The sequence below is a fragment of the Carassius auratus genome, unplaced genomic scaffold (assembly GCF_003368295.1).
Source record: "Carassius auratus strain Wakin unplaced genomic scaffold, ASM336829v1 scaf_tig00019644, whole genome shotgun sequence".
Taxonomy (NCBI): Eukaryota; Metazoa; Chordata; class Actinopteri; order Cypriniformes; family Cyprinidae; genus Carassius; species Carassius auratus.
The window spans coordinates 6,077-78,165 of NW_020524976.1; the positions used below are offsets into that span (position 1 = coordinate 6,077).

Here is a 72,089-nt window from a genome sequence, read left to right on the forward strand (position 1 = left end):
GAGCAGTGAGTGATTTACTTTCATTTTCATACATTAAAGACTCTGACAGCAGAGCTAGTAAATTAGGCGCGGTCCCTTTAAGAGACAAACGCATCCATTATGATGATACACATCCGATTTTTTTTTTTTGCAAATCTTTACTTTCACTTAAGACATAACCACATACTTATTCGAACACACTTTCCAACACGGGTATTTCGACATATTTTGTATGTATTTGTTGTCGGTACAAAAGCAAGAAGACTTTGAGACGCGTCTCTGCTTGCTCCCTGAACACCAGAACACCGCGCTGCTGAATTGAGCTCTTTTGCTTTTCGCTCTTTTTTCTGTTTATTTAAACTGCGATTTGAATTTGTTCGTTCAGGTCCAGGAGGAAGTGAACGTCCTGAACGACAGCTCTGTTCAGTGTTGCTGTCCCTGTCCGCGATACGCGCGGCTCTCTCTCGTGCACACGCGCCATCAGCTGCTCAGTTGTTTCCCGCAGCGCGGGGCTGAAGCGCGAGCTCACTGTGACGTTCCGCCTGATGATTCAGTTAGAAACCAGCTAAGACCAGCGTGACAGTGGCCAAAACTACTTTAAAACCATTTAATATATTATTCAAATTGTTTTGTGCCGTTTCGCTGCAGTGTTTTAATGTGAAAGGCTGTAAATGTGTACTTCAAGTGTTCAGAGAAATACATCGCCAGCTCGCGAGCAGTTGGCTGCCGCGAATATATAATGTTATTACTTTAAACAGTTCAGAAACATCTGAATTTAGCTCTTGGTGTGTTCTAAGGTGTGGATTGCGTGCAATCGCGTTTTTAAAAGGTCATAAATAAGAATGAATTCGCTCGTTGTGAGCTCCTTGTAGACAGCCTTCAGCCTGATGATTCAGTTAGAAACCAGCTAAGACCAGCGTGACAGTGGCCAAAACTACTTTAAAACCATTTAATATATTATTCTAATTGTTTTGTGCCGTTTCGCTGCAGTGTTTTAATGTGAAAGGCTGTAAATTCTCTGTGGACTTCAAGTGTTCAGAGAAATACATTGCCAGCTCGCGAGCAGTTGGCTGCCGCGAATATATAATGTTATTACTTTAAACAGTTCAGAAACATCTGAATTTAGCTCTTGGTGTGTTCTAAGGTGTGGATTGCGTGCAATCGCGTTTTTAAAAGGTCATAAATAAGAATGAATTCGCTCGTTGTGAGCTCCTTGTAGACAGCCTGGGCTGAGCAGCAGTATTTTTAACCAGTTTAAAAGTGAAACGAAACCCGACTCCGCCCCTAAATGTCATTGCAACTGTAGGGGCGCAATTTTTTTATTTATTTTTTACATTTAAAAATTAATAAAAAAAAAACTTTAAGTCTCATCACTCTGAAAAGATATAGCACACACCACCGCTCTATCCCGCAGGTGTCTGCCAAGTTTGGGGCTTGTGGCTTTAAAGCCCTAGGAGGAGTAGCGTTCAGAATTTTTTCTCAGAAGAATAATAATAATAAAAATAATAAAAATAAAAATAAGTTTAAATAGCATAACAGTATGTTGGCTTGTTGCCAAGCCAACATAACTAGATAAAAAAGTTTGTTAAGACAAACTTTAAGTTGGCTTGAGAAAGCCTAGCGTGAAAGTTTTAAGCAGTTGTTGCCTGACTAGAGAGTTTGAAAAGTTAAAAAAGTTACAAGCATGTCACTAGCATGTTTCTAGCATGATTAGTGTGTTACTAGCATTTTCCTATAATGATTAACAAGTGACTAGCATGTCGCTAGCATGTTTTTAGCATGATTAGCAGGTTATTAGCATTTACCTAGCATGATTAGCAAATGATTAGCATGTCGCTAGCATGATTAGCAAGTGACTAGCATGTTCCTAGAATGTTTAGCAAGTGACTAGCATGTTGCTATCATGATACTAGCATGTCATTAGTATAATTAGCAAGTGTCTAACATGTTATTAGCATGATTAGCAAGTGGCTAGCATGTCGGTAACATGATTACCAAGTTACTAGCATGTAGCTAGCATGTTTCTAGCATGATTAGCAGGTTACTGGCATGTTGCTAGCATGTTTGTAGCATGATTAGCAGGTGACTAGCATGTCGCTAGCATGATTATTAAGTTGCTAGCATGTCGCTAACATGTTTCTACCATTATAAGCATGTTACTAGCATGATTAGCATTTTAGTAGCATGATTAGCAAGTGACTAGCATGTCGCTAGCATGATTAGCCAGTTACTTGCATGTCAATAGCATGTTTATAGCATGATTAGCATGTTGCTAGGATAGATAGATAGATATATAGATAGATAGATAGATAGATAGATAGATAGATAGATAGATAGATAGAAACAGTCAGATGATAGATAGATACATAGATAGATAGATAGATAGATAGAAAGAAACAGTCAGATGATAGATAGATACATAGATAGATAGATAGATAGATAGATAGATAGATAGATAGATAGATAGATAGAAAGAAACAGTCAGATGATAGATAGATAGATAGATAGATAGATAGATAGATAGATAGATAGATAGATAGAAACAGTCAGATGATAGATAGATAGATAGGAAAATATAGATTATATATTATTATTCAAATTGTTTTGTGCCGTTTCGCTGCAGTGTTTTACTCGTGCACACGCGCCATCAGCTGCTCAGTTGTTTCCCGCAGCGCGGGGCTGAAGCGCGAGCTCACTGTGACGTTCCGCCTGATGATTCAGTTAGAAACCAGCTAAGACCAGCGTGACAGTTGCCAAAACTACATTAAAACCATTTAATATATTATTCAAATTGTTTTGTGCCGTTTCGCTGCAGTGTTTTAATGTGAAAGGCTGTAAATGTGGACTTCAAGTGTTCAGAGAAATACATCGCCAGCTCGCGAGCAGTTGGCTGCCGCGAATATATCATGTTATTACTTTAAACAGTTCAGAAACATCTCAATTTAGCTCTTGGTGTGTTCTAACGTGTGGATTGCGTGCAATAGCGTTTTTAAAATGTCTTAAATAGGAATGAATTCGCTTGTTGTCGGCTCCGTGTAGACAGCCTGAGCTGAGCAGCAGCGATTCTTCTCTCGTCTGACTGCTCCCCTCCCCTAAATCTCATTGCAACTGTAGGGGCGCAATTTTTCTCAGACAATTTTTACATTTAAAAATTAATAAAAAAAAAACTTTAAGTCTGATCACTCTGAAAAGATATAGCACACACCACCCCTCTATCCCGCAGGTGTCTGCCGAGTTTGGGGCTTGTGGCTTTAAAGCCCTAGGAGGAGTAGCGTTCAGAATTTTTTTTCTCAGAAGAATAATAATAAAAATAAAAATAAGTTTAAATAGCATAACAGTATGTTGGCTTGTTGCCAAGCCAACATAATAAAAATAAAAATAAGTTTAAATAGCATAACAGTATGTTGGCTTGTTGCCAAGCCAACATAATAAAAATAAGTTTAAATAGCATAACAGTATGTTGGCTTGTTGCCAAGCCAACATAACTAGAATTAAAAGTTAGTGAACTAACTTTGATGTTGGCTTGGCCATCTTGGCCATGGAGCAAAAGAGCCACAGTACTTGTGTGCCCAACATTCTTGAGTTGCCCCGCTGCAAAAAAATAAAATAATAATACCATAAAATACCAATGTCTCCCTGAGCAAGACACTTAACCTCTAGTTGCTCCAGAGGCGTGCGACCTCTGACATATATAACAATTGTAAGTCGCTTTGGATAAAAGCGTCAGCTAAATGAATAAATGTAAGTGTAATGTAAATAAAAAAATACACCTGCAACAGTCTTTTTCCATGGTCCATTGCTGTTTTCTTTTTTAATAAAAAGCCTAAGCTATGATAACAGCTAAGACAGGGTTGTCTAGCTGAATGCAAAAAAGTCATGCAAAAACCATAATCTCCTAAATACCATTCAATTTAATCTTATTTTAATAGTACTGACAACATATTTTAAGTTATCACACATTACTGAAAAATTTAAGAAGGGACACTATTTATAGTATACTTAGGCGTGTCAAGAGCTAAACAAAAAGTCTTGTTTCATTACAAAATACTGTAACTTTTATAAACTTTATACTATCACCACAAAATGTTTATTAATATTTATTATAAAATAAATATTTCATAAAACTGAAACTTAAATATATTATTTCTATAGGCTATACAAAACAGAAAAGAAAAAAGACTAAATAATAAGGCTGAATAAGCTGATCTATAGCATGTTAAATGGTGGTTGCCTGTCTATGAATGGTAGCCTACAGCCCTCTAAGCTCACAGAAGTGGTTTGACCCAAGTCCTCAGCAGCCAATGACATTGACCTCTTCAAACTGATTTTTAACGTTTACTTCACGTGTATTTAACACGTGAAATACACGTTAAATACCCGCTGATTTTTCACATATATTTGACCCTCTTGGGGTTCCATACACATTAGACGTGAAAAAACGACATTGCGTTGTTTTGATATGGATTACTTTATCACAGAATATTTGTTCGGCAGCACTTGTTTGGTTTAAAAGTAAACATGTCAAGCTTTCTATAGATATATCTCTCATGTCTCTTCGTTGTGTATTCATGGAGTTACAGTTCATTTTAATGACGTGTTTGTAAATGAAGATCAGCGCAGACCAAGGCTGCGACCAAGGGAGCGAATTTATTCTTATTTAAGACCTTTTCAAATTAAATTATATCGGCGATTGCACGCAATCTACCCATTAGAACACACCAAGAGCTAAATTCAGATGTTTCTGAACTGTTTAAAGTAATAACATGTTTTAAAAAGGTCTTAAAGAAGAATAAATTCGCTCGTTGTGAGCTCCATTTAGACAATGACTGAGCTGATCAGCCGTGATTCTTGTCTCGTCCTTTTTACTGCTCTCTGCCCAGAAATAAATTATTAATGAGCCCTAACACCTGTACTAATCAAATATGTAACTGAATATGAATGAGTGGTGAATTTCTATTCAAAATGTTGCATAATACGGATTTATTATTTTGCACTCATGACATAAATTACTAAATAACTCTCACTGCAACAACGTTTTATCAAAATATTCGTCAAATATCGAAGCTTGAGTCTTTAAACTTTCAATTGATGCACAGTTTGTCTAGATAAAGTAGCCTAGTGATGTTTAAGTGCTGTGAAAGTGAAACAATAATAAACTGGGGCCGTCGGCGATGTTTGACAGTAAAGGGGTTTTAATATTCAATCCAGCATTAATACTACCCATTTTCAATTTATTTTTCAACAGTTTATGTTCGCCAAGCTATTATGAATTTTGAAGTAATTGTGCACTTGATTTGACCGATCTACCGACCACTGTCCTCTGAAGCTGGAGAGATGGATGTTATTTTCACCTAAGACAAAAAAAAAATCACACAAGCACTCATTTTGATCTCTATAATATATTTTTATAATTGTTTTGTGTTGATTCGCTGCACTGTTTTAATTTAAAAGGCTGTCGTGACTTTTTTTCCTTCCAGTATTCATAAACTGTATTACGCTGTCATATGGGCTGCTGATGAAGTGCTCATTTCTCTCGTCTTTCTCTCGGTTCTTTGGCCTGAGACATAATGTATTAATGAGATCAGATCGGGTAATAATAACATATGTTGGTTTAGCTTGTCAGTGTGTTGCTGTCCCTGTCCGCGATACGCGCGGCTCTCTCTCGTGCACACGCGCCATCAGCTGCTCAGTTCAGTTTCCCGCAGCGCGGGGCTGAAGCCAACTTGATGTGTTGAATGCTCGGAGCACGTTATAAAACGTATTCTTAAAATACACATTTCTGTTTTAATAAATGGTCATATTAAATCATAGCATAACACATAAGTAGGTACAAAAATAATCAGTGATGCCTGCGACCCTTTTGGTCTCAGTGTAGCTCCCTGCTTTACCATGTTATGCAACGCTGAGCAATCGCTGCGACGTTCAGACTGACAGAGAAATCTCACAAGCACATATAAACACTCATTTTCATGTGTGTAATATATTCTTCTAATTGTTTTGTGCCGTTTCGCTGCAGTGTTTTAATGTGAAAGGCTGTAAATGTGGACTTCAAGTGTTCAGAGAAATACATCGCCAGCTCGCGAGCAGTTGGCTGCCGCGAATATATCATGTTATTACTTTAAACAGTTCAGAAACATCTCAATTTAGCTCTTGGTGTGTTTTAACGTGTGGATTGCGTGCAATAGCGTTTTTAAAATGTCTTAAATAGGAATGAATTCGCTTGTTGTCGGCTCCGTGTAGACAGCCTGAGCTGAGCAGCAGCGATTCTTCTCTCGTCTGACTGCTCCCCTCCCCTAAATCTCATTGCAACTGTAGGGGCGCAATTTTTCTCAGACAATTTTTACATTTAAAAATTAATAAAAAAAAAACTTTAAGTCTGATCACTCTGAAAAGATATAGCACACACCACCCCTCTATCCCGCAGGTGTCTGCCGAGTTTGGGGCTTGTGGCTTTAAAGCCCTAGGAGGAGTAGCGTTCAGAATTTTTTTTCTCAGAAGAATAATAATAAAAACTAGAATTAAAAGTTAGTGAACTAACTTTGATGTTGGCTTGGCCATCTTGGCCATGGAGCAAAAGAGCCAAAGTACTTGTGTGCCCAACATTGAGTTGCCCCGCTGCAAAATTAATACAAATAATAATGCCATAAAAAATACACCTGCAACAGTCTTTTTCCATGCTCCCTTGCTGTTTTATTTTTTTAATAAAAAGCCTGGGCTATGATAACAGCTATGACAGGGTTGTCTAGCTGGATGTGAAATAAGTCATGCCTATTTTTCTCGTGTATGTATTTCACAGTCCTGCCACCGTCGCGTTGTGGGCAACGACACACAAGATTACTGAAACAATGCATTTTAAATCAAGGAGATCATAAGGGGTCCAAGCACAATGGTTTGTATAGATGATGCAGTTACACACTGTTTAAAATTGTTTAATTTGTACTGTATGTTCATTCTATTTATTTATTTGTGCTATTTACATAATGTTTACTTTTTTTAAGTTTGTTTTTGTTAATGTAAAATAGCACTGCATAGTCTTCACTGTAAGATAAAATACACAATCAAACCAAAATGTATTCAGACACCTTCAACATTTCTCACATAATCACAGTTTATTTGCTGTAGTTTAGAAACTGGTAATAATATATGACAATAACTCAGAACAAATTCATCTTGATAATTTCGGATAACTTTGATAAAAAGATATGTAATGGAATCAACCAAAACTTCAGACTGTCAGTATGACAATATTTACACAACTATCAATACTTTGTTGAACAGTTACCAAGCAAGAAATGCTTCATTTGGTTCAGTCTGTGGTGTGAAAAGGTTGCATTAACAATTAAAGAAAGAAACACTTAAGCAAAACATGGGCAGGTCCTTAATTATTATTTTTTTAAATAAATTTCACTGGTAGCCTACTGTATGAAGAATTAGTGGGTATAATATTTCACAGATCACTATTTTGCCATACTCACTTACATAAATGAACTAGTGGCCTGCACCCACTAGTAAAACAATTCTATCTGATTTTTGGATTGACTTTGGATAAATTCTTGTACTACAAGGTAATTCAGTCAAGAGCAGTGAGTGATTTACTTTCATTTTCATACATTAAAGACTCTGACAGCAGAGCTAGTAAATTAGGCGCGGTCCCTTTAAGAGACAAACGCATCCATTATGATGATACACATCCGATTTTTTTTTTTTGCAAATCTTTACTTTCACTTAAGACATAACCACATACTTATTCGAACACACTTTCCAACACGGGTATTTCGACATATTTTGTATGTATTTGTTGTCGGTACAAAAGCAAGAAGACTTTGAGACGCGTCTCTGCTTGCTCCCTGAACACCAGAACACCGCGCTGCTGAATTGAGCTCTTTTGCTTTTCGCTCTTTTTTCTGTTTATTTAAACTGCGATTTGAATTTGTTCGTTCAGGTCCAGGAGGAAGTGAACGTCCTGAACGGCAGCTCTGTTCAGTGTTGCTGTCCCTGTCCGCGATACGCGCGGCTCTCTCTCGTGCACACGTGCCATCAGCTGCTCAGTTGTTTCCCGCAGCGCGGGGCTGAAGCGCGAGCTCACTGTGACGTTCCGCCTGATGATTCAGTTAGAAACCAGCTAAGACCAGCGTGACAGTGGCCAAAACTACTTTAAAACCATTTAATATATTATTCAAATTGTTTTGTGCCGTTTCGCTGCAGTGTTTTACTCGTGCACACGCGCCATCAGCTGCTCAGTTGTTTCCCGCAGCGCGGGGCTGAAGCGCGAGCTCACTGTGACGTTCCGCATGATGATTCAGTTAGAAACCAGCTAAGACCAGCGTGACAGTGGCCAAAACTACTTTAAAACCATTTAATATATTATTCAAATTGTTTTGTGCCGTTTCGCTGCAGTGTTTTAATGTGAAAGGCTGTAAATGTGGACTTCAAGTGTTCAGAGAAATACATCGCCAGCTCGCGAGCAGTTGGCTGCCGCGAATATATCATGTTATTACTTTAAACAGTTCAGAAACATCTCAATTTAGCTCTTGGTGTGTTCTAACGTGTGGATTGCGTGCAATAGCGTTTTTAAAATGTCTTAAATAGGAATGAATTCGCTTGTTGTCGGCTCCGTGTAGACAGCCTGAGCTGAGCAGCAGCGATTCTTCTCTCGTCTGACTGCTCCCCTCCCCTAAATGTCATTGCAACTGTAGGGGCGCAATTTTTCTCAGACAATTTTTACATTTAAAAATTAATAACAAAAAAACTTTAAGTCTGATCACTCTGAAAAGATATAGCACACACCACCCCTCTATCCCGCAGGTGTCTGCCGAGTTTGGGGCTTGTGGCTTTAAAGCCCTAGGAGGAGTAGCGTTCAGAATTTTTTTTCTCAGAAGAATAATAATAAAAAAAATAAAAATAAAAATAAAAATAAGTTTAAATAGCATAACAGTATGTTGGCTTGTTGCCAAGCCAACATAACTAGAATTAAAAGTTAGTGAACTAACTTTGATGTTGGCTTGGCCATCTTGGCCATGGAGCAAAAGAGCCAAAGTACTTGTGTGCCCAACATTGAGTTGCCCCGCTGCAAAATTAATACAAATAATAATGCCATAAAAAAATACACCTGCAACAGTCTTTTTCCATGCTCCCTTGCTGTTTTATTTTTTTAATAAAAAGCCTGGGCTATGATAACAGCTATGACAGGGTTGTCTAGCTGGATGTGAAATAAGTCATGCCTATTTTTCTCGTGTATGTATTTCACAGTCCTGCCACCGTCGCGTTGTGGGCAACGACACACAAGATTACTGAAACAATGCATTTTAAATCAAGGAGATCATAAGGGGTCCAAGCACAATGGTTTGTATAGATGATGCAGTTACACACTGTTTAAAATTGTTTAATTTGTACTGTATGTTCATTCTATTTATTTATTTGTGCTATTTACATAATGTTTACTTTTTTTAAGTTTGTTTTTGTTAATGTAAAATAGCACTGCATAGTCTTCACTGTAAGATAAAATACACAATCAAACCAAAATGTATTCAGACACCTTCAACATTTCTCACATAATCACAGTTTATTTGCTGTAGTTTAGAAACTGGTAATAATATATGACAATAACTCAGAACAAATTCATCTTGATAATTTCGGATAACTTTGATAAAAAGATATGTAATGGAATCAACCAAAACTTCAGACTGTCAGTATGACAATATTTACACAACTATCAATACTTTGTTGAACAGTTACCAAGCAAGAAATGCTTCATTTGGTTCAGTCTGTGGTGTGAAAAGGTTGCATTAACAATTAAAGAAAGAAACACTTAAGCAAAAAATGGGCAGGTCCTTAATTATTATTTTTTTAAATAAATTTCACTGGTAGCCTACTGTATGAAGAATTAGTGGGTATAATATTTCACAGATCACTATTTTGCCATACTCACTTACATAAATGAACTAGTGGCCTGCACCCACTAGTAAAACAATTCTATCTGATTTTTGGATTGACTTTGGATAAATTCTTGTACTACAAGGTAATTCAGTCAAGAGCAGTGAGTGATTTACTTTCATTTTCATACATTAAAGACTCTGACAGCAGAGCTAGTAAATTAGGCGCGGTCCCTTTAAGAGACAAACGCATCCATTATGATGATACACATCCGATTTTTTTTTTTGCAAATCTTTACTTTCACTTAAGACATAACCACATACTTATTCGAACACACTTTCCAACACGGGTATTTCGACATATTTTGTATGTATTTGTTGTCGGTACAAAAGCAAGAAGACTTTGAGACGCGTCTCTGCTTGCTCCCTGAACACCAGAACACCGCGCTGCTGAATTGAGCTCTTTTGCTTTTCGCTCTTTTTTCTGTTTATTTAAACTGCGATTTGAATTTGTTCGTTCAGGTCCAGGAGGAAGTGAACGTCCTGAACGGCAGCTCTGTTCAGTGTTGCTGTCCCTGTCCGCGATACGCGCGGCTCTCTCTCGTGCACACGCGCCATCAGCTGCTCAGTTGTTTCCCGCAGCGGGGGGCTGAAGCGCGAGCTCACTGTGACGTTCCGCCTGATGATTCAGTTAGAAACCAGCTAAGACCAGCGTGACAGTGGCCAAAACTACTTTAAAACCATTTAATATATTATTCAAATTGTTTTGTGCCGTTTCGCTGCAGTGTTTTACTCGTGCACACGCGCCATCAGCTGCTCAGTTGTTTCCCGCAGCGCGGGGCTGAAGCGCGAGCTCACTGTGACGTTCCGCCTGATGATTCAGTTAGAAACCAGCTAAGACCAGCGTGACAGTGGCCAAAACTACTTTAAAACCATTTAATATATTATTCAAATTGTTTTGTGCCGTTTCGCTGCAGTGTTTTAATGTGAAAGGCTGTAAATGTGGACTTCAAGTGTTCAGAGAAATACATCGCCAGCTCGCGAGCAGTTGGCTGCCGCGAATATATCATGTTATTACTTTAAACAGTTCAGAAACATCTCAATTTAGCTCTTGGTGTGTTCTAACGTGTGGATTGCGTGCAATAGCGTTTTTAAAATGTCTTAAATAGGAATGAATTCGCTTGTTGTCGGCTCCGTGTAGACAGCCTGAGCTGAGCAGCAGCGATTCTTCTCTCGTCTGACTGCTCCCCTCCCCTAAATCTCATTGCAACTGTAGGGGCGCAATTTTTCTCAGACAATTTTTACATTTAAAAATTAATAACAAAAAAACTTTAAGTCTGATCACTCTGAAAAGATATAGCACACACCACCCCTCTATCCCGCAGGTGTCTGCCGAGTTTGGGGCTTGTGGCTTTAAAGCCCTAGGAGGAGTAGCGTTCAGATTTTTTTTTCTCAGAAGAATAATAATAAAAACTAGAATTAAAAGTTAGTGAACTAACTTTGATGTTGGCTTGGCCATCTTGGCCATGGGGCAAAAGAGCCACAGTACTTGTGTGCCCAACATTCTTGAGTTGCCCCACTGCAAAAAAATAAAATAATAATACCATAAAATACCAATGTGTCCCTGAGCAAGACACTCAACCTCTAGTTGCTCCAGAGGTGTGCGACCTCTGACATATATAACAATTGTAAGTCGCTTTGGATAAAAGCGTCAGCTAAATGAATAAATGTAAGTGTAATGTAAATAAAAAAATACACCTGCAACAGTCTTTTTCCATGGTCCATTGCTGTTTTCTTTTTTAATAAAAGGCCTAAGCTATGATAACAGCTAAGACAGGGTTGTCTAGCTGAATGCAAAATAAGTCATGCAAAAACCATAATCTCCTAAATACCATTCAATTTAATCTTATTTTAATAGTACTGACAACATATTTTAAGTTATCACACATTACTGAAAAATTTAAGAAGGGACACTATATATAGTATACTTAGACGTGTCAAGAGCAAAACAAAAAGTCCTGTTTCATTACAAAATACTGTAACTTTTATAAACTTTATACTATCACCACAAAATGTTTATTAATATTTATTATAAAATAATTTTTTAATAAAACTGAAACTTAAATATATTATTTCTATAGGCTATACAAAACAGAAAAGAAAAAAGACTAAATAATAAGGCTGAATAAGCTGATCTATAGCATGTTAAATGGTGGTTGCCTGTCTATGAATGGTACAGCCCTCTAAGCTCACAGAAGTGGTTTGACCCAAGTCCTCAGCAGGCAATGACATTGACCTCTTCGAACTGATTTTTAACGTTTACTTCACGTGTATTTAACACGTGAAATACACGTTAAATACCCGCTGATTTTTCACGTGTATTTGACCCTCTTGGCCTTCCATACACATTAGACGTGAAAAAAGGACATTGCGTTGTTTTGATATGGATTACTTTATCACAGAATATTTGTTCGGCAGCACTTGTTTGGTTTAAAAGTAGACATGTCAAGCTTTCTATAGATATATCTCTCATGTCTCTTCGTTGTGTATTCATGGAGTTACAGTTCATTTTAATGACGTGTTTGTAAATGAAGATCAGAGCAGACCAAGGCTGCGACCAAGGGAGCGAATTTATTCTTATTTAAGACCTTTTCAAATTAAATTATATCGGCGATTGCACGCAATCTACCCATTAGAACACACCAAGAGCTAAATTCAGATGTTTCTGAACTGTTTAAAGTAATAACATGTTTTAAAAAGGTCTTAAATAAGAATAAATTCGCTCGTTGTGAGCTCCGTTTAGACAATGAGCTGATCAGCCGTGATTCTTGTCTCGTCCTTTTTACTGCTCTCTGCCCAGAAATAAATTATTAATGAGCCCTAACACCTGTACTAATCAGATATGTAACTGAATATGAATGAGTGGTGAATTTCTATTCAAAATGTGGCATAATACGGATTTATTATTTTGCACTCCTGACATTAATTACTAAATAACTCTCAAGTCAAGCTATTATGAATTTTGAAGTAATCGTGTACTTGATTTGACCGATCTACCGACCACTGTCCTCTGAAGCTGGAGAGATGGATGTTATTTTCACCTAAGACAAAAAAAAAAAATCACACAAGCACTCATTTTGATCTCTATAATATATTCTTAGAATTGTTTTGTGTTGATTCGCTGCACTGTTTTAATTTAAAAGGCTGTCCTGACTTTTTTTCCTTCCAGTATTCATAAACTGTATTACGCTGTCATATGGGCTGCTGATGAAGTGCTCATTTCTCTCGTCTTTCTCTCGGTTCTTTGGCCTGAGACATAATGTATTAATGAGATCCGATCGGGTAATAATAATTAACATATGTTGGTTTAGCTTGTCAGTGTGTTGCTGTCCCTGTCTGCGAGACGCACGGCTCTCTCTCGTGCACACGCGCCATCAGTTTCCCGCAGCGCTGGGCTGAAGCCAACATGATGTGTTGAATGCTCGGAGCACGTTATAAAACGTATTCTTAAAATACACATTTCTGTTTTAATAAATGGTCATATTAAATCATAGCATAACACATAAGTAGGTACAAAAATAATCAGTGATGCCTGCGACCCTTTTGGTCTCAGTGTAGCTCCCTGCTTTACCATGTTATGCAACGCTGAGCCATCGCTGCGACGTTCAGACTGACAGAGAAATCTCACAAGCACATATAAACACTCATTTTCATGTGTGTAATATATTCTTCTAATTGTTTTGTGCCGTTTCGCTGCAGTGTTTTAATGTGAAAGGCTGTGAATTCTCTGTGGACTTCAAGTGTTCAGAGAAATACATCGCCAGCTCGCGAGCAGTTGGCTTCCGCGAATATATCATGTTATTACTTTAAACAGTTCAGAAACATCTCAATTTAGCTCTTGGTGTGTTCTAATGTGTGGATTGCGTGCAATAGCGTTTTTAAAATGTCTTAAATAGGAATGAATTCGCTTGTTGTCGGCTCCGTGTAGACAGCCTGAGCTGAGCAGCAGCGATTCTTCTCTCGTCTGACTGCTCCCCTCCCCTAAATCTCATTGCAACTGTAGGGGCGCAATTTTTCTCAGACAATTTTTACATTTAAAAATTAATAAAAAAAAAACTTGAAGTCTGATCACTCTGAAAAGATATAGCACACACCACCCCTCTATCCCGCAGGTGTCTGCCGAGTTTGGGGCTTGTGGCTTTAAAGCCCTAGGAGGAGTAGCGTTCAGAATTTTTTTCTCAGAAGAATAATAATAAAAAAAATAAAAATAAGTTTAAATAGCATAACAGTATGTTGGCTTGTTGCCAAGCCAACATAAAAATAATAAAAATAAGTTTAAATAGCATAACAGTATGTTGGCTTGTTGCCAAGCCAACATAACTAGAATTAAAAGTTAGTGAACTAACTTTGATGTTGGCTTGGCCATCTTGGCCATGGAGCAAAAGAGCCAAAGTACTTGTGTGCCCAACATTGAGTTGCCCCGCTGCAAAATTAATACAAATAATAATGCCATAAAAAAATACACCTGCAACAGTCTTTTTCCATGCTCCCTTGCTGTTTTCTTTTTTTAATAAAAAGCCTGGGCTATGATAACAGCTATGACAGGCTTGTCTAGCTGGATGTGAAATAAGTCATGCCTATTTTTCTCGTGTATGTATTTCACAGTCCTGCCACCGTCACGTTGTGGGCAACGACACACAAGATAACTGAAACAATGCATTTTAAATCAAGGAGATCATAAGGGGTCCAAGCACAATGGTTTGTATAGATGATGCAGTTACACACTGTTTAAAATTGTTTAATTTGTACTGTATGTTCATTCTATTTATTTATTTGTGCTATTTACATAATGTTTAAATTTTTTTAAGTTTGTTTTTGTTAATGTAAAATAGCACTGCATAGTCTTCACTGTAAGATAAAATACACAATCAAACCAAAATGTATTCAGACACCTTCAACATTTCTCACATAATCACAGTTTATTTGCTGTAGTTTAGAAACTGGTAATAATATATGACAATAACTCAGAACAAATTCATCTTGATAATTTCGGATAACTTTGATAAAAAGATATGTAATGGAATCAACCAAAACTTCAGACTGTCAGTATGACAATATTTACACAACTATCAATACTTTGTTGAACAGTTACCAAGCAAGAAATGCTTAATTTGGTTCAGTCTGTGGTGTGAAAAGGTTGCATTAACAATTAAAGAAAGAAACACTTAAGCAAAACATGGGCAGGTCCTTAATTATTATTTTTTTAAATCAATTTCACTGGTAGCCTACAGTATGAAGAATTAGTGGGTATAATATTTCACAGATCACTATTTTGCCATACTCACTTACATAAATGAACTAGTGGCCTGCACCCACTAGTAAAACAATTCTATCTGATTTTTGGATTGACTTTGGATAAATTCTTGTACTACAAGGTAATTCAGTCAAGAGCAGTGAGTGATTTACTTTCATTTTCATACATTAAAGACTCTGACAGCAGAGCTAGTAAATTAGGCGCGGTCCCTTTAAGAGACAAACGCATCCATTATGATGATACACATCCGATTTTTTTTTTGCAAATCTTTACTTTCACTTAAGACATAACCACATACTTATTCGAACACACTTTCCAACACGGGTATTTCGACATATTTTGTATGTATTTGTTGTCGGTACAAAAGCAAGAAGACTTTGAGACGCGTCTTTGCTTGCTCCCTGAACACCAGAACACCGCGCTGCTGAATTGAGCTCTTTTGCTTTTCGCTCTTTTTTCTGTTTATTTAAACTGCGATTTGAATTTGTTCGTTCAGGTCCAGGAGGAAGTGAACGTCCTTAACGACAGCTCTGTTCAGTGTTGCTGTCCCTGTCCGCGATACGCGCGGCTCTCTCTCGTGCACACGCGCCATCAGCTGCTCAGTTCAGTTTCCCGCAGCGCGGGGCTGAAGCCAACTTGATGTGTTGAATGCTCGGACGCTGCAGTGTTTTAATGTGAGAGGCTGTAAATGTGTACTTCAAGTGTTCAGAGAAATACATCGCGAACTCACTGTGACGTTCAGCCTGATGATTCAGTTAGAAACCAGCTAAGACCAGCGTGACAGTGGCCAAAACTACTTTAAAACCATTTAATATATTATTCTAATTGTTTTGTGCCGTTTCGCTGCAGTGTTTTAATGTGAAAGGCTGTAAATTATCTGTGGACTTCAAGTGTTCAGAGAAATACATTGCCAGCTCGCGAGCAGTTGGCTGCCGCGAATATATAATGTTATTACTTTAAACAGTTCAGAAACATCTGAATTTAGCTCTTGGTGTGTTCTAAGGTGTGGATTGCGTGTAACGGACTGCCAATTTGTTAACCAGATATGAAGTCTGTATTGCATTGACCCTTTTTTTGTACAGAGCAGTTAAAGGACTTTTATTATGAAATTCACTTAATGCGCAAATGGACCTGTATAAAGAGCGACACATTTCCGCTGTTTGTGTGTGCTTTGTGAAGGACGCAGCCTGCAGTTTAACGTCTTTCTCTTCCTTTTATTGTACTTGTGCGTCTCACTGAAAAGGGAAATAAGGTAATTGATTTTGTACATTGTATGATGAATAATGTGGTGATAGGTTTTGTATTTGGCTTATGTATTGTTTGTTTTTGTTTGTTTGTAGTTCTTACGGTGTCTACTTGAATGTCAACGTATTAAACATTTTTGGAAACATCAGTTAAGGAGCAAAGACCATCATTTCAGTGGGGTAGCAACAGTAAGAACTTATCCATTCGTCGTCGAAGCCTGCTGCATTGATGACCGGTGTCCATGTTGACGGGTCTTTAAGGAGTGAGTGTTCACGTGCAGAGGATCGATTTCTGATGGTTGAACGAGTTTCGTTTATGAATCACAACGGTTGAAAGGAGGATTAATCGACACACTACGGATTGTGAAAGGCTGTGTTCTTCAGGTGACGTTTATTCTTCGACACACTTTTACAACAGCAAACGGATAGCAAGGTGAAACACTTGACTGTTACAAGACCTTCCCTTCAAGGTTAAAAAGAAAAGGGTTTGAACATTTTTATAGTGACCCTGAAAGAGATTGTCAAATCGTTTGTTGTTTTGAAGATAATATATTTTTGTTTTAAGAAATGTTTATTCAAAAAGGGATATTTTTATATTGTTGTTTCTAATGTTTGAGACCGTCATTTATGCTGTTTGGAAATTGAAATCACCTTATAATAGTGCTGGACATATTTTATAGTTGTGTTAATTAGTTCATTTTAAAATGACAGAGTTAAATTCTTCTTTTGATAAGGTAGAAGGTGAAAGGCAGGTTAATATTCTCCAACACGATATTGAAACCCTTAACAATGAGTATCAAACATCAGCAGGTAGTTTAGAGCGAGAACAGATAATAGAGACCATTGAGGCTAAAGAACAGATTTTGAGTGAACTTAAGTGTAAACTTCAAGAAACTTTAGAAGAATCTCAAGCTCCCCGACGTTCTGTTCGTCCACGTAATCTAACTCCAAAAATGCTTGCATTACAAAAGGAAGAAATTCAAAGGAAGGAAAGAAAGCTTCTTTCCATGTATGAAAAATGGAAAATGTTAGCACGTAAGGCTAGAGATCAACTCAAATCTGATATCACTGAGAGCCAGATAGCATCTCTTATTGATATTTTGGAAGAGGGAAAGGAGAATGTTATGCAGCTCTATGTTGAAGTTAGAGACCATGTTACACCATCTACTGAATTGAGACGACGTATCGATGCTTGTGAGGCAGTGACAATAGATATAATTAAGGTCGCCTATGAAAGAATATCAGGCATTGATGAGTTTGATTCAGAACAAGCAAAACATCGCTTAAGGGAATTACTTGAATCTAGTTATGCTCGTTCTATCTATGGCTCCACTGTCACCCGAATTAGTCATAGGTCTACTACTCAGTTAAGTCATCATACTGTATCTTCACTTGGAACTTCAAAACAAGCTGAAGCAGCTGCAGAGCTGGCTGCAAAGGAAGTTGAGTATAATATACTAATGGAGGAAAATAAACAGAAGGAGAAGATTCAAGAGTTAAGAGACAAACAAGAGAGAGACTTGAATGTGCAAAAACGTGAATTGGAGAAGTTACAGGCAGAAAAGGATTTAAGAGTAGCACAAGCTAGGTTTGAGGCCTATAATCGGATGGCAGTGCAAGAAGTTGACACAAATCCTGCAACCAACTACACTGTTGGAGAACAGCATTGCTTGCCTCAGATTTCTTCTAGCCAACCTGCAAATAAATTAATTTCCTCATCTCAAAATGAACTGCCTTCTCTTATTCAAGCCATGCAAGATAGTATAAATTTGAACAGACTGCCAGCTCCAGAGCCCTTTGTATTTAATGGTGATCCCATTCAGTATGTTGAGTGGAAGGCTTCCTTTATGTCACTGATTGATCGAAAGAGTATATCTGCTGCTGACAAACTTTATTATCTGAAAAGGTATGTGGGTGGATCGGCACGCAAAGCCTTGGATGGCACTTTCTATAGGAGTGACAACGAAGCATATACGGATGCCTGGAGCAGATTAGATCAAAGGTATGGTCAACCATTTGTGATACAACGTGCCTTTCGACAGAAGCTTGCAAACTGGCCTAAAATTCAGCCAAGGGATGCTGTTGGACTCCGAGAGTTTTCAGATTTTCTGAATGCATGTCAAGATGCCATGGTTCATGTTGCAAATCTACAAATTTTAAATGACTGCGAGGAAAACCAAAGGTTAGTTCAAAAACTTCCTGAATGGGCTGCTTCACGTTGGAATCGACAGGTTACACAAACCTTGAGAGACCATAAGGATTTCCCCGACTTTAAGGCCTTTGCAGCATTTGTTTCATTAGAGGCAGAGATTGGTTGTAATCCGGTCACGTCATCTTATGCTCTCAGTTTAGTATCTGTTGAGAAACGAAATTTTAGAGAGTCTAAAGGAAATAAGGTTAATGTCCTTAATACTCAAACTGACATGGGGCATGATAGACAAAGGAGTATAAAGAAAAATACTAAACCTCCCTGTGTGTTTTGTCAAGATCCTAAACATCAGCTTTGCGACTGTTCCAAACTGATGGCCAAGACACTAGTAGAACGGCGGGAATATGTGAAGGAAAATAATATTTGTTATGGATGCCTGAAGATTGGACATAGGGTTAGAGATTGTCGCCATCGTCTTTTCTGTAACACATGCAAAGGGAAACATCCTACTTGCTTTCATGATGACAATTACATCAAAGGAGAACGGTCAGTCCCTGTAACATCATCTGATTCAAGGTCTGATGACTCGACAGCTGCTGTGTCCTTAAGTGTGTCTGGAAAGGGATCATCCTATACATCAATGGTTGTACCAGTATGGGTATCATCAAGCAAAGATGTGAGTACAGAAAAAATAGTTTATGCCTTGCTTGATTCACAAAGCGATACAACCTTTATTGATCAAGAAGTAAGTAATGTCCTGCAGGTAGATAAATCTCCTGTAAGGTTAAAATTGACTACCATGTCTGAAGAGTGAAAGGATTTCAGGACTTCGTGTAAGAGGTTACAGCTCTGCCACTTATATTGAACTCCCCCCTGTCTATACTAAAGACTGTATACCAGTTAACCAGGCACACATACCCACATGTGAAACGGCTAAGCTTTGGAATCATCTTTCTGCAATTATTTATGAGATGCCCTCTTTGAAGGACTGTGATGCTGGGCTTTTGATTGGATATAATTGTGCCAGGGCATTGGCGCCAAGACAAGTGATCCTAGGAAGTAATGATGAACCCTATGCTGTCAAAACTGATCTAGGTTGGAGCATTGTTGGACCTTCATTACCTTGCCCCGACTCTTCTAGTGTCACAGGTATTTGTCATAGACTTTCTGTTAAGGAAATTCCTCCACTGACTCCAGCAGATGCCATTCGTGTCTTGGAATCTGATTTTAAGGATGTTAATGATGACGACAAAACTTTATCTCAAGATGACATCACGTTTTTGAATAAATTAAGTGATGGTATAAGGAAGAATTGTACTGGACACTATGAAATGCCTCTACCCTTTAAAGAAAGACCTAAGCTACCAGACAATAGACAACTTGCCCTTGTGAGACTTAATCATTTGAAGAGAAAATTATTAAAGGATCAAAGGTATAGGGAGCATTATGTGAAATTTATGGAAGATGTGATTGAAAGGGGAGAGGCAGAAGAAGTTCAAGATGTTGGGATTGAAGGCAACAAGTGGTATGTTCCCCATCACGGTGTTTACCACCCTAAGAAACCAGACAAATTGAGAGTTGTTTTTGATTGTTTTGCGAGGTATGATGGAATCAGCTTAAATGATTATCTCCTTCAAGGACCTGATTTGATGAACAATTTGACGGGTATTCTTCTCCGATTTCGTCAACACCCTGTTGCTTTAATATGTGATGTAGAGAAAATGTTCCATCAGTTCCATGTGTGTAAGGCAGATAGAGACTTTCTGCGATTCTTGTGGTGGAGAAATGGAGATTTGAAAGAACAACCTCAAGAATACAGAATGAAAGTTCATCTCTTTGGAGCGTCTTCATCTCCAGGATGTGTGAATTATGGATTGAGGCATTTGGCTGAAGGTAGTAGAGATCAGTATCCCTTGGGCTTTGACTTTGTAATGAACAATTTTTATGTAGATGATGGTGTTACAAGTGTACAGACAACAGAGGATGCAATTCAGCTTGCACGAGAAGCCCGAGAACTTTGTGCTATTGGTGGTCTTAGACTTCACAAATTTGTGTCCAGTGATAAAGCGGTCTTGGAAAGTATCCCTCCTTCAGAACGTGCTAATGATATAAGAGAATCTGACCTTTTATTTGATGACTCTTTGGTAGAGCGAACACTGGGGATTCAGTGGAATGTGGAACGTGACTGCTTTCAGTTTGGTGTATGTCTCAAGGAGCAGCCAGTAACTCGACGCGGAATCTTATCTATTATTGCATCACTGTACGACCCATTAGGCTTCTTAGCTCCATTCATCCTCCGTGGAAAGAAGATACTCCAGGAAGTATGCAGACAGGGTATAGGCTGGGATGATACACTGAGTCTTGAGTTGCAGCCAAGGTGGGAGTGTTGGAAAAGGGATTTGAGCAACTTGAAGAAAGTGATTCTTCCCCGCAAATATGCTCCTCCTGAGTTTGGAAAGGTGAAGGAAGTAGAGCTGCATCATTTTTCAGATGCTAGTACTAGTGGATATGGACAGTGCTCATATCTGAGATTGAAAAATGAAAGAGAAGATGTTCATGTTGCCCTTGCAATGGCAAAGTCTCGCGTGTCCCCGATAAAGATTACAACTATCCCAAGGTTGGAGTTAACAGCTGCAGTTGTTTCAGTAAGTGTCAGTAGAATCCTAAAAGAAGAGCTTCGATATACTGACATCACCGAATTTTTCTGGACCGACTCCAAGGTTGTTCTGGGATATATTAATAATGAGGCCAGACGATTCCACACTTTTGTTGCTAATAGAGTACAACGGATTCATTTAAGCACTGTGCCGCAGCAATGGAGATATGTTCCAACAAAGGATAATCCTGCGGATCATGTCTCAAGGGGTCTCACTGTGGATGAATTGATCTCGTCTAACTGGTTCACAGGGCCAGGGTTCTTGTGGAATAAGGAAATTGCCCTTTCACCTAGTGAAGTTCCAGAATTACAATTAAGTGACTCTGAAGTCAGAAGTTTTCAAACGCTTAACACAAAGGTTGTGGAGCAGGGAAGTATTGTAAATCACTTGTGCAAGTTTTCATCTTGGTCTCATGTGGTCAGAGCAATTGCACGCATTCAACGACGAATTAACAAGGATAAATCAAGTGGTCTTTCTACAGTTGAGGAGCGAGAACGTGCAGAGTGCCTAATAGTGAAACTCTTACAAAAACATGTGTTCCACACCGAACTGAAGGTGTTAAGTAAAGGTGCCCAGTTGTCATCTCGTAATGAATTGTACAACCTCAACCCATTTCTTGACAGCGATGGTGTGCTTAAGGTGGGAGGACGACTAAGTAACTCTTCTCTTTGTCATTCACTTAAACATCCTGTAATTATTCCCAAAAAACCATCATATTACAAGGTTGATCATAGCTGATTGCCATGAAAAAGTCAAGCATCAAGGTAAAGGGTTTACCATCAATGAAATCCGTTCAAAGGGTTTTTGGATCCCTGGCATTAATCGTGCTGTAGCATCTTATGTGCATAATTGTGTCACCTGTAGAAAACATAGACGACCAGTGGAAGAGCAAAGGATGGCTGACTTGCCTTCAGAGAGAGTGAATCCCTCGCCCCCATTTACTTACTATGGTATGGACTGTTTCGGTCCATTTTCTGTGAAACAAGGACGAAAGGTGTATAAAAGATATGGATTGATCTTTACCTGTCTGTCTTCCCGTGCCATTCACATTGAAATGATTGATTCTTTGTCAACGGATTCCTTTATTAATGGCTTGCGTTGTTTTATTGCTTTACGTGGAGCAGTTCGGCAGATTAGATCTGATCAAGGAAGTAACTTTGTGGGTGCAAAGAATGAGTTAACTGCAGCCCTCAAAGAACTTGACGTTGAGAAACTGAATTATTTTCTAGTTGAGAATCAGTGTGACTTCGTATTGAACGCACCAGGTGCAAGTCATGCAGGAGGTGTATGGGAACGACAGATTAGGACGGTTAGAAGTGTTCTTCAGTCTACACTTTTGATGGCTTCAGAACGAATTGATGATTCTTCTTTACGATCATTCCTTTATGAAGCAATGTCAATTGTAAACAGTCGTCCACTCACTGTCGACAATTTAAGTGATCCAAATAGTCTTGAACCAATAACACCAAATCATTTTCTTACAATGAAATCCACTATTGCTTTACCACCTCCAGGCAAGTTCACTAGAGAAGATCTATATGCCAGGAAAAGATGGCGCCATGTCCAATATCTTGCTGAACAATTTTGGAGTCGCTGGCGCAAAGAATATCTTGCTAATATTTCTGTTAGACAGCGCTGGCATACCCCTAGGAGAAATCTGTTAGTAGGAGATATAGTGATTGTCAAGGACAGTGATCTACCCAGGCATAAATGGTCTTTAGGTAGGGTTGTAGAAACTACCATAGATTCAGATGGACTTGTGAGGAGAGTTCGGGTACATCTTGGTGATAAAAATTTGGAGAAAAATCTACAAGGTCTTAGTAAGCCTTCTGTGATTGAACGTCCAGTCCAGAAGTTGGTTTTACTGTTGGAGGCTTGTTAATTCCTTTTCTTTCCTTTTTCTTTTCTTTTTTTTTTTCTTTTGTTGTTTTCCATAACTATGTATTTTTATATGCAATGTATTGTGGGTCATGGTATTTTTGAAATCATTTGTGTATTGTGACTCATGATTTGGTGGGAGTGTAACGGACTGCCAATTTGTTAACCAGATATGAAGTCTGTATTGCATTGACCCTTTTTTTGTACAGAGCAGTTAAAGGACTTTTATTATGAAATTCACTTAATGCGCAAATGGACCTGTATAAAGAGCGACACATTTCCGCTGTTTGTGTGTGCTTTGTGAAGGACGCAGCCTGCAGTTTAACGTCTTTCTCTTCCTTTTATTGTACTTGTGCGTCTCACTGAAAAGGGAAATAAGGTAATTGATTTTGTACATTGTATGATGAATAATGTGGTGATAGGTTTTGTATTTGGCTTATGTATTGTTTGTTTTTGTTTGTTTGTAGTTCTTACGGTGTCTACTTGAATGTCAACGTATTAAACATTTTTGGAAACATCAGTTAAGGAGCAAAGACCATCATTTCAGTGGGGTAGCAACATTGCGTGCAATCGCGTTTTTAAAAGGTCATAAATAAGAATGAATTCGCTCGTTGTGAGCTCCTTGTAGACAGCCTGGGCTGAGCAGCAGTATTTTTAACCAGATGATTCAGTTAGAAACCAGCTAAGACCAGCGTGACAGTGGCCACAACTACTTTAAAACCATTTAATATATTATTCTAATTGTTTTGTGCCGTTTCGCTGCAGTGTTTTAATGTGAAAGGCTGTAAATTCTCTGTGGACTTCAAGTGTTCAGAGAAATACATTGCCAGCTCGCGAGCAGTTGGCTGCCGCGAATATATAATGTTATTACTTTAAACAGTTCAGAAACATCTGAATTTAGCTCTTGGTGTGTTCTAAGGTGTGGATTGCGTGCAATCGCGTTTTTAAAAGGTCATAAATAAGAATGAATTCGCTCGTTGTGAGCTCCTTGTAGACAGCCTGGGCTGAGCAGCAGTATTTTTAACCAGTTTAAAAGTGAAACGAAACCCGACTCCGCCCCTAAATCTCATTGCAACTGTAGGGGCGCAATTTTTCTTTTTTTTTTTACATTTAAAAATTAATAACAAAAAAACTTTAAGTCTGATCACTCTGAAAACATATAGCACACACCACCCCTCTATCCTGCAGGTGTCTGCCGAGTTTGGGGCTTGTGGCTTTAAAGCCCTAGGAGGAGTAGCGTTCAGAATTTTTTTTCTCAGAAGAATAATAATAAAAATAAAAATAAGTTTAAATAGCATAACAGTATGTTGGCTTGTTGCCAAGCCAACATAATAAAAATAAAAATAAGTTTAAATAGCATAACAGTATGTTGGCTTGTTGCCAAGCCAACATAAAAATAAAAATAAAAATAAAAATAAGTTTAAATAGCATAACAGTATGAAGCCAACATAAAAATAAGTTTAAATAGCATAACAGTATGTTGGCTTGTTGCCAAGCCAACATAATAATGATAAATGGTGACTAATAATTATATATATAATAATTATATATTTTTCATATCTATGCATAACTTCACACTAGACAAATGCAGCTAAGATGAATACATCTAAATATTCAGTCAAGTAATGAATTAATGTATGTGTTTATGAAACAATTAGGCTATATTTTATTTACTGACAACAACAGGAGACATGAATAAACAAGTAAAATAATAAATAAAAGTAACCGTCACAATAAATAAAATACAAGTCAACAACACATGAAACAAAACTTTATTCAGAAATTGTTCTGTATTTGAATGTTTACAGACGGTGAACCCACATCTGTCCATCAGGTCCCTCACTGCTGCAGTCAGACTGAATCTGATCGTGATGAGAGAGGGACATCAAGTCCTTGTCTGAGTGCACAGAGAGGATGAAGAAGACCATGATGAAGACCCTGAACCACACAACCCTGAATAAGAGCAGGAGAACATGTGCGGGACGATCTGACTGCTGCTGTGTCTGCTCTCCATGAGCACCACTACCTGGAAAACACTTACGCAGAGTAAAACACTTTGTCATGTTGTCAGCATTCTATTTATTGCTGAATTAAATTTTATATTTTTACAATTGCATGTTAATTTGATAAAGCTTCATTATTTCTGTGATTTAGTGAACTGAACTGGTGAGCAGAAGGTTTCTGGATCAATCTCCACCGGTGTGTCTTTACTCCAGGTGACTCCAGAGGGATTGATGTCCTGTAATAACAGCACTGTAAGTCACTTCAGATAAAAGTGTCTGGCAAATTAATACATGTAAATGTGAATTTTGTGAATGCTTTTTTTGTGTCTTGGGCAGAAAAATGCTTAATAAAGCTGCTTATTTCTTAAAGCTTCTTTTCTTAAATGTTCTACTATAATATTAATGCATGCATACATTTAATACAGTTTCTATTTGGGGTTTTAAAGGGTCAGGTCATCTAAACATATAAATTCAGTCATTAATGACTTGCCTCCATTCTGTTCAATCCTTTGCCTGAACACAAAAGGTGATTTTGGTCAAGTTTCTCCTGCTGGTTTGTGTTCATACAGTATCAGTCAATGGAGCCTGACATTCAGATTCTTTGTAACATTATTTGATGATACTTTAAAAACTTCTGAAACTCAGGTTTTATTGACTGATGTTGTATGAACAGAAACCAGCAGAACAAACTTGACCAAAGTCACATCCTCAGTGTCTTTTGGTTTTTCTCTAGATGCTCTCGCTGGCTCTTGGGTCACTGAAGATGAAGAGACCACAGCAGCAGCTGGTCCTGATGAGAAAACAAGAGGAGATGCAGTGATGGAGCATTTCACCCATGACACTCCATCTTCTCCATCCTCAGTGCACACAGCAGTCTGCAGACATTTCAGATTCTGCAAAGATGCACGAACACAAAACAAAAGCAGTCATTTTAACAGCACAGTGTCATTTCATTTCTGTATTAGAAGTAACAGAATGATCTTACTTTATATTTTTCTTTCAGGTTTTTTCCACAGATGCTGCTGTCACCTGCTCCACCACAAAAGATCTGCATCAAATGTACAGCAAACAAGAATCAGGAAAGTGCTGTAATAACTGTTTATTAATAAACTACAACTTAAAATTTTAAATATGTTTTATTGATGACTGTAGTGTCCTCTCACTGAGACTCTTTGATGGCAGGATTTCTTCAGTCTCTCTTCAGCAGATAAACACACGCGTGTCTCATCTGTCCCTGTAACATCCAGACAAGAGTCCGTCTCTGTGATTTATCTGTGATATACTGCATTTACATGTTGAGATAGATGCTGATGTGTTCACTCACTTTATCCAACACAAGAGCTCCACAATTTATCAACAATACTAATGGTCAAATGAAATAGATAACTTATGTTTACTTAATGTAGATTTATTTATTTACATACTTACTTTCATCTAAAGCAATGTAGACAGTTGATTCTACATAATAACACACACATCTCTCACTCAAATATCTGTTCATGTGATTTGCTTGTGATTTGCTCTTTTGCAGTTCTCTTAGAACATTTCTCTGTCTCATATTAAACAGACAATTAATCGTCTTTAAGATGTATATGGTTCATGTAAATCCACTTTGGAGATGTACATGTGCTTACTGGAGATCCGCTGTTCGCTTTACATAATAAAACATGTTTTGATGTTGTTGTTTTTTATTACAAATATACTATGATGTTACTGGCTAGCATCTAAATCAACAGTTTACTCTACAGTAGCTCAACAAATACGATTTTATCACATGAGAACCGTGTTTTGTTTTCACCTTTGTAAACACCCTCTACGCTGCTCTCCTTCACGTTCGATGATGATTTATCCCTTTCGCGTGGAATTCTGGGATTGAAAAGTATCCATCGATGTACCCTTCAGAATCAGGCGGCAAGGAAGTCGACCGGAAGTTGAAGTCGGCCGGGGGCTGCCATCTTGTAGCAGAACTTCACTTGCGTTAGCATTCCCATTAACTCCCATTCATTTTGGCGTCACTTTGACAGCGAATAACTTTACATCTGAGGCATTTAAAGACTCCGTTTGTCCATTATTTATTTCTAAAGATACACGACAATGTATAAAGGGCTCCATTACCTTCTATGTTACATTATGGCCCCGTATAAACAGTTTTTGTAAAAAATAAGCTAACGATTGCATCATAACCACTCGACTCTCTGTCGCATTACCGTACAGACAGGAGGAGAAGCTCACAGGCAATTAACTTAATATGGCGTACTGGCGTTACATTTTAAAATACTATACAAAATAATTAATCAGAATACTTACTCCTGCTCACTCACGACAAAGAACTCCCCGCTCAAGCTCGCCGTCTCTGCAAGACTAACGATGGCAGTTTGCGCGCACAGCCACTTAGAAGATTTACATCCATCAGACCGGTTGCTGACGTCGTCAAGCTTCATTTGAGTCTGCGCGTCAGAAACGGAAGTGCTAAAAAACGCTAAAAATGGGCTTCACTTGTCTCAATTGAGTTCCAATGGGGTCGCTGTGTCCATTTCTTTTACTGTCTATGTTCAGAATCTTCGTTGAAGCAGTAGGACATCCGGGGATTACTTGCCTACTGAATCTCGCGAGAGTTATTGCAATTCTCGCCTACTCTTTTATGAACGCAAAAGATTCAAACATACTAATTTGTCGCCTACTGCTTTTTCCATACTATATAGTAGAGAAGTATTCGATTTCCGACGCAGCCTCTGTCATATGCACACAAGTGATTCTGGGATATGGAAGGGTGCGAAGTGTCCATTAGATGTAAGGCGTTTCTCAATGTCAAGGATACTTCTTTGGTAGGACTGATCCTTCCAAGTCACTTCCTTCAGAGGCTAGGTGAGAGTCCTCTTTAGCATACGGAGAACACGTAAATGGAACAGGCTATCAAGTGCACGTAATTGCGTCATTACGTCAGTGAAAAGGTCCGTTTGAATAACGCTGTGAATGGTATCATTAAATTACTTTGGACAACTTAACTAGTTATTTATAAAATAAATGCCGTTGACGCAACCAATTGTTAAATGACAGGTCCAGTTCAGTTAATCATTTGTATAATTTACAATATCAATACGGTAGTAATTTGTACTGGCATTTAAACGTCAAACTTTACTTATATTTACTACAGTTATAACAAATGTTTGGTAACGTAAATAAAAACCGTTAACGCTCCGACTACGTTAATGTTCGACATTTTTTAATTTTTGAACTAACGTTGGATAGCAAAGCTGCGCGCATAGGATTGTGGGTGTTTTGAGAGCGCGAAGAGCGCGAAGGATACACATATGCATCCTTTCCTGTTTATGGGTTATTCTTCGAACGAAGGACTCAGTCCTTGGTTGAAATTCCAAGGATCCTCGACATTGGAACAGTCCTTCGACGGATGTCGATGACGTAGCATCCTCGAAATACTGGCTTCCGAGGATCCTTCCTTGACATTGAGAAACACCTGTAGACTTCATTTTCCTGGGAAATGAAGGGCGCATTTGAAGTCGCTTTCGAAACTCGTCAGCCTTCGTCGCGTCGCAGTGACGCATTCATACTTCAAATGCGGTCTTCGAAGTGCGCATTCTGACTTTGGGACAGCTTACGTCGTGACGCTGTGACACAATCGCACTTGACATCCACACTTCGGACGGAGTCCAGACACTTCAGTTTGGGACACCCTTCGTCGCGCCGCTCTGACCGAGCGGCAACCTCCCGCTCTCTCTCGTGAGGCCAATAAGGAAGTGACTAAAACTGCAATTCATCGACTGGCCGCTTGAGGCTGGCTGCAAAAGGGAGTCAGTCCCATAGACTCCCCATGTTAAAATGCCCAACTTTACAGCAGAAAAAAACATGTTTACAGCCTGGTTCAAAAAATTATTTTGGTCTATATTTCTAATTTTGCCCTTCATGACAACTGTGAGGGGGGTGAATTTTTTTAGAACTCATCCGTCTAAATTATATTAAGCCTTAAAGTTCTGCATAATTAAGGGCGTGGCCACTTGAGTGACAGGTGGATTGCCGCTGCTGATAATGCCGTCGCACTAGGTGGGCATGGCTTCAGCAATCAGCTCCCGCCTTTTTGCCCATTTTCGATTATCCAGGAGAGTCGCGCGGTGACGCGCTGCCAAGATGGCGACAGCCCGCTCTACACACTTTAGGCTAATGAGGAGTCTATGGGTGACGTCACGGACACTATGTCCATATTTTTTTACAGTCTATGGCTGTGACGCATTCGTACTTCAAATGCGCACTTCAGAGTCCATGCACTTAAGTTTGGGACACAGCTACGGTTTACATTTAGACTCAGTTGGTTATGTCTAAAATGAAAGTAAACAGTTGAGAGAAAAACGTGCCTGTATATCAGATGCGTGCAGGTTTTAAAGGGACAGTAGGCCTATTAAACATGCAGCCTACTGTCATCACCGTTAAGGGATAGATCACCCTAAAATTTCATTTCTGACATTATTTACTCACTGTAACGTTGTCCCAAACCTGTATTAATTTCTTTATTGTGCAGAACACAAAAGATCTATTTTGAAGAATGTGGGTAACCAAACAGTTGCTGGTCCAAATTGAATTTGATAAAAACAAAAAATACAACGGAAGTCACTGTGGACCAGCAACTGTTTGGTTTTTCACGTTCCTCAAAATAGCATTTATGTTCAGAAGAAGAAAATCATTCAGCTTTAAAACCACTTTTGAGTGAGTAAATGGTGGTATAAAAACAAAACACAATGACAGAATTGATTTAACTATTTAAAGTTAATAAAACAAAGGAGAAAAATCATTCACTGCTCTTGACTGAAGAATTTTAATAAAGTTGTTTTAGGAATCAGTTCCAATCCTGCGGAGTTCAAACACAGCTGATAAATAGCGAGTTGGGTAAAGTAGGTTTTATATTCACATATTCTCAACTTTTCCCACATTTCCACATTCAATAACTTTCAAATGATATGTGCAATAAAGGTTTTTTTGGCATATTCTAATCAGGGACATCATTGTGAACCAAATTCATTGGTTTCAAAATCGATCAAAATGGCCAAATATTGTTTTTATGGCATATTTAGAAGCGAATGTGTACTGAATGTCCAATGTAGTGCTGGAAATTCGTTAGGGACCGTCTAAAAAGTTCGAGTTTTTTTTTCATTGTGTGCGAACAGACAAGTATTCTGTAGCCAACTACAGATGTGCCAGCAAGTATCACTTACATTATTATCACTTACACTTACTTACTTGTAATGCTGTAGAATTTCCTTTAGCCACAATAAAAATGGCATTATAATGATGGTGTTTGAAAAGATGTTTAGGAATTTAAAAAGAATGAACGTACATGAACTGTAATGTAGTAACAATTCAGACAAGTGGGAAATCATGTGTAATCTCTGGAACATTTAAAACAACTTATTTATTTATTTGCCTCAAAATGAACATGAACTGTGTTGATGTATTGCTTGTAACAATGACATATGATTTATTTCAATAGGTTTTGAAAGCATGGCTCACCTTCTCTGAAGCAAGTTGGAAAATCTTGTCTGGACCCTACAGAACATACTACAACCCACGTCTTGTTGTTTTATTCACCTTTTTTCCTCCTTTCTGATTGTAAGCATAATAAAGACTTAACAGTTTAAAAGTGGTCTCCAGGGCCCGTATTCATAAAGAATCTTAATGCAAAAAGTAGCTCCTAGTGACAAAATTCTAAGAAATTCGTAGAAATGTGGGCGTTTACTCTTAAAATGAAAGAAAAAATCCTAGTAAAGAAAAAAGTAATTCAGAAAGCATCTTAACCCTTAAAAGAGGTCTTAAGGTCAAACTTGTTAGGAGCACAGACGAGGACTTTTAAGAGGCTTAAGAGTTTCTTTAGCAGAGGAGAAAATGGCAGAGAGACGAAGAGGCAGAAGAAATGTGTTGCAGACAATGGATGACAGGGAGTTAATTAGATGCTATAGATTAGATAGTGTCTATCACATTTTCTAACTGTTTTTAAATTCATTTTAAGTAAATGTTTTAATCATTTTAAAAGTTTTAAAATTGCTTGTTTTATTTTTTTTATTATTTTTCTTCATGATTATTTTACTTTCTTTTATGTAAAGCACTTTGCATTACCATTATGTACCATTAATGCTATATAAATAAACTTGCCTTGCCTTGCCTAGATCGTGCAGCGATCATGTTTGTGACATGTGACATATGCTCCCATGTCTGCTTCTTGTCCCTTGCTGTGACACCCGGCCTGAATTCTCCTTTAAGAATGGCCTTGTGTTCATCCACTAAGCGTTCATCCCGCTTTCTCGTCCTTCTTGGTTTTGATCCCATGTTTGATACATTAAAACCAACATTCAAACCGCCACTTCAATCACTGTAATTGGAAAGAGTGAAACAATTTTTATTATTCTAAGCCAATCAAATACCTTATAGGGAATTAAAAGCATGGTAAATAAAAAAAAATGATTTATATACACACATATAATATATATGTGTGTGTGTGTGTGTGTGTGTGTGTGTGTAAGAGAGAGAGAGAGAGAGAGAGAGAGAGAGAGAACGGTCAAATAGGAATGTAAATTCAAAGTGAGAATTAGAATAGACCCTATACTTAAAATCACTCTTTTTTTCCTTCTTGGACAACCAACCAATCACAGTCTTCAAAAGATTTTGTCATACATAGCAACGGGGTCAACCCCGCCTCCTCACTAAGATGAAAGTTTTTGTCTTTTCCTTACTCAGAGTTGCTCTCAGATCGGTCCCGAATCGCTTTTAAGCTAAGACTCCTACGTAAAAGTTTTTAAGCTAAATTAAGAGTTTTCTGAGAGGATTCTTAGAATCTTTATGAATACGGGCCCAGGTGTTGAATGAAAATAATGTCTAAACTATCTTTTATGGTTTTCTATTGTATGACATCTTTGTTTAACATGAAACTCTAACAATTCACGTGCATTGGTTAATGTTTGCTGTCCTGCAAAAATATTGCTTTGCATGGTACTGAATCCATCAGATTACTGATAAGTACTCAGAACTCATGACAGCAAACAGGATGTTCATTTTGGGTGAACATTTAGAAAACTATGGCAAAACTGTATTTAAGATGGTTTATAAAGAATTTGTGCCTCACATATATATTTAATTGGACCATCACTGATTTTATGGGATTCCTCAATGACACGTCATCCACTTTAGTAGCTTTTGAAAGAAGGGAACAGGTGCTAAGTAGCAATATATGTATCTGACAAAAATAACATACATCAAGTCTGTAATGTACAAGTATTTAGTGTAGATGTTCAAAAAGAATCACTATGTATTTGTCCATTGACACAAATTCCAGTGCAATAACTTTTCAAAAGAGTCTCATATTGTAGCAAAACAAGCTGCTAAATAATTAGGTGACCTTGCAGAACAGAGCAGAAGTCCTGAAATATGAGTCTCGGCCATCAAACAGACATCTGCAGCATCCCAAAGTTTCTTCATAGACACACCATGAAGGCGCTCCCAGTTCAATACCATTTCACAAGTGGCTCACACCGCTGCAAAACAAGTCGCAACATGTTTTTGTGACCTTGTACAACAGATCAGAAGTCCTGAAATACGAGTCTTGGCCATCAAACAGACATTTGCACCATCCCAGAGTTTCTTCATAGACACACCATGACTACGCTGCCTGTTCAATACCTTTTTACAAGAGGCTCACACCATTACAGAACAAGCTGCTACATAATTATGTGACCTTGTAGAACATATCAGAAGTCTTAAAAATACAAGTATCGGTCGTGAAACAGACATTTGCACCATCCCAGAGTATCTTCATAGACACACCATGACTGTGCTTCCAGTTCAATACCTTTTTACAAGTGGCTCACACTGCTATAAAACAAGTGACGACATGTTTATGTGACCTTGTAGAACATATCAGAAGCCCTGAAATACAAGTATCGGTCGTAAAACAGACATTTGCAGCATCCCTGTATTTCTTCATAGACACACCATGACTGCACTTCCAGTTCAATAGCTTTTTAAAAGAGGCTCACACAGTTACAAAACAAGCTGCTAAATAATTATGTGACCCTCTTCAACATATCAGATGTCTTGAAATACAAGTATTGGCCATAAAACATTCATTTGCAGCATCCCTGTGTTTCTTCATAGACACGCCATAACTTCACTTCCAGTTCAATACCTTTTACAAGAGGCTCACACCATTACAAAACAAGCTGCTAAATAATCATGTGACCTTGTAGAACATATCAGAAGTCTTAAAAATACAAGTATTGACCATAAAACATACATTTGCAGCATCCCTGTTTTTCCTCATAGACACACCATAACTTCACTTCCAGTTCAATACCTCATTGTGGAAACCCATAAAAACAGTGATGGTACAAATTGTAAACCATCTTGAAAAAAGTTTTGCCATAGTTTTAGAAATCTTCTCCCAAAATCAACATTGTGTTTGCTGTCATGAGTTCTGAGTACTTGTTAATAATCTGATAGATTCAGTACCATGCAAAGTGTTATTTCTGCAGGAATGTAAACATCAATCAATGCACATGAATTGTGTTTAATGTTAAACAAAGATGTCATAAAACAGAAAAACATAAAAGATAGTTTAGCCATTCTTTTCATTCAACACCAGGAGAACACTGTTACACTGTTAAGTCATTATTATACTTAAAATCAGAAAACTAGAGGCATACGACAGGTTGCTGTGGCATGCCTCGAGTTTGAGCTCCGTCACGTTATTTCTCTATCATCTATTTTTTATTGTTGAAATCTATTTTATACACCATCATTTTCAGAGCAATCAGAGCGCCTTGTTATCATTAGTTTTATTTTGATTTCCCGAGTCCGCTAGTAGCTTATAGCCCATTAGCATCACCAGCGGTGTTGTCGCTAAACCCGCGTGCATCGCTAATACTCTATTCACACACATTACAATTGCTTTACTCACTGTTACTTGCTTTAATGGCTGATGTTTGTCTACCTTTGAGTGCAGGTGACGACACGTTCGAGCTGCATTCGGGTCAGAAGCATATTCGGGTCCTGGAGCAGAGGCAGGCCCAGCTGAGAGAGCGGAGAGCCGCGCTGGAAACCTCCCGGGCTGACGCTCACAAGTCCAGGGTAAGTATGCAGTGTGCTACTAACAGTCCCACCACCTCCACCCCGTGTGTTTCTCTGCACAGGCCCGGTGCACCCAGGACGCGATCTGCCCAGATGTCCTTCACACGGACCCTGGGTGCATCCGCAGCGGAGGACGCGAGCCAGGCCCCGGGCGACGACTTCTCCCCCTCCGGTCTTCGAGATCTCCACACGGTACCGCTTCTCTCCCCTCCGCGAGACGGAACGTGACGCTGTGATCCTCGGAGACTCCATCGTCCGACACGTCCGTGCTACGTTAGCCGAAGGTAAAGTGCACACTCACTGTTTTCCCTGGTGCTCGTGTTCTCGATGTTTCTGCGCAGATACCCGCGATCCTGAAGGCTGACGAGAGCCCCAGAGCGGTCATGCTTCACGCTGGGGTTAATGACACCACACAGCGGCAGACGGAGACGCTGAAGAGGGACTTCAGGAGCCTGATCGAGACGGTTCACAGCACGACGCCCATCGTGTCAGGACCACTGCCCACGTATCAATGAGGACACGAAAGGTTCAGTAGACTTTTTGCTCTAAATGAATGGTTATTGTCATGGTGTAAAGAACACAAACTGCTCTTTGTTAATAATTGGAATCTTTTCTGGGAGCGACCTAGGCTTTTTCGCGGTGATGGCCTGTACCCTAGCAGAGTCGGAGCAGAACTCCTGTCGGACAACATCTCCAGGACTCTACGCTCCATATGACTAGTAAGCCAATTCTGAAATAACTGCTATGATGGCTTTTGTTCTACCCGCTTAAATGTTAGAAGTACTTGCGCTGTCCAGACTGTGTCTGTTCCCCGAATAATGAGGTCAAAATATAAATTAAATGTAGGATCTAGAAAAAAACTTATCGTGATTAAACCAGAAAAACGTAAAATAAATGAACAAAATTTTTTTTTTAAGTTTGGGCTCATAAACATTAGATCACTCACACCCAAAGCAGTTATTGCAAATGAAATGATCACAGATAATAGTTTTGATGTACTCTGCTTGACTGAAACTTGGCTAAAACCAAATGATTATATTGGTCTAAATGAGTCTACTCCATCAAACTACTGTTATAAACATGAGCCCCTTCAGATTGGTCGTAGGGGAGGTGTTGCAACAATATATAGTGTTATTGTCAATGTTACCCAGAAAACAGGATACAGGTTTATATCATTTGAAACACTTATGCTTAATGTTACACTGTCAGATATGCAAAATAAATCTATTGTATCTCTTTCTCTGGCTACTGTGTATAGACCACGAGGACCATATATAGAATTCCTAAAAGAATTTGGAGATTTCCTCTCAGACCTGCTGGTTACCGCTGATAAAGCGCTAATTTTCGGAGATTTTAACATTCATATTGATAATACAAATAATGCATTAGGACTTGCGTTTACTAACTTATTAAACTGTTTTGGAGTAAAGCAAAATGTCACCGGGCCCACTCATCGTTTTAATCATACGCTAGATTTAATTATATCGCATGGAATCGATCTTACTGACATAGATATCGTACCTCAAAGTGATGATGTTACTGACCATTTCCTTGTATCGTGCATTTTGCGTATTGATGATAATAACTATATAGCTTTGCGTTATCGTCCGGGCAGAACTATTGTTTCAGCCACCAAAGACAGATTTGCAAATAACCTGCCTGATTTATCTCAACTGCTCTGTGTACCCATAAATACACATGAACTAGACAAAATGACTGGCAACATGGGCAAAATGCTGTTCCGGAGGCCGAGGCGGTGCCCGATGCTGTTCCGGAGGCCGAGGCGGTGCCCAATGCTGTTCCGGGGGGCTGAGGCGGTGCCCAATGCCGTTCCCGAGGTGGTGCCCGAGCCCGATGCCGAGGCGGTTCCTGATGCTGTTCCGGAGGCCGAGGCGGTGCTCGATGCTGTTCCGGAGGCCGAGGCGGTGCCCGATGCCGTTCCCGAGGCGGTGCCCGAGGCCGTTCCAGAGTCGGTGCCCGTAGCCGAGGCGCCTCACGTCTCCACAGGCTGTCCAGAGCACCTTCACATCTCCACAGGCCGTCCAGAGCACCTTCACTTCTCCACAGGCCGTCCAGAGCACCCTCACGTCTCCAAAGGCCGTCCAGAGTGCCTTCATGTCTTCGCAGGCCTTCCAGAATGCCTTCACATCTCCGCAGGGCCTCCGGGATGGCAGGTTCCGCTCTGGTTGCTCAAATGGCGGGTTCCTCCCTGGCCGTCGGCACAACCGGAACTGACGGATCCTCCGTGGCCACCTGAACTGCCTGGTCCCTGGTGGTCCCCTAAACTTTCGGGGGCCCGATGCTGTTCCGGAGGCCGAGGCAGTGCGTGATGCCGTTCCGGAGACCGAGGCGGTGCCTGATGCCGAGGCGGTGCCCGATGCTGTTCCGGAGGCCGAGGCGGTGCCCGACGCCGTTCAGGAGGCCGAGGCGGTGCCCGATGCTGTTCCGGAGGCTGAGGCGGTGCCCGATGCTCCGGAGGCCGAGGCGGTGCCCGATGCTGTTCCGGAGGCCGAGGCGGTGCCTGATGCTGTTCCGGAGGCCGAGGCGGTGCGTGATGCTGTTCCGGAGACCGAGGCGGTGCCTGATGCCGAGGCGGTGTGTGATGCTGTTCCGGAGGCCGAGGCGGTGCCCGATGCTGTTCCGGAGGCCGAGGCGGTGCCTGATGCTGTTCTGGAGGCCGAGGCGGTGCCTGATGCTGTTCCGGAGGCCGAGGCGGTGTGTGATGCTGTTCCGGAGACCGAGGCGGGGCCTGATGCCGAGGCGGTGTGTGATGCTGTTCCGGAGGCCGAGGTGGGGCCTGATGCTGTTCCGGAGGCCGAGGCCTTTTGGTTTGTTTTTTGTGTCTGAGGAGCATCTGGAAGCTGCTCCTTAGAGGGGGGGTAATGTCACAGTGTCTGGTCTGTGTATCCCTGGGTGTCCACTAGAGGTCTCAATTCCCCTTATCGTCACCCCACTTCAGAACTACATTTCCCACAAGCCTTATCTGTATTCATCACTGTTCATTGTATTCAGCTGTCCCCACTTACATTGTTTGCACCTGTGTATAAATACCCTGGTTGTTCTGTCTTTGTTACGGAGTCCTTGTTGAATGTCACCCTGCTATTTCGTGTTTCCTTGCCCGAATTTGTTTCTTGTTTTGGACTGCTTACCTGGATTTTGACCTTTGCCTGGCGGATTATGAGTTTTGGATTATCCCAATAAAACACTGCAATTGGATCTACCTATTTGTGTGCGTGTCGTGACAATATCTTGCCAAGCCTTTGAATGGAATGACCTTAAACTCGCTAAAACTGATCAGAAAAGAACTGAAAGAGTCAGAGCATATCAATACCTTTCCCTGCCCTTCCCTTTCCACCCATTGCAAAGCAATTAAAACTGCCATAATCTCTACTGTATATTACCCTAATTAATTAGATGTTCTTTTACTTATTTCTATTTCTTTTCCTGGAATTACCACCCCAAACCCTGTTTTTCCTGTTTCTGTGTTTTTGCACCATCTGTATAAATTTGTATGAACTCACTATAATTACCTCCTACTCGGTTGTTAAATATAGTTTTCAAATTAATTTCATCCTTTGCTTTCTTTTTCTCCTCAAGCACAAACCAGTCTACCTCAGGCCATGCAATCTTCTAAGGGGCAATCTCAGGACAAACTACTGTAGGGCTTATTCGCAAGTTAAACACTTCTAACTCTTTTACTATGTTCGTATTTTATCCAATTCGACCAAAGTTTTCCTTTAAATTTCTTCCATTTTCCCAGCAATCCTGCAATACTTCTTTTGTGGGATTAGAGTCATCATGTCCCTGCAATCCTGCCCAATAATTAGCCATCAGTGGAATCCTCCTTAATTCCAGTGGCATTTCGCCCATTTCCACTTGTATAGCACGTACTGAAGAAGTCTTAAAAGCACCACAGCAAATTCTTAGTGCTTGAGTCTGAATGACCTCTAATCGCTTTAGAAGAGACTTCGCTGCAGACCCAACCACCATACTCCCATAATCCAACACTGATCTTATCAAGGCCACATAAATCCTTTTAAGTATGGTGGCCATTCATGCCAGTTCCGCAGGACACGGCTGAACATGTTTTCAGGTGCGTTCTCCGGAAGTCGCGTTGGTCGACCGCATACGTCATCGAGGTTCTCACATTTCAGTTAAAATACATTAGAAAATTAAGATTTATTTCTTTTAAGACATACAATCATTGTAGTTTCATTCTTACCTTGAAATGTAACTGTTGCTTTTCTGAAATTGAACCCGAAATATTAAACCTTGATGACGTATGAGGTCGACCAACGCGACTTCCGGAGAACGCACCTGAAAACATGTTCAGGCGTGTCCGGCGGAACTGGCACGAATGGCCACCGTACTTTTAAGAGATGAATGACTGGCTCCCCACTCTCTTCCTGTCAAACATCTCATCACATTAATTACCTTTTTACATTTATCCTAAATTTTCTGTATTTGTTCTGTAAATGTCAACCTCGAGTCAAATGTCACGCCTAAAAATTTAAAGGATCATACCCTCTCTAATTCTCTGCCATTATTCACATTCTGTCTCTAAATGGATTTGATTTCTCCATTTCCTTCAGCCTTCTGACTCCTCCCACTTGATGCATTCCATTTTGGGCTTTGTAGTTTTTGTCCGTTACACTATATTCACACAAAATACGTTTGGTTGATGTGAATCATTGAGATGGCTGTACTGAACTCATCTCTTGCTGAAATCTTCTCTTGTGGTGATTCAGTGACAGTGTTGGGTGTAACGCGTTACAAAGTAACGCGTTACTGTAATAATATTACTTTTTTCAGTAACTAGTAGTGTAAGGCATTACTCGTCTGAAAATGGTAATATTATTACAGTTTTCCCAAGCTAGTTACTTGCGTTACATTTGCCAGTAGCACCTTCATCACACACACAAGGCACACAACACAGAGAACAGAAGGGAAGGGAAGGAGGGCGTGAATGGAACAGTGATTGGTCTGGGTTTGGCACGAGGTATCATTTACCATCACTGATTGGTCGACAGCCGGCAGCAGAGCGGCACGCTCAGACAGATGGGGAAAAATGGAAGCGTCAACAATGGCAAGCTCTTTTTCAGAGGAAGGTTCCCAGCAACAGAAAGCTAGTTTCGACGGGTGGAGATTCAGTAATTATTTTGTAGGAGTGCTCTGATCACGATCGGCCGCTCGTTAATGCGCATCTCAGTAAAGCCGGTTCTCTAATCAGCGGTTTATTCCATCAGGTGCGTGAACCATATATTCATACAACCGTGCCAATAAACGCTGAAAATGAACTGGATTTGCGCATCTTCTCAGTTAATAACGGCTCTGTGTAGTAACAGCTGCTCTATGTGAAATCACGCACCTGATGGAATTAACCGCTGATTAGAGAACAGGTGTACTGACGAGCAGTAATATAAGTGAGTTGTGTAAACAGTGATTTATGTGACTTCAATTATTTCTTATTAAACTGAAATCGAAAAGTAAAAAGTATTTTTTGGAAAAACCACATCCTAGTGTTAGTCTTCATATGCTGATGAATAGTGTTAACACGGATATAGAAAAATAAGGAGTGCAAGAGATTGATTCCTAATGTCAGTTTATTTTTAATTAATACTATAGTAGTTCGGTTCCCTTTACATCTTTAACTACCCGTTAATTTATCAATTGAATGGGTGACCTATCCTCATTAATAGAGCAAACATTTGTCCCCCCTGAGAGAATTGGCAGGAGCCGCCACTGATAAAGACCCTAAAGAACACTCCTCCTTTGTATGTTCTCCCTCCATCTGATGCATCTCAGGCAATCATAGAGTAATTAAGAAAAAAAGATGTAACTAGTAATATAACTAGTAATATAACTAGTTACTTTCTCCAGGGAGTAATAAAGTAAAGTAAGGCATTACTATTTTTGAGAGTAATATGTAATATGTAATATATTACTTTTTTGAGTAACTAGCCCCAACACTGTTCAGTGACTGATGAAGCTGATGTCTGTGGTTAAGTTGCTCTGTGGAGTTTGATGATGGTTTGTGGGAAGCAGAGAAAAACTGACTGAACCAAATAATGATTTCCACAGCTGAAGGACAGTGGAGATATTTGAAAACATCTGTAGATCATGGGGTTCAACAGACATGAATGTGAAAATATGCTAAAATAGTCATGATGAGAGATGAAGATCAAATTAAGAGCAGAGTGGAATATAAACTGAAGAAAGGACGAATGTTCACATATTTATTTTTGAGAGCATGTGACTGTGGTCAGTTTTTTTTCCTTCTCTGATCTAATTTTACACTCAACATTTATTTTATTTTATTATATGTATACATCTTCCTAGAACTGATTACAACAATTCATATATTTTATAGTTTGACTAGTAGTGTCTCTAATTTAATTTTCTGGAAAGTGTCTGCTAAATTAACAAATGTAAGTAAATGTAGAATTTAGAATCAAGTTGCAGTGATTACAGATTATTTTACTGTAAGTGGGATATTGTATGTAAATCTGTTATTATCAATAGTCGCCTTCTTATCCAACTTTTCTTTTGACATATTAATTTTTAAGGTCGTTTATGGATCAGTTTCAGAGGTAATGGGATCTAAATCCGACTCCAAGAGAAATATTAACAAAATACAAAATTGGCGCTACAGAAGTTTCTGAAATTTGGTTGATTTGATGTATTGTGATGTTTGTTTGTTTTTTTTCATGAATTAGGGCAAAAATAAAATAACACTGACAGAATAAATTACAACATTTTTATTTAATATTGTAAGGAAAGAGGCGTAAAGAAATATTGATTTAATTTGAATATCATTATATCAAGAATTTTACACTATGAAACATTACAGTCAACATGTGAGAGCTGTTAGTTCAAGAACATGTTCATCCAATAAATGGAGTTGTTCACAATTACTACAGCACTGACAAAATTATTTATTTTGAAATGAAAACAATACACACATTCACAAAAGAAAAACACTGCTCAGAAGCCATGGATATACAGAAATTCATTAAAATCACAATATAAATGAACTATAATGTTTGACCTTAACTGAATCACACATTCATAATCACAAAAAATCCTTACAGAAACTTTAAATGATACAAAAAAAAACAAATAATTTACATTTGTATACTGTGATACATTAATACACATTTGTAACTGATACAGTATCAGAACAACATTAATGCAGTTCAGGGATGTCATCCATCTCATATTAAAAGATTTTTAGCCAAAGTTATTACATTTTCTTGTCTTTTATAATTTGTGTGTATATATTTATAAATGGAATAATTGTTTTAATGAAATGCCTGAGTAATGCACCACTTTTAATGCCAAATAATGAATGTGAGGTCATACATATAGAGGACTGAAATATATGGGGATTATTTCCCTCAGCGGCCCCCAGACAATGATTTCAACTGAGGGACCCCTTAAAAATTTTGAATGTAATGCAGAAGTTATGTGGGCTACCTCTATGGTGAATAAAAAAAAAAATACAAAAAAAACATGCGAGTAAAAGACAGTAGTTTTGCTATGTTCTAATTCAAATCGGTGGATGATAACTCTTCAACTTTGAGTTTTGTGAATATAAGATAAGTGAATTTAATGAAAATGTAGCCAAATGTACACACATTCACTTTATACATATATGTGCTACATTTTAAGACAATATTATACAGGACACTTAAAAGGTTTGCACTGAATGCTACTAAAACTGATCAATTATAAAACAAATTCATCACAATTAACATAGCAAAGTTAATCAAATATGAAATTACTTCAAGTGCAACACTACTGTAGACAATAGTGACATTATCCAGCTCAATTCTTTCATGAATGCAAAAAAAAAAAAAAAAAAAAAAAACACTAACTTAATTATCTTTAAAATTAGCCTTACTAATTCTATAGTAATTACTAAAATAAAATCTGCTAATAAAAATTCTAAATACCAATGGGTTATATTTGTATTTGGTCATCCAATATCACTGTCTTTGTACAAGGTTTTCATTCCTTTACATAGGATCTCAAGGACACTATACGTCGCATTGGGTGCCCATGACATAAGAACGTTGTTACCTTGACAAAATGATCTTGTGGCCACAATATATTATCACATTCGCACAAGTGTGAACCTCAAAAAAATGAAATCCATAAAAATGTATTTGAGAGCTTATATTATCATCAATTTATGTTCAAACAAAAACATATTTCGTACTAATACAGCATTCTACCTCCAGAATCATAATCATAATCATAGAACAGTTTTAATCAAGAGTTTGATCTCACTGTGACACCTGCATACACCACCTCATCTTCCTCTTTAACTCTCTGTTATAAAACACAAACACATTCACATTACTGAGCATTTATGTTCATCCAAATTCTGCATGAAAATATACACTACACAATAAAGAATAATATTTTATACTTTTTTGCTTAGTAAATTGCCTATAGGTATGCAATCTGTTGGTAAAATTTAGGTATCCTAAATTGCACTGTTAGGTCACAGGTGAAGGTGAAGGTAAACTGAAGATAGTGAATGTTGATTTATATGTCTGAGAGAAGATTAGAAAGAGGAAAAAAGGACAAACAACAGCACAATATGTGGCGATGCACACAGATTCACCATGCCACAGAACAGGAGAAGAACAGCTTAGCCTATTTGATTATCTCAGTTGGCTCGGCAGTGACTGAATTTGCAGGCACAATACAAATGTGATAATAAAACTGCGATCGGTTTGGTTGTTCTACAGGGCCGTCGCAACAAGGGCTGCTAATAACGAAGGCAACTTTCACGCACATCTGCGTGGGGTAAACTTATCATTCAGCTGAACTGCACATTCATTTTCAGACATAACTTACATTATGTTATTTCTCCATCGTATTAACTTGAACTTCTCGGGTAATTTATGGTAACCCGAAGACAAACCCTAATCCTAATCTAACCATAGTAAGTACATGCGGTTAATATTACTCGGTAGTTAAATGTCTGCAGGTTTTGCAAATACTTAACCAATAAAAAGTATTAAAAAGATCATTTAACTAAACCTAACTCAAGCTTGAATGAAATGATGCACAAATTTTAGACCATTGCTAGTTTACAATGAAAGGGTAAATAAAGAACTGGGCTGCATTTCCCAAAAGCATTGTAAGCCTAAACTGACAATATAACCATTGTCACCAATGCATATATGGTATATTTACCACCAATTTGCTGCTTTTCACATGTCTCATTGAAAATTAACTATAGACATGTGCTTTTATTTTATTTATCCTTCATTTTACCAGGAACTCTTAATGCTGAAGTGGTACTGCTGCTGCCAGCCCAATTTATGTGCGGCCCTTTGGGAAACCCTCACAAAATTCGAGATGGCTACTCCAGGCCTGTATATACATTTATAATTCAATACTGAATTTGCATTCGCAGCAGCTGTACTACTGGTTGTGTTGTTTAAAAAAAAAAAAAACACGCCAGTGCATACTTTTATTTAAGTGCAATTGTATAAATAAATAATATCTCCAGTGTTTGTGAAAGCAGTTGAAAGTTGAATTTGTGTCGGCCCTGATTGCTTAATAAATTTTTAACAAGCAAAATAATGCAGCATCATGATGCACATAGTCTCACTATAGCTGTCTTTTATCTATTATAGTCTTTTGAAGGACAAAAACATGAACTTTAAAACTATTTGCTTTACATTGTCAAGTCAACTGTCTCTTTATTTTGGTGTGAGATGTGAGCCACGCTTTTGGTACAGCCTTGCGACGACTCTGCCGCTAATCACTGAACTGAACACTGAATCGCTTTTTACTGGAAAAACTACAGTGTTTTAAAAACTTATTTGAGTGTCACCTTTACCCTGCACAAACCTTGCATATACAACAAAAAAAATTATTTTTAGTTTTATTTCCAAATTATTGGCATATTCTGGCAGATTTAGACTTTTATGCCTCACCTCACACACATTTGACTAAATGCTGAAATCATATGGAGACACACCATACATAGAAATATATAATCTTACTGATTTCTGTGGTTTTCTTGTGTAGAACGTTGGATCAGCGTAAGTGATCTCCACATCACAGGTCTGAACTGTTTCAACAATAATTTAATCAAAATATTAAATCAACAGAACTTTGAATTAAAAAAAGATGTTTGAAATGTTTGAATGTTTCTCGAAAACACCTTTCCAAATTATTTTATTGTCAGTAATATATTTTTTGCCGATGTATAAGCACTAGGTAATACTTGCCTTTGTGGTCGTTTTTTCTTTGTTTTCTGCAGATCCAGAACATCCCAAATGCAGCTACAACCAACAGAGATCCACCAGCAGCAGCAGAGATCAAGACTTTGTAAAATAAGGTTAAGCCCAGTTCTATAATGGACAAAATGAGCCATTAGTGTGACTGAATCTGTCAGTCTGATCTAAAACAAACACTATAAGAAATATCAGCACTATATAACTTATGAGATCAGCTTAGTAAATAAATGCAATGCAAATATCACCACTGTCCTACCTGGACACACGTGACAATGTTCACTGATGTCCAGATGTGTGGTCTGGTTGCTGATGGGATTGTTCACTAAACAGCTGTAGGTGTTATTATCCTGATATTCCACCTCCAGAGGTAGAGAGAGACTGATGCTGAGATCAGACACACTGATGCTGGACAATAAACTGTTTCCTTTGTACCAGGAGAGAGTCACATGACTCACATTCACCACTGAACACAGCAGTGAACAATTCTGCTGTGATGAAGATGATGATGATGATGATGAACATTGTGAAATGTCTCTGCTGATGACAGGAATGAACAGATGAGCTGAGAAGAGATAGTGGAGATTCATTTGATATTAGAAATGTATACAACAGTGAATCTGTATTTCACTACAAACTAAAAATCCATTATCAGTAATTTCACAATATTATTATTTACAATATTGCTAATAACTAAATGATTAATCTATGAGTGCATTATATTATTTATTTATTTATTTATTTATTTATTTATTTATTTATTTTTTACTTGGGTGCTTTTTGTAATGAATTTATCATTTTACTTTTGTCCTAGTCTTTAAAAAAAAAGAAAATCTTCAAAAATGAAAATCTATCATAAAAATATTACTAAACATGTTTAAAACTATATTATGATTTTAACTTAAGAGTTTTAAAGTTTTGTGTGAAAAATATTCATTTTCTTAAACTATATAATTCAAAATGTAAGATTTATAAAACAAGTATTAGTTTAAAACAGGTTTTCAAAGTCAAAGACTGTACCTCCCTTCTAACACAACATACTTCACTAATATTGTCACCCTTGGTAAATATGAGCAAAGGTGGCTGTGAAAATAAATCTACATTGCTTATCCTTTTGTACAGTAATTAAGCTATAATCGTCAAATTATGCAGGAAGTGTGAAAATGCTATTCAGCTGTTTGTTCTTAGGATACGCAAATGCTAGCTGGGTCATTCTGTATATCAACTCAATCAGAGGTCCCCGGCTCAAATGTTTGATTTTGTTTAAAAAAAAAATAATAATAATAATATTGGGGAGAGAACTACCTAAATTAAGCAAAATTTTTACATATCATGGATGAATATTTGTAATCCACTATTTGGTAGAGGGGGTCAAAACTGAAAGAATATGGCAGCATCACGGTATTTTTACACAGAGATTGGTTGATCTGTTAGTAAAATCTGTTGACTTTAGCAATCTTTGTTGCATTATGTGCCAATGGTGACCATTTAAGAACGGGCAAAGAGAGAACTTTTCAAGATTTATAAGTAGTATGCATGCTTGTAACTCAAGAAGTATTAAAGAAGTATTAAATGGGGATTGTATGGGGACCTCAATGATGCTCCATATTCAGGTTGTTGAATAATAACCATTTTCAGAAAAAAATGGTCAATTTGACCCCCAAAAAAATTGAGATTGGGAAGTTTCTGAAATTTGGTTGATTTGACACAGAATGACCCAGCTATAAATTTAGCTTTAGTGAGACAAAAATGAGTCAGCAATGTTATTTCAAATATTTAAGATGCTTTTTTCTATACAGTCTATTCAGCCAAAATTAAAACACTCACACATCAAACAGAGCAAGTGATTCTCTACTCACCATAGACAGTAAGATTGAATGTGTTGAGCGGCGTCTCTGTTTTTATGTATACTTTATATTCTCCAGAGTCTGTGATTGTGGTGTTTGTGATGATCAGAGATCCAGTCTGATCCAGCTTCAGTCTGTCTCTGAATCTCCCATCAGCATTATTATCATGAACCGTGCTCTTCTTTTTGTTGATTTGAGCGATGATAATGTCTTTAGGTCCAAATTTCCACATAATCAAATCCATTTTCTGTACTTCAGTAAGATCAGGATTTAGAGTGACAGAATCTCCCTCCGTCACTGACACTGACTTCACTTCATCACCAAACACACCTGATCAACAAACAAAACAGTTTCTCAGAGAGACATTGGGAGTTTTAGTCATTTTAGAACATTAAAAAAAATATCAGGGCAAAACAGTTCTTCCTCTGAACAAAAGTATTTGAATATTAGTCTGATGAAATGGATGGACATAATAAAGAACAGAATGATGTGCAGATCGATAACTGATAATATACACAGAACTGATGCCATAAATATGCTTACCAGCCAAACTCCATGAGCACAAACAGAAGAAAATAAACACCTCCAACATTTTCTTCAGCTGTTCGCTGAACAGTTTCCAATAACAACAGTCCTTATTCTAAAAATGTGACATGTAAAGCAAAGGGCAACAGAAATGTTATAACTGTTTGAAAGTTAATGCGACAGATTAGCCTGAGAGGAGAAAGTTGCTAGTTTGTGCTAAGGAGGTTTAGACAAAGCCTTTAGTACTTTAGAACAGTGTGAATAAACACCCCCGAGCACCTCCCTCCAGAGTCTGAATGCCTTCTCAGAGAAGGTTTTCACACACAGCTCAAGTTGCAATTTAAGAGCTATTACTGACGAATGTTCCTATGCCTCCCAATTTAGTATTTTAAGAGGTTGCTTTTGACTTTATTGACATCCAATTCAGAGCTGATTTAGATGCGAAGAGTGATGCTTGTTAACATTATCTCGCCACATGGTAAGAAGGCCCCAGTTCAAATCCTGAGGAATTAATGCATTAGTATGCATTTAGGGATCACTAAATTTAAGTCGAAGACATGACAACTCCCGAAAAAACTTTAGACAACAAATGTTTTTAGTGATTTATGGTTTTATTTCATATAAAAGGAAGCACAAACCTCTACAAAAAGTGAGCTTGACCCAAAATAACAATTAAAGAAATGTCCAGTAACTTAAAACTAAAAATTCCAACAAATGAAAGTAATAGTCTGCCAATTCATAGAAAAGACCTATCGAATGAAGTCTGTATGTTGACACTAAAAATATCACCACACAGCTGGAGATTAAAAATTGAGATACAAATCATAAAAAGAGAAAAGAAAAACGACAGCACAAAAAATTTTAATGACAATAACAATCATGTCATTCTTACCTATACTAAAAAGTTCTAGTTTCAAGTAAACTGAGCATTAATCATGGCTTAAAACAAATATTCGATTTGTAATCTGGGTTCTCATTAATACAATGATGAGTGAAGAAATTGTGACAACCAGCAGATTCTTTAATACTCTGATAAACAATCCCTTTGTTTAATCATCATAATCTAATAATCAATTAAATGTTTTTTTTTTTTTTTTTTTCAGTTATTCGAAGAGCATCTCTACCTTCTTGAATATCTTATTAATCAGAGTTTGATGGTGATGTCTTCTTCTGTAGAGGATTTCTGGATCTGATGTCATAAACCAGCACAGCAACAGCAGCCACGCCCACCAGAGCAGAGAGAGCCAATCGAGTCACAGCTTCAGTTGAAACACAACAGCAGATACAGTCATCTGAGAGAAGAAATTAGCAATGTTAAAACAGAATTATGATTCATTTAGTTTGGGGATATATAGTGCCATAGATGTACCTGCCTGGACATGGCTGACAATATTCAGTGTTGTTGAGATGTGTGGTGTGGTTTCTGATGGGATTGTTCACCACACAGCTGTATGAATCATCCAGACACTCCAGATGTAAAGAAAGACTTCTGCTGAGATCAGACACACTGATGCTGGACAATAAACTGTTTCCTTTGTACCAGGAGAGAGTCACATCACTCACATTCACCACTGAACACAGAAACACACAGCTGGATGCTGCTACTGCTGATGATGAATGATTTTGTGTAGAGTAACTGATGATGACAGGAATGGGAAGAGGAGCTGTAAAATATTGGAGAACAAATCAAATTCAGTAATTCATCATAGTATCTTCTATCATTTCATAAGCTCAATATTTATCACATTGAGTAATATCAAAAAATGCATATATATATATATATATATATATATATATATATATATATATATATATATATATGAAACAGAGCAAGTGATTCTCTACTCACCATAGACAGTAAGATTGAATGTGTTGAGCGGCGTCTCTGTTTTTATGTATACTTTATATTCTCCAGAGTCTGTGATTGTGGTGTTTGTGATGATCAGAGATCCAGTCTGATCCAGCTTCAGTCTGTCTCTGAATCTCCCATCAGCATTATTATCATGAACCGTGCTCTTCTTTTTGTTGATTTGAGCGATGATAATGTCTTTAGGTCCAAATTTCCACATAATCAAATCCATTTTCTGTATTTCAGTAAGATCAGGATTTAGAGTGACAGAATCTCCCTCCGTCACTGACACTGACTTCACTTCATCACCAAACACACCTGATCAACAAACAAAACAGTTTCTCAGAGAGACATTGGGAGTTTTAGTCATTTTAAAACATTTAAAAAAAAAATGTAGTTGCAAAACAGTTCTTCAATGCAATAATGTGCAATAGATTAAATTGAATTAAATTTATTGAAAGAGAAAAATGACCAAACAAACGTAATGAACAAAGATATTAAACTAGCTTATTTTAGTCTGATAAAAACATTTAAATGAATAATGGAAATAATAAAGAACAGAATGTGTGGTTAGAGTCATGACACAGATATAGAAGAACTAGAGCAATAAAAATACTTACCAGCTAGACTCCAAGAGCACAAACAGAAGAAAATAAACACCTCAAATATTTTCATAGGCATTTTGCTGAACAGTTTCCAAAAACAATAGTTTTTAACTCTAAAAAGGCAACATTTAAACAATGTCAAAAACAGCAGAATTAAACGTTGAAAGTTTTGTAAAGCATCAGAAGAGCTGAAGGGGAGTGCACTTCTTAACTAGGCCTAGTAGTTTAGTCAAACACAGCAGTCAGTGTGACTATACAACTTACTAAAGACACAGCATAATGCTCATTGGTCGAAGCAATTGTGATGTCTGTTGTTTTGTTTTTTTAAGTCTGACATCATGTTTTTATGTGTCGCTTATAGATTATATATGCATATATATATATATATATATATATATATATATATATATATATATATATATATATATATATATATATATATATATATATATATGACAGGTACTTTGGGTCTCTTGTTCATCATATTTAATTTCATTAACATGCAGCATAATTTAACAACACAGCACGTGAGCGCGTGGATCACAGTTTCCGCGTTTGGTCTCGTGCGCAGTGGAGGAGCAGGGATGGGCAAATGATGAAGCACTGAAGCTTCCTAGAAAGATTCAAAGCTTCGAGAGTGTAGCAAACAGCGCCATCTGGTGGTTAGTAAAAATAAAACAGCCTTGCATGCTATTGACTGCTAGTTTTAATGTAAAATTATGCAATTCACTTCATAAACTATAACGTACATCATTAAAGAGGTCTACAACTCAAGTTTTATATCGATCTCGACTTCATTTTTCATTTACCTAACTCCTGGCATAAATTAAGACATAACTGTCATTGTAAGATAAAAAAAAAAATGAAGCTCGAATCTTTTTGGTTTAATTTTGCCACGAGTTTATTGCATAAACAAACCCGCGTGACCATAGCAACCTGAGATTATCAGAGATTGATCAAATATTTTTATCCATCCCACAGTCCGTTGATCGTGTCTTTTTATGTAATATATGTGCATATAAGGCTTTTATTATTTTTTATCATTATATATATATATAATATATCTAAGTGGATGCTGCACACTGCTGGTGGTTGAGGAGAGACCCCCCCCCCCCCCCCACATGATCGTACAGCGAATTGTGTGTGCAACAATACATTATAAAGCGCTATATAAATGCATCATTCATTTATTCATATAGGCTAACCGTATATAATAATAGATAATAATATTATAATAAATAGGGCTTTATTTTTATATTTATTGTTATGCTTATTTCCCCTTTTAATTCGTGTATTGCTAACCTAATTAATAACGTTCTTTGTTAAATTAGTGTTTTCATTTATAAATGAAACTAGCGAATTATTCATTTATAATTCTAGTTTTTATTATTATAGGGTTATTGTTAAATTCATCCTCTAAAGTGCACTTCCAGTAAAAAATCTTTATTGACATGTCGGGCTTTTACAGTATAGGCTATTATTTACAAAACTCTTCAGGGCTGCGTTTTCCAAAAGCATCGTTAAAACTAGCAGTAACTCTGAACTAATGTGAACAAAGAACGCTTCTGTGCGTTGGTGTCCTCCCACAGGTTAAGAGATTTTAAACAAACACTGTTAATACACATGCAGTTAACCAAATGAAACAATACACATTTTAATGCTATAAAAGTGTGCACATTGAGAGAAATAAACAACAGATGTGCATGGTAACAACTTCTTTAACTTGAGCAAACGCTGCTAATACACATATACATTTGTTAATAAAGTTAATAAAACGAAACCATGCATGTTTTAATGCTAGTGAATAAAAGGAAGCGATCCACTCGCATTCATCTGCTCATCATGACAGTACCTGGGTCAGTGAGCTGCGTCTCGGGCCGATGACGTCACTTCCAGGGAGGCATGTTGTACACGCCCCTGCCCCTTGACTCCACCCCCACGTCAAAACAGCGCCACAAAGCGAGACGCGCCGAAAAATGAAGCGCACAGGAAAAACTGCAGCGCAAGCTCAAACTTACGGAAGTTCTAAGCGGCCATGCATTATAATATTTTTTCTTCTTGTTTTCTCGTTATAACGACTTAATTTTCTCGTTATCTCGACATAACGAAGTTCGTTTTCTCGTTATAACGACTTAATTTTCTCGTTTTCTCGACATAACGAAGTTCGTTTTGTCGTTATAACGACTTAATTTTCTCTAAGAAGTTACAAAACTGCGCCAGCAGGTGGCACTATAGACCTGAATATAACTGATAGGGTGTTGTACACTATCCACTTTACTGTACGCGGACCGTCCTCGTGATCGCTATAATTTGTGCAGTCTTCATTACTGACATTTAATTAATTCATAAATGTTAAATGCTTGAATCAATATGAATATTTTGTGTATTAAGTTCCTGCTAGATGCATGAGTTTCACCAACGCGTTCTGTGTCATAAAATAACTGCTTATCAAAACCAAGGTTGACATCACTGTATTCTGTTTATCTACAGTAGGACGGGATTTAACGATGTAGGCTGATGTGCTTCTTTTCCTTATTACTAATCTTTATTGTTAACCATATTGATGAGAAATGTGATGTATATGTAAAATCCATAGGCTAATTCAATTCAGTTTTGTTCTATAATGTTGTAATCGTTTTTTTCTACACACACACACACACACACACTACACATGGACGCTCTTTTCAAACAGAAGCTTGTAACACACATGATATCTGCCACATCATATAATGACTACTACAAATTACAAATTATATATAATTTTATTTCAAATAAAGGGAAAATGAAAAGTGAGTTTAATCCAAGCAGCTCTAATTTCGCGGTGTTGCCATTTAAACATGTTAATTACAAAAACAAAACGTTCGTTGTACTGTCTCTGGAAAAATCAACAGTGATTGATCAGCCTTTATTTATATACAGTATTGTAGACCTTATTACCTAGGCGAAACTAAATTGGCTGGTTGTACAGTAAGAGCGCCTGCATGGTTGTTCATCAGATGCCTGTCAAAGTTGAGTTCGTTACTATAGCAACAGTAACGAGAAAACAAACTTTAGTTATGTCGAGATAATGAGAAAAATAAGTCGTTATAACGAGAAAACGAACTTCGTTATGTCGAGATAACGAGAAAAATAAGTCGTTATAACGAGAAAACGACTTTCGTTATGTCGAGATAACGAGAAAATTAAGTCGTTATAACGAGAAAACAAAAAGGAAAAAAAATTATAATGCATGGCCGCTTAGAACTTCCGTACAAACTAGACCGACAGGCAAAATAAAATCAGTGTTGCAAATAAAATAATAGATATGACCATGGAAAATATGTATTGCAAAATCATTTCTTTCGCGCGTTATCATTTATGTTTTGCAATTCTTTATTTTTGTTTGCAAAAAGCAAAATTATTTTCCTCAATACTTTAATTTTAGTTTGCAAAACTTTATTTTCTTTTGCAAAACTTTATTTTTTTGCGTATATATATATATATGATATTACTTTGACTCCATATGGTTCATATGTTTTTAAGTTGAGGCGATAAACATAATCTAGTTAAGTGAATTTACAGACTAGTTGAGATTAACATGTTAAATTGAACGAACAAATTCAGAAACTACAAGTTGTATCAACTTACAAAATGACATTGAACAAACTAAAATGCGAAATCATTTTTTGCGGTGTATAACAAAGCCATTTCACAAAGAAAATAACATTGATTGACATTAAAGTGATAGTGCTGTACCAAAACATGGGAGCGTGATACAAATGCTTATTTTAGAAGAAAATTTCAGATGAAATTTAAGGGCTTTTGCATCTCTACTTTTCATATTCTTGCAATAAACACAAATAAAGGCATAATTTGAAAAAACTAAGCCTTGTGCATCATAACGAATAATATTCTGAATATTTTACAGTTGTTTTGATACCATTATCTCTAATAGTTTCAGAGTTTAATTAAAGTGTGTACAGTATATAAAACATGAAAAATATGGATTCAGTACTGTATATAAAAACATTAAATGCATAATCTGAGAAACCAAGCCTTGTGCATCATAGGGAATAATATTCTGAATATTTTACAGTTGTTTTGATACCTTTATCTTGTCGTTTAATGGGTTTATATTATTTAACACATTAAAAGTCGTAAAATTATTATAAAACACATAAAATTGTAATACCAAAAATGGAGCTTTGTGCAATAACAAGGATGTTTTTCTGAACATTTTTTTATTGATTTTATATTATAATGCCACAGTTAAATTGTTAAATTAATTTAAATTGTTAATTTTTTTACATTTTCCCCCTTGAAATTAAGCCTTGTGCAACGTAAAGGGGGTTATATTTATGACTATCTGAGTTAGTTTGGGCTCAAAACATAACAAGGCAAGTTTATTTATATAGCACATTTCATACACAATGGTAATTCAAAGTGCTTTAAGTAAAAGAAAGTAAAGTAATCATGAAGAAAAATAACAAAAATAAAACAAGCAAGTTTAAAACTTTGGAAATTATTTAAAAATTGAGCTATTTAAAATGAATTTAAAAATAGAAAATGATTTTACATAAAATACAGTGAATACGTAAGATACAGTGCAATCAGTTCGGACATCGCACAGTGCTCATTCAATAAATGCACAGCTAAACAGATGAGTTTTGAGTTTAGATTTAAATGTGACTAATGTTTTAGCCACTGATCTATATATGATATAGATTCAGCACAGCAGAATCCAGAGCAGTCACATGAGCACCAGAATCGACAACAAGCACAAACAACAAAACAAAATGTGCAGGAGGAGATGGCCAGGTTTCTTTAAACTTATTTGTGATCATATGTTGGACTTATTTGATGGAGAATTGTATTTCATAATGTTGATTTATACACTTCTGTTAACCTCCTAAACATGCAGGTCGTTTCCTGGCTTCTTTACCAAAAGGAAAGGCAAAAAACGCTTTTCACCTTTACAAACCACTCCAGGGAAGCCGAAAGTCTGTAAGATATTCAGTGTGTATGTATATTTGGTGAATAAGGGCTGTACCAGCACGCCTTCTGCAGCTGAAGAGCTGGAGTTGAGCCAAGCAGGGTTAGGGAAGAGGTCCCTCACTTTGACGGAGGATATGAGCCATGCAATGGTTTTGCAACCACTCTTTTAATTGAAATTAATCATCATTTTGGCATTACAGTACACACTATTATTAAAATTGTCAGCATAGTTATTGTGATGCTATTACTATACAAAACAATTTAAAGTATTATACTGTTATTTGTTTTATTATACTGTCCTTTTTTAAACCTCCTTTTCACATTTCTGTTATTCATTTCGCAGGTAAATAAAATTCTCATTGAAGAATATCCCAAAATGGAGGGGGTGGAAGGGTGGTTGTTTTTACAAGGCTTCAGGTGCATACCATTTTCAAACACCTTTCATTTTGATGGTGCAGGAACACCAACATTCAAAATGATTTCTCTCACTTTCTGTATATACAGGTGGCCACGGTAGAAGAAAATTGCTTGCCATTCCTCCTGATGTAGACGGTTATACAGGTAGACTGATTCGCAGTGTTTCGGGTGCTGGCAAGACGACCATGTACATTGTTCCACTGCAGCAGGACCTTGATCTTACTCCACTGCCATCTGATGCCACTGAATTTCAAAAAATGCCTAAGGCAGCATGCCAAGTGTGCAAAGAAAACATGCCTCTGCATATCTTAGCATTGCACATCGAGAATTGTATGGAGTCTGCAGCAGATGATGATGAGGTTAATGCATATAACAGAAGATATTGCAAAACAATACATTTTGTAATTAATGGTAAAATATCATCACATTGTTTTTGTCTTTGGTAACACTATTTCCTAACACATAAAATCTCAATATATCTGTGTAAGTGAATACTAAAATATACTCCTAATGATGCTAAATTTGAATTTGACTTTAGGAAGCAAGAATTAAACCCTGTACCGTAATAAGATAATAGCATCATGAAGTGCTTTATGCTCTGCTTGCAAAAAAGTGTCCGGAAATTTTTATCGTAACATATGTATGTCGTAGCATTGATTATTTCTCCTATGCATTTATGGATACAGCTGTTTGTTACTTTACAGGACTGGCAAAGTGAGGTCCAGGTTCTTTCTGTCACAAACTCACCACTTGTGCGCCCTAACAAAGAGTCCAGAGATTGTGGCCAGGTAATGATTTTGAGATGATATCTTGAAAAATATGTGAAATTGCAGAGAGACCCGGTGCAATTGATTTGAATATATGTTGTCTACAGGATAGAAAGGAATGCCCTATATGTTGTGGCTGCTTTCTATCAGATGAAATTGTTCTGCATGCAAGCCTGTGTGGTGAAAGGTTTGCCATTCTGTCATGTTATTATATACATTTTATTTCACAACATATTGTCTGTGTTAAAGCTGTGTCTCCTTGTAATGTAATATAATATTATAATCTACAATTTACTATATCAGTATTTTGGGATTAATTTAAATATAATTTGCATCTTTGTTTCGTCTTATCCTTCATAATGCACAAGAAACCCTGTGATAGCACTAGAGTGTCAGAATCAGAAAGAGCTTTATTGCCAAGTATGTTTGCGCATACAAGGAATTTGTTTTAGTGACATAAGCTTCCAGTACACAGAGACATCAACACACACACAAAAAATAAAAATAAAAAGTAGGCAAATAGATAAGTGTATAAACAATTGTGCTATAAATGATAATGGAATAGGATTGAATAAGATGCAGGGATGTACTAGGATGGAGGGGTAACAAATAAATATAAGGATATTGCACTTTTGTTTGCATAAGCATAAGTGGGGAACATTTAACTGTTCATGAGGTAGATTGCCTCGGGGAAGAAACTGTTTTTGTGCCTTACTGTTCTGGTATTTGCGGCTCTGAGGCGCCGGCCAGATGGCAAAAGTTCAAAAATGGGGTGACTTGGATGTGAGGGATCCAGAGTGATTTGATGAGCCCTTTTCCTCACTCTGGATGTATACAGTTCTTGAAGGGTGGGCAGGGGAGCACCAATAATCCTTTCAGCAGTCCGAACAGTTCTCTGTAGTCTTCTGATGTCTGATTTTGTTGCTGAGCCAAACCAGACAGTTATAGAAGTACACAGTACAGACTCAATGACGGCTGAGTAGAACTGTTTCAGCAGCTCCTGTGGTAAGTTAAACTTCCTCAGCTGGCGAAGGAAGTACAACCTTTGTTGGGCCTTTTTTACAATGGAGTCAATGTGATTGTCCCACTTCAGGTCCTGAGAAATGGTGGTTCCCAGGAATCTGAATGACTCCACTGCAGTCACAGTGCTGTTCATGATGGTGAGTGGGGAAAGTGCAGGTGGGTTTCTCCTAAAGTCGACGATCATCTCCACTGTTTTGAGCGTGTTCAGCTCCAGGTTGTTAAGACTGCACCAGACAGCCAGCTGCTCAACCTCGTCTGTAAGCAGACTCATCACCGTCCTGGATGAGGCCGATGACTGTAGTGTCATCTGCAAACTTCTGGAGCTTGACAGAGGGGTCTTTAGAGGTGCAGTCATTGGTGTACAGGGAGAAGAGCAGAGGGGAGAGAACACATCCCTGAGGGGCGCCAGTGTTGGTGGTGCAGCTGTTTGACATGAATTTCCCCAGTCTCACTAACTGTTGCCTATCTGTCAGAAAGCTGGTGATCCACTGACAGATAGAGCTAGGAACAGAGAGCTGGGTCAGTTTGGTCTGGAGGGTTATTGGGATGATGGTGTTGAAAGCTGAACTAAAGTCCACAAACAGGATCCTCACATAAGTCCCTGTTTTGTCCAGATGTTGCAGGATGAAGTGCAATCCCATGTTGATTGCATCATCCACGGACCTGTTTGCTCGGTAAGCAAACTGCAGGGGGTCCAGTAAGGGTCCAGTGATGTCCTTCAGATAACCCAGAACCAGTTTTTCAAACGACTTCATGACGACAGATGTTAGAGCCACAGGCCTGTAGTCGTTAAGTCCTGTTATCTTGGGTTTCTTTGGAATGGGGATTATGGTGGAGCGTTTGAAGCAGGAAGGCACTTCACACAACTCCAGGGATCTGTTGAAGATCTGTGAAAAGATGGGGGCCAGCTGGTCAGCACAGGATTTCAGACAGGCTGGTGTAACACCATCTGGGCCTGGTGCTTTTCTTCTTTTGTTCTTCTTGAAGACCTGGCGCACATCATCTTCACAGATTTGAAGAGCAGGAGGTGTGGAACGGGGGATTGCAGGAGGTGTTAATGGTTGTGTAGGGAGATGGTCAGAATGGGTGTTGGGGGTTTCAAATCTACAATAAAACTCATTCAGGTCGTTAGCAAGCCGTTGATTAGCCTCAGTGCAAGGGGATGGTGTCTTGTAGTTTGTGATGGCCCTCAGTCCTCTCCAAACTGAAGTTGAGTCGTTGGAAGTAAACTGGTCTTCCAACTTTTTAGCGTAGGTCTTTTTAGCCGCTCTGATCTCTTTGTTCAGTGTGTTCCTGGCCTGATTGTACAAGACCCTGTCCCCATTTCTGTAGGCATCCTCTTTGGCCTGACGAAGATGTCTGAGTTTTACTGTAAACCATGGCTTATCATTGTTGAATGTTAAATAAGTCCTGGTAGGAATGCATACATCCTCACAGAAACTAATATAGGATGTTACGGTCTCTGTGAGTTCGTCCAGATCGGTGGTAGCAGCTTCAAAAACACTCCAATCAGTGAGGTCAAAACAAGATTGTAAATCCTGCTCTGTTTCGCTGGTCCATCTCTTCACAGTCCTTACTACAGGTTTAGCAGATTTAAGTTTTTGCTTGTAGGATGGTATAAGATGAATCAGACAGTGATCAGAACGTCCCAAAGCTGCTCGTGGAACAGAGTGATATGTATCCTTTATTGTGGTGTAGCAGTGATCCAATATATTACTGTCTCTGGTGGGACATGTAACATGCTGTCTGTATTTTGGCAGTTCACGGGAGAGATTGGCTTTATTAAAGTCCCCGAGAATGATTAAAACAGAGTCCGGGTGTTGTTGTTCTGTCTCTGTGATCTGATCAGCGAGTTTCTGTAAAGCTGAGCTCACGTGCACTTGCGGATGGATGTAAACACTAACCAGAATGAACGAGTGAAACTCCCGCGGCGAATAGAACGGCTTGCATTTGACAAACTGCATTTCTAGATCAGGACAGCACATCTTCTTTAACACAGTTACATCTCTACACCACCGCTCATTGATGTAAAAGCATGTCCCACCGCCGCGCGATTTCCCTGTCGATTCTGATTCGCGATCCGCTCTGAACAGCTGAAAGCCCGGCAGATGGAGCGCGCTGTCCGGTATGGCGTCATTCAGCCAGGTTTCCGTGAAACACAGAGCAGCAGAGTGTGAGAAATCCTTATTTGTCCGAGAGAGCAGAAGGAGTTCGTCTGTTTTGTTGGGTAGAGAGCAGAGATTTGCCAGATGGATGCTAGGCAACGGCGTTCGAAATCCGCGCTTCCTGAGTCTGACGAGCGCTCCCGCTCGCTTCCCCCGTCTGCGCGTCCTGAAGCGTTTGATCAGCGCCGCCGCTCCTCCGATAACAACGTTCAGTAAAACGTCTGAATAATTTAAATCCGGTAAAAGATCTTGTGGTGTGTTCTGCCGAATGTTCAGCAGTTCATCCCTGGTGAAACTGATTGTGTTTGTTAAACAAAAAACAGGAAAAACGAACAAAAACAGTACAAACACTGGAGAGCCAAGCACTGAAGCAGCCATGCGCGGCGCCATCGAGTACAGGTAGTGAAGTGACATTAGTAAAGTGAAGTGACATTCAGCCAAGTATGGTGACCCATACTCAGAATTTGTGCTCTGCATTTAACCCATCCGAAATGCACACACACAGAGCAGTGAACACACACACACACTGTGAACACACACACGGAGCAGTGGGCAGCCATTTATGCTGCAGCGCCCAGGGAGCAGTTGCCTGGGGGTTCGATGCCTTGCTCAAGGGCACCTAAGTCGTGGTATTGAAGGTGGAGAGAGAGCTGTTCTTGCAGTACCCCCACCCCCAATTCCGTCCGGCCCGAGACTACAACTCACAACCCTTCGATTGGGAGTCCAACCCTCTAACCATTAGGCCACGACTTCCGTAATAATGACAAGGTCACTCAATGGGCATCTAGATTTACAGATATGTCCAAAATAACATCAGTAGAATGCCTTTTTACCATTGTTTTTCAGGTGTGCTGAAATATAAACATTAATATATTTTACTGGCAAATTGAAAGTTTTAATGTGTTTTTGTTGACCCTTTTCAGTCTACAGGACACTTTGAACTACAGTACAGACAGCTGTGTGCTACGCGAGGGAAACTTATCTATGGCCGACATGTCTAGGTGAGTTTTTTTTTTTTTCCCTTCCATATCAGTCATTTATTTACTTAAGATGTCATTAAATTCAAAGTTAAGTGATTTTTTGGGGCTGCTTTTTAATAGTGATGATGATGTACTCCAGTGGCTTGCAAGCAAAGATTTTAAGATCTGCATCACTTGGGACAACCTTTTCCAAAGAGGCCTAATTCAGTGGCAGAGACAGAAGAAGGGCTCACCTGTCAACAAACTCAATGTGACTTTCATTGGCAAAGCTGGAATCGACACTGGAGCATTAAAGGGTTAGTTCGCCCAAAAATGAAAATTATGTCATTAATAACTCACCCTTATGCTGTTCCAAACATGTAAGGCCTCCTTTTATCTTCGGAACACAGTTTAAGATATTTTAGATTTAGTCTGAGAGCTCTCAGTCCCTCCATTGAAGCTGTGTGTACGGTATACTGTCCATGTCCAGAAAGGTAAGAAAAACATCATCAAAGTAGTCCATGTGACATCAGAGGGTCCGTTGGAATTTTTTGAAGCATCGAAAATACATTTTGGTCCAAAAATAGCAAAAACGACGACTTTATTCAGCATTGTCTTCTCTTCCGTGTCTGTGTGAGAGAGAGTTCAAATCAAAGCAGCTGGATTTCCGGTTCGCGAACGAATCATTCAGTTCACCAAATCGAACTGAATCGTTTTAAACGGTTCGCATCTCTAATACGCATTAATCCACAAATGACTTAAGATGTTAACTTTTTTTTAATGTGGCTTGACACTCCCTCTGAGTTCAAACAAACCAATATCCCGGAGTAATGCATGCACTCAAACAGTACACTGACTGAACTGCTGTGAAGATGAACACAGAGCCGAGCCAGATAACGAACAATAGACTGACTCGTTCACGAGTCAAGAACCGTTTCTGTCAGACGCGTCCGATTCGTGAACCGAGGAGCTGATGATACTGCGCATGTGTGATTCAGCGTGAAGCAGACCGACACACAGAGCGTCTGAACTGAACTGATTCTTTTGGTGATTGATTCTGAACTGATTCTGTGCTAGTGTTATGGGTGCGGGTAAACTGAAGGCTTGAATCAAGGGCAATCATCGCCAATGACGCCATTACGTCGAGCGCAAAAGAACTGGTGAACAGTTTTCTTCAACCGGTTTATTGAATCGAACTGTCCGAAAGAACTACTGGTGATCCGAACACCGATGCAACCGGTTCTTCACTCGTGAACGAGTCAGTCTATTGTTCGTTATCTGGCTCGGCTCGGTGTTCATCACAGCAGTTCAGTCAGTGTACTGTTTGAGTGCATGCATTACTCCAGGATATTGGTTTGTTTGAACTCAGAGGGAGTGTCAGCCACATTAAAAAAGTTAACATCTTAAGTCATTTGTGGATTAATGCGTATTAGAGATGCGAACCGTTTAAAACGATTCAGTTCGATTTGGTGAACTGAATGATTCGTTCGCGAACCGGAAATCCAGCTGCTTTGATTTGAACTCTGAAGAGAGACACGGAAGAGAAGACAATGCTGAATAAAGTCGTCGTTTTTTGCCATTTTTGTACCAAAATGTATTTTCGATGCTTCAAAAAATTCCAACGGACCCTCTGATGTCACATGGACTACTTTGATGATGTTTTTCTTACCTTTCTGGACATGGACAGTATACCGTACACACAGCTTCAATGGAGGGACTGAGAGCTCTCAGACTAAATCTAAAATATCTTAAACTGTGTTCCGAAGATAAAAGGAGGCCTTACATGTTTGGAACAGCATAAGGGTGAGTTATTAATGACATAATTTTTTATTTTTGGGCGAACTAACCCTTTAAGCAAAGTTTTGACTGGTAATGTGTATATTTAGGACAATCTCTGACACCAAACACTACTGAAATCAGGTTCATAGGTGCGGTATTTTTTATTTACTGAACTGTGTTTTCTGTCATTGTATTTAGAAATGATGCATGGCATTGAGAGGTGACTGTTTGAGGGCAGTGGCAAGGGAAAGAGTCCTGTCTACTCAATTTGTGACCTAGAAAATGGTTTCTATAGGTTTGCATTGTTTTATAGTTGTCCTACATTATGCAGTTTATGCAAGTACAAGTAAAAAGTTGCAATTACAATGTCTGCACTGTTTGTTAATGACATGCAGAACTGCAGGAGAAGTGTTTTCTGTCAGCCTAGCTCAGGGTGGTCCAGCACCATGCTTCTTCAGAAATTGGTGTTACCAGTTTCTTACAACAGGGGACTTTGATGCTCTGCAACTGACCAAAGATGATGTGGATGATCTTGAATATGCTTTACTCATAGAAAGGGTGAGTACATCTGCTATGAACAGCCGTGCAAAAGCATTAAAAGCTTTTCTTAATGTACAGTATTTCATTGCTATACTGTTAATGCGTTTGTTGTAATTTTAGGTCGAGGCAGCAACTGATCTGACACAGTTCACAGATGAAATCGTGAGTTGTGGTTACATGGGTTTGCTTAAGTTGGACCAAAAGGACAGTATCATAAGGTCCGTACTTATTTTCCAGAGAAACAATTTTTATATAATTAATTTTGATGCACACAGCATCAGTAGCCACTTTAACAGCATAGTATTATTACTGTTTTTAGAAATGCAGCATTTGAACTTAAAATATAAATTTGTACAGCCTTAGTCTTAATTTAATTGTGTGGAAAATAGCATATTTCCCTTTTATTTGAGTCTTCCGCAAAACTTTGTTCCCTGTTCTCAATAGAGCCACTGTTCTGCATGCTACAATGCGTCTGACTCCCATGCTTCAGCAAATTAGAAATGGGTTGAAGGTCTACAACCTTCTGGATGTGATTGGGAAGCATCAAACTCTCTGCTCAAACCTGTTTGTCCCCAAAAAGGATGATGACAGAGTAGGGATGCTGGACATTAAATCATCCTGATTTGCTTTACTGCTATATACTTAATGATAATCTTAGAAACCCTACAGGATGTAGTAGTAGAGCTGTATCTTTATGATTGATACTATTATTTTTTGGTGACTTTCTGTTATTGCTTTACTTAACCTTTTTTGTTTTGGAAGAATACAAAGTTATATGTAAAGTGGACTGTGGTCTTTCTCTGTGTTTCTATCTTTGTAGTCAACCCCCCTCCTTTTTTTTCCCTTTTGCCCCACCACCCCGGCCAGATGCTGACTACATAATGAGTATCATAGTCCCTGAGCTGAGTGAGAAGGGAAGTCCAAGTCAAGCAAGAGAAAATGCCATCAACTTCCTCCAGGACTTTCTACAAGACCTGGAAATCACAGGTTTGACTTAAACTGTCTTTATCACATGTTGGAGTATACAAATTTGCCATGCAAACAGTTGTTACCTAAAATGAGTAGAGCAGAATGTGATTCCATGTACATGACCTACATTTGGTTCTGTCTTTGATTAGGGAGCTGAATATTAGCACTCCACCAAAAAGGACCATCAATAGATTTCCTTTTAGAAACATTAATGTTGTGGTTAGTGGCGTGTGGCAATGCTTATGGCAAAATGGTCCAGGTTTTGAACTTCACTAGAGACTTTCTAGACTTTGCCCTCCACAGCCCAAAGACATAAGTCATAGATCAAAATACATGTTTCTTAAGAAAAAAAAATAAAATTCCACCATAAATTCCCAGAATACAGGAATATTGTTTAAGCTTAATGTTTCCCCTCCAATGTTGAATGGAAACATATGCCTGTACTGACAACATAGTATACTACAAATGTAATCAAAAGATTTCATACTGTATATCTGGTATTCTTTTGGATAACATTATTCTAGGACTATTCCTATGTTGTTGTTTTTTTGTCTTTCAGTTATTTCAGTGTATATTAAATAAAAATTAATGCAGCAAGGTTACTTGAAATAGGCCTTTGGGATAAATCGTGTAGATTGGTAAATAGGGTTGGCTTCTTGCAGTGTTGGATTTTTACACCATTGTACTCAACTACTCTGATTTGTTTTATCATGCAGGTCAGAATGAAGACCAGCAAATGTGTGAGCCTCTGACCCAAGAGGAGCTGCTAAGTCAAGAAGAGCACTGGAGTCAACACATGTGAGCCTGTCTGTCCCGACAGTGATGCAGGGGTTAACTGGACAAAGGCACAAGCCCCTTCTTCCATCAGAGAGGGCAGATTTTAAAATTAATCTAAGATTTGAACACCACTGTAATGAAAAAATGCCAGGTCACAACATTTGTTTCCCACTTGTAAGTGCCTGCACAAATACAATAACTGTTCCTGTTGAACATATGAAAACATACAAGGAGTTCAGAGATATAATGACAGTAGCAATCAGAATGGGTAGAGACTTCGGGCGAGTGTAGAGGTCAAGTGGAAAATGTGACCTACGTGAATCATGCAGATCTGTAAAAAAAAAAAAGGGGGGGGGGGGTTTGGCCGTCATAGATACAGTCGGCATCTAGTCATAGCTGGGGGCGTGGCGAGGGCGGAGACGGCGTGGGGGAAAACACTGCGAGCATCGTGTGTATCTGAATGGCAAAATCCACATATTGAGCACTCATTCCCAGAGACACGTAGAACAATTGTAGTCTCTTTTAACTTTAATATTCATATACACTAGTCCATATCGATATTTGATTCATTTTACAGCCCTAATATAGATGTATTCATTCAAAACTAGCCAAATCCCGTGACGTTCTGCTTTATACAGCAAGTTCTATTTTTGACTGGATTCCGCGTTTCAATCGTTTCGCAAACACAGACGGGGTGAATTTATGAATGAAAATGTAAAAGTTCCAACACAAAACTAAGTTGTTACGTGTCCACATGCTTTTTTAAGTGGGTTTATGTTCGACACAAGGCTAACGTTACATAGTTTTGCTTCAGGTAGAATAAGGCTAATTATATATGCATTCCACTTTCTGAAACAACCTTACACAGTTTTGATAACGTTAATAATGAACACGATGTTAATATAGCCTGCCTGTGATGAAATGCCGACTGCACACATACACATGCTTAGTCTTGGGATTCCACAACTTCCCTTGATCATCCTCACAACTTATTGCTTGTAGCCATTTTGTAATCCTTTCCGGCTCTGTATGTTTGTTAGGAAGAATGTAGAACTTCAATTCATAATTTGTTAGTTTATTGGAAGTACAGAAAACGACACAGCAACTCTTCGGCGTGATTGTCCCGTTTATTTCAATTGTCGCCAAGGCAATGTTTTCCCACACGGGCTAAATTCACATCACGTGACGGGGCGTTCCCGGGGGCGTTCCCAGACCAACCGTCTGTATCTATCTCACAGCCGTCACCATGGTAACCCGGGACGGAACCACAATCGCGGGATGTGCATCAAGGACTGTATCGTGACAAGAACATCGCCGGATCGGATGATCTGGGTATGTATTATTGCTTGTGTCCAGGGGCGGATCTACCGGGGTGGCACTAAAAGAAAGCCTTGCCACCCCAGCTGCCACCCCAGTTGGCAGCAACGAGTTAAAAGTTATGGCCAATTAGAAAATTTACGAGCGCGAATCTCCAATGTCCGACTGCAGTGAATGCAGCAGCAGAGAGTATGGAGGACCAGGAGGTGCCACTTAAAAATAAAATGAAGAATCAATTTATCAATTTAATAATTCAAACATAAAAATGTATATAAAAAATCACTTTTAAATGGACAAATTAATAGACATTTTTAAAGTTGTTTATTTTATTCATGTTTTAAAATGTAATTTAATAATACCATAAAACAATAAATAAAAATAAAACATTTTAAATGTATGAATAAATAGACACATTTAAACTGTTTATTTAATTCATGTTTTTAAACGTGGATTAATAAAACAATAAAAAGTACATTAATAAATAATTTAAATGCACAAGTTAAATTGCTTTTTTTTCAAAAGCATTTGGCATACCTTTTCTCTCTCTATTTGCCAGATGCTTTTCTTTGCCATTTTGCCAAATGCTTTTCTTTATCCATTTGTCAATCGAGTAAAAAAATGCTATTGGCCAGTACACACGTGGGAGCAACCAATCAACTGTCGCCTCAATTTGAAGCGGCAAACTGTCATTGGACAGTTCGAGATCAAGACTTTATCCCGCTTTCTCTGGGCTTCTGAGGCGCCATTCTTGAACGTTATAATTGTTGTGCAAAAATGTCCGGTGGATCTCATCGTGTTTGGAAAGGGATTGTGTATCATTTGCTATTTTTAGCTGATTTCTGCGAAAGAAATTCTCCTCTCGATTATCATTTTGTATATAGGAGAGTTTATATGACGGCAAACCAATGCCAATAATAACCGAGAGCACAACTGATGCTGGCGCGCGCTAAATCGCTTCCGCGAGAGGAAAACTGAATCGGACGCGAGGAAACGGGAGCCCGCAAGCTCATTTCAAACTCTCGCGCGCGCGTGACATGTACTCTCCGCGCAATACAAGCCCTCGCGCGCATGGTCATTCCCCATATCCTCGCGCTCGATCATCTCACCTCTGCTCGCGCGAACAATTTTATTTTTGTCAGTCGTGGGGCGGGGCTTGCTGTTTTAGTTATCTCAAATGTCATTGGTTATTCCCCTTTTCCTGAAGTCAGTATTGGACGCCTGTTAGAAAATTATTAATAATTCACTTGACTTGACCCACGACTTCATCAGTTGACCAGATACATGCGAGTTATCATTTAATTTGCTTGTTTAATTTGTTTTTGTCTTTAATGTAATTTAATGCATTGTTTTATAGAGTATATCTTTTGTAGATACTTGATTAACTGGAATTCTTCTGATTGCTAGTGATTGCAGTCTTGTAATAAGAGATACACATATTTTACAGACTGTAATGATGCACACACACACATACATACATACATACATACATACATATATATATATATATATATATATATATATATATATATATATATATATATATATATAAAGCTAAATGAATGACAGTGAAGTGTTTAAAAAAAGTGTCTTATCTTTAATCTTTTAAATAGATACATCGTAATATTTGAAGGTTAGTTTAGTCTGTGTTCCTATAAAACGCAAGTTTCATCATGATTGCATTTGATTTACAGTGTTACTAGTCATCTACTATCAAGATCAGTCCATTCACTATGATGTTTATGAAAAAAGATTCCTGTTTATTGAAAAGAAACTTGTAATACATTAAATCCCAATGTATTTACTTATGTTCTTTTTGTTGCATTATTTTTTTTCCTTTGTAATTGCAGGTTGTGTACATGAATGCAGCAAATAACAACTGGGCCTTGACATCTTACCAATTATTCTCAGAAGCAGTCCAGAAATTTGGTATACTGTCAAGGCAAGTACAGTAAAGAAAAAAAGCATTTACATTTTCTTTAAACCAGGGTCAAGGGAGTCCAAGGACTGGAGGATGTACGCCAGGTTTATGTTTTCTTCAAGAGGCACAGAACAACATAGTTTCATATCTGGTAAAAGTGTCCATAATCAAAGGTGAATAGATATGAGGTACGGTGACCCTCTTTTAATAATTAATTCCTTACATTTATATAGCGCTTTTCTAGACACTCAAAGCGCTTACATAGACAGGGGGTCTCTCCTCATCCACCACCAGTGTGCAGCATCCACCTGGATGATGCGACGGCAGCCATAGTGCGCCAGAACGCCCACCACACACCAGCTTACTGATGGAGAGGAGACAGAGTGATGAAGCTAATCAACAGATATGGGGATTGTTAGGAGGCCATGATGGTCAGAGGCCAATGGGCGAATTTAGGGATTTTTAATGACCACAGAGAGTCAGGACCTCGGTTTAACGTCTCATCCGAAGGACGGTGCTTGTTGACAGTATAGTGTCCCCATCACTACACTGGGGTGCTAAGACCCACACAGACCACAGGGTGAGCACCCCTGGCCTCACTAGCACCTCTTCCAGCAGCAACCTTGTTTTCTCAGGAGGTCTCCCATCCAGGTACTGACCAGGCTCAGCCCTGCTTAGCTTCAGTGGGCAACCGGTCTTGGGCTCCAGGGTGATATATTTGATATTTGATATATATGATATATTTTAGTTACCCTTTCAGCACACTGCTGTTTATGTGTTAATCTAAGTGGATTTTTAATTATGTATTTAACTGCTAAATTTTCAGGACTTCAAAGAGCCATATCTAGACTGGGTCATAGCTGTGATTTATTTTTTTAATTTACATTTTTTATTACCCCATATTTGTAGAAAAAACCTGACAAAGCAAATCCAGTTATTTGACAGGAAAATTAGCACCAGTTGAATTCAACAGGTGTTTGAGTCCTCAACCATTCAAACTCATAGAGAATTAACATTCTTGAACAACTGCTCCGGTGACAAAATGCATAAAGGCCTCTAACACTAGCTTGTTCTACTCTTTTTCTATTCTAGCGGTTTTCTTTTTATTATAATATATTTAAACTTGCTATGTGCAATGCATCAACCTAACTGTGACTTGTTATAGCACTTATGTATTATTGCTCTTTTGTTGATTTAAATTTCTTCCATTGTCCTTATCTGTAAGCCACTTTAGATAAGTGTCTGCTAAATGACTAAATGGAAATATACATCTTCACATGCTGCTATGTCAACATCTAAATTTAGCTCTTCAATATCTTAATGATTTAGCAGTTAAATACATAGTTAAAATGTCACGCACGCGCGAGAGTTTGAAATTAGCTCGCGGGCTCCCGTTTCCTCGCGTCCGATTCAGTTTTCCTCTCGCGGAAGTGATTTAGCGCGCGCCAGCATCAGTTGTGCTCTCGGTTATTATTGGCATTGATTTGCCGTCATAAGTTTCACAGTTGAGGGAAGACGTTGCAAACGCAGCGGATAATTGTGGCTGTACAATAAATGGAAGGACTTTGGCCACTTTGATGAGGCACAGAGTTTCATTCAACGACTGAGTCCCTCGGACTGTAGCAGCCGTCACGCTATTTCAGTTCCAAGCATTCTTGAACAACACCAGTCGTTGGATGTACCAGCAGAAGAAACGGCAAGATGTATCGGTGCCATTTGTATGTTTCATGCACAACAATTATCACCACAGTGCCAATCAGTCATTACCATCATCAATCAGCGCCTCAGAAGCCCACAGAACTAAATAAAGCGGGATAAAGCCTTGATCTCGAACTGTCCAATGACAGTTTGCCGCTTCAAATTGAGGCGACAGTTGATTGGTTGCTCCCACGTGTGTACTGTCCAATGGCATTTTTTAACTCGATTGACAAATGGATAAAGAAAAGCATTTGGCAAAACGGCAAAGAAAAGCATCTGGCAAATATATAGAGAGAAAAGGTTTGCCAAATGCTTTTAAAAAAAAGCAATTTAACTTGTGCATTTAAATTATTTATTAATGTACTTTTTATTGTTTTATTAATCCACGTTTAAAAACATGAATTAAATAAACAGTTTAAATGTGTCTATTTATTCATACATTTAAAATGTTTTTTTATTTATTTATTGTTTTATGGTATTATTAAAATACATTTTAAAACATGAATAAGATAAACAACTTTAAAAATGTCTATTAATTTGTCCATTTAAAAGTGATTTTTTAATATACATTTTTATGTTTGAATTATTAAATTGATAAATTGATTCTTCATTTTATTTTTAAGTGGCACTCCTGGTCCTCCATACGAGAGGACGACAGAGCGGCATGAGACCGATTAGTTTGGAAAAGTTTCTGAGCGTGCGAAGCGAGGGAGCACAGGAGGAAAGAGGTAAAAAATGTATTATCTATCTATAAAAAATGAAGCTATAATGAAAGCACAGTGCTAGCATAGTTGTAATGTTGACTTTGAAATGATAAATATCAGGTTGAAGAACGTTATTCCGCTAACTAACGTTACAGTGGTGTAGTCTACTACGTTATTCCATACGTTTTGTGTCTGAACTTTCACACTTTCATTCATAAATTCACCCGTCTGTGTTTGAAAAGCGACAAGGATTGAATCTCGGAATTCAGTCACAAATAGAAGTTGCTTCATAAAGCAGAACGTCACGGAATTCTGCCATTTTTGAATGAATTAATCAAAAGTAGGGCTGTACATTTAATCAAATCTCGATATGGAATAGTGTCTGTGAATATTAAAGGTGTTGTTATACACGTATCTGGGAATGAGCGATCAATGTGTGCTCTACTACTACACACACACACACTGAAGTACGCGTGGTGTTTTCAGCTTTTCACTATACTGACACATGATGTAAGCTACACATGTGCACAGCGCGCTAGGAGAGGATTTCACCATTACATTTGATAAAACTATCGTCAGTCATTCGTATCGTATACACAGACAGAAACTGCAATGTCTTTACGACAACCTGTCAAAATAAAATCTTGGTTTAACTTGAAGAATTTTAAACAGAAATATAGTACTATTGCACAGTAGAATATGCTATACTTCAAGTAGGCAAGCCTAATAGCTAATAATAATAATAGTTTATTAAAAAAACACAGAAACTCTGTCTACAACCCACCAAAATAAAAGATTGGTCTAACTCAAATAAATGATGTAAGAAATTGCACAGTAAAATATTCTTAAAAAAGATCTACTAAAACGTTATTTTAAGGGAATATCACAGAAGTTTTTATAGATGTTTTAATTTAAACTTGCCAAAACAATAACACCATTTTTTTTTTCAAAAACAATTTCTTGTATTTGTGCCTATAATGTTTATTTATTTATTATTATTGTCAGCTAATAAAACCTATGCTTCAGGGACCATATTCATATTACATCTAAGGCTAAATGTAGCTCTTGACTGGTTGAGTTAGATGGTGATTAACACTAAACAGTAGAAAATCAGTTCAGTCTCCACATCTGTAAATGTCATTGGCTGTTAAAGTTGTGTTGTGTTTCTTATAATAAATTGGCATGTTGATTACACTTAATCTTTCATAATGCTCTCAATTACATGTCGATGCATACTGTATGCATTTGTGAGTGTGGTGGTGCTTATGGGGCAATGGTCAGGGACAGGGACACGTTTGTTCTGTGTAAAGTAGGCTACAAAAGTTAATATAGCATATACATATACTATTTTTCAGGAAACTGTGATAACTGTGACTAAATTCAGTATATATACATCTGCCATATGTTGCCACCCCTCAAAAATTCCTGCCCCCTTCTTGCCACCCCATCAATATTTTTCTAGATCCGCCCCTGCTTGTGTCTATATATAACCTATAAGTTACTAATTTGACTTTGTTGTCGATTGATTAGATGATCGATTTTGATTGATTTTCCACTATGGCAGGATGTTTAAGCTGCATTTAACATTAACTTAGCGGCTAACGTTACTTGTATTTGCTAGCACTAGCTATAGGGATGCAAACAGCGCGCTTTTCGGCGCCCCCCGCTTTTTTCACGTCAGTTTGGGTGACAAAGTCATCTGAAGCCATTCCATAGCTTAATGTGAGGGACATAAGTCTATTTACATCATTAAAGTTTACAGAAACTCGTTTTCCCTCCTCTGCGGCTGTCAAAAGACCACTGCTAACCACTTATTTGAAAAAGGTCATTTAAGAACTCTGTATTTGCATTTTGTTTACAGAGCACTGACAAATTTACATGTAATATAAACCTTGAAATGTGATGCTGTTCCTCAATTCATCGTTACTTGTACTATTGAAAAGTTGAAATTGTTCAGTCTTCCACATACACAGTTTCAACACGTGTATGGCAAATTCATGTCATTCAAGTGGAATCAACGTTGTGGGGGTTTACATTTACTAAATCGTGAGCAAAAATTAACTTGGTTGATGTCAAACAATAAATGGACATAATGCCTATGGACTATCATTTTTCATTGTGAATATCAACTGAAGTGTTTTACTTGAGTGTCTACAGCATTATATTGTAAAGGGAACTGATGCGTTTTCCACTGAAAAAAAATGCATTTCACTGAAGATCAAAGTGTACAAATTAACAGCTTTATTTTAAGTTCTTCATTACCAAGATATCTAACATGGCATGCTGAGTTTGAACTCTAATGGTAAGCAAAGTCCATGTGTGGGAAATATTTACTCAGGTTAACTTAGGTAAGCATGGTGTCTTGTTTTGAACAAATATACAAGACTCTCCACACATGTATAGTGTCGTGAACAATAACCTAATTTGGACACAGTGCATCTCTGTAGACCTAGGAAGGATTAATGCTTCCTGTGAGGATGTATCCTTAAGAATTGGTACTACACAGTGTTCACTGTATTGCTGTTGCCAGTCTCCCTGGCTGGGCATCAATAAGAATGACAAATAATTTTTACTTGGATCATTTTTAATGAAATAATTTCTGGTGAAGACTGTTTACGGATTATCCAAATTTACTAGGACAGAGATGTTGGTGTTAAGGTCTTCGCAATGAAATTCTTTAATGCTTTGAGCATCCAAAAATAAATCACATTCACCTAGAACAAAAGTGTTAGTGACAGACGGAAATTTCAATAAATAAAAACACTGATGTGTGGA

General features: G+C 38.1%; 1 protein-coding gene across 1 annotated transcript; it reads right to left on the reverse strand.

The window, feature by feature from the left end:
- Window positions 1-24,895: 24,895 nt before the first annotated feature.
- Window positions 24,896-48,991, reverse strand: LOC113076285 (CD48 antigen-like; the record flags this gene model as incomplete). Its single annotated transcript, XM_026248947.1, has 6 exons — window positions 24,896-25,031; window positions 25,787-25,989; window positions 42,512-42,553; window positions 44,248-44,315; window positions 44,741-45,046; window positions 48,703-48,991. Coding segments are annotated over 6 exons (1,044 nt in total), but the record flags the coding sequence as incomplete, so codon positions are not given.
- Window positions 48,992-72,089: the final 23,098 nt, after the last annotated feature.